Genomic DNA, 61901 nt, shown 5'->3' with positions numbered 1-61901 from the left:
TAGACAAATATTAATGCTGGTTGTTTGAACATCAAAGTATCAGAAGCTAAAAATTAGTTTTTGTCTGAAATATTTCATTGTTTTTCTGCTGCTAACGGAACGTAAATGATACGTGTTCTCACGTTACTCACCAAAAGTCTCCAATATCAGCAGAAAAAGATGGCAAAACTGTAAGTAGTCACTTTTTAAAAAAAAAAATGGAATCGCTGAGTGGATCTGAAAAATGGATGAATAAAGCACCAAAGATGCTAATGCCTTAGCGGAGTGCACTGTGTGCATGAGTGTGATCGGTGCAGAAACGCCGACAAACATTCTGCTATTAAATCACTCATTTTTCACCACATTAGTTTTGCTCTAATAAATGAATTCATCGTAATAAAAGCGCTCAAGTCTCACCCCAAATTATTTGATTTTATTTAGCTATATTGCACGTATCTGACTGTCTGTCCGACTGCTAAATTTGTTGAACTGGACTTTCCAGTTTAGGTTGTAGGATCATCGACGACAGCTGGACAATGTGCCATACCAAAAACAAAACCAACATTTTGACAATGAACATTTTTATTTAAAACAATAACAGAGTGGAATAAACTTCCTGCTGAACTTAAAGTACGCAAAAAATTTAAAGTAATCTGTACAGAAACAAACATTTTAAATGCACAGATATGTCAGCACTCCATGGTGTGTATCCTGTAGTGCACTTCACAGGGGACAGGGCTTTCACAGTGCACTTTTATAGTTACAGTGCACAGATGCACTTTTTAACTATGGTCATTTTTACTGTTTTATTATGAAATGTTGAACTTTTGTATCTTTTTGCACTGTTTTGTGTTTAATTCCTGTTTGTGTGTCTTCTTAGTCCAGGGACTCCAGATGGAAATGAGTTCTGAGAGCTATAATCTGGTACGAGGCATATTTTCTCTGGGATTACTGCTGATGTACATTGTCCCTGTTAAATAAAAAAAAATAAATGAAAATGAAAATCGCACCAGTAACTGGGACCACCAAAGCCCCCTGAAGCAACCTCCTGCCCAGTCAGCCTTCTTTCAGTTTTAACTACAATCAAACTAATAAATATAAACATATATTTATTAGGGCTGTGACGATATGCTTTTGTCCCGATTCGATTTAAATTGCGATTCTAACAATTCTTTGATATTGCTAATTTTTTGTAGATTAAAAACAAAAGAAAACGGATGAAACTTTTTTTTTTTTCGCTCGTCATTTTTCCTGACTTCATTGTGGAAAAACAACACAGTAGCTAGATCATCATTCTGCTGCTATATTGCCCAAGCAGACATGTTAAAAGATAAATAAAAACAATAAAAAAGATAAAAACTTTGCAATGGATTATTTTTATTTGGAAAAAAAAAATTTAATTTTTTTTTTTTTTAAACAAAAAATCTATTTTAAAATTGTGAAGCAATAAAACCCAGATTTTCTATTTTCCGATTCGGTTTTCCCACCCCTAATATTTATACACAGGGACTTAAATCATCTTCCATGCAACATGTCAGCACATCTTCATTTTTATGTTCAGGAGCAGTTTGTTGCCTTCATGATTTATATCCACAAACTGCAGGTGTTCGACTTTTTAACCCTCATGTTGCCAACAGTCCCTCCACAAGTGTCCTCCCTGTAGCTTCTGCTGGAGTGTGTGTCACGCTGTGGTCACATGGGACCTGGACTACAATACCTCCACGCTGATGACCCTTCAAGCGACCAGCGCCGCCCTGCAGCAGTCTCTCATGGACTGAACGATTTCATTGCTACAGTTTGTCTTGTTTGGATGAAATTACAGCTTCATCCAGGCTCAAAAAGAGTCATGTTCCCCAGCAGCAGCGAAAACAATCCAGTTATCTCATTAAATGGATCTGGTTGCTCAGGGCTTTGTCGCGGTTTTGTGCCTTTTTTTTTTTTTGTTAAAGTCAGTCAAAAGTGGCGTCGTAACGGTGGAGAAGAGTGATGTGAGCGCCTGTGAAAATATGGAGAGAAAGCATCTCTGTGCAACTACAAGCAGTTTTATTAAATCATCCGGTAAAATAATGTCATGTTTCAAAACCCAAAAAGCAGCTTTATTGCAGTAACTATGCGAAGTTAAAGTCTGCAGTTTTTCTTTTTAAACTAAAAAAAAAATTGCAATTTCTCTCTGAGATTAATAATTTCTTCTCATTTATTTTAATTTAAAAAAATAATTGAATTTTAAATTTTCTCTAAGTTGTATAAAATGAGCTTATTTAGTGGTTGATCATTTCTTACTGAGGAGAAACATTTGAAAAGGTTTGAATGTTAGCAGATAAAAGCAAAACACCGTGTTGCTTTAGACATCTCTGCTGCTCCTCTTCACCTTTATTTTAGCCTTTTGCTCTTTAAAGCACTCTGGCTGAAAAAAGAGCAGCCTCCTCTGATTTTGCTCATGCTTTTCTCTTTGACATGTGCCAGTCTTACTGAGCATTAGTATGTAGTACATATCGGTAGCTGTGATGTCAGTGAGGAGAATCAACATTACCTGAATCCAAACCGGTTGTTTGAGTCACTTTGTCTATTTGTTGGGTGGAAAACCGACTTTAGTCTGGACTTTGTTATTCTGAAGATCTTTTAGATGATTAGAAGAGAAAAAAAACCTCACCAAGTCCACTTCACTAGTACAGGGTTGGACCCACTTTTAGCATAAGAACTGATTTAATTTTTGGTGTCATCGATTCAACATGATGGAAACATTCCTGAGATTTTGCTCTATGTTGACATGAAGCATCACACAGTTTCTGCACATCATGCTGAGAATCTCCCGTTCCACCACATCCCAAAGCTGCTCTTCTGGATGTAGATCTGGTGACTGTGGAGGCCGTTGGAGGACAGTGAACTCATCGTCATGGTGGAGATGATGCGAGCTTTGTGACATGGTGCATCATCCTGCTGGAAGTTTCCATCAGAAGATGCTACACTGTGCTCAGAAAGAGATGGTCAGCAGCAGGACTCAGACTGTGGAGGTTAAATGTTAGGAACATAAACAAACAAAAGCTCCTGTTGCCTTTCCATCATCTCCAACCAGTCTGCCCAGTCGCCTCTGACATCGAGACATTCTGGTCCAGACATCTGCTGCTCGCTGGATATTTCCTCTTCTCCAGATCTTCTCTGTAAACCCTGGAGATGGTTGTGTGTGAAAATCCCAGGAAACACTCAGTTTGAACTTTAGTCACCTTCACCATGTCTACATGACTTGAGTTGCTGCCGTGTGATTGGCTGATTAGCTATTTTTATTAAGAAACAATAAAACAGGTGTATCCAATGAATCGGCTGGTTAGTGTAACATAGACTCTTTAAAAAAAAAAAAAAAAAAAAAAATGGTCACTCATGTTTGTGTCTTGATACAAATAAACATTGTCCTTGACTGTTTATGTTTACGGCAGGATCACGGGCAGCGCTTCAGTCTTCGTTTGAGGCATATCATGGACTAACAGCCTGCTGAAAGTAAAAATGTATATTTATGCTTGTTGTGATGCTTTTTTTTTTTTTTTCTGTAGCTTCCTACACTTTATTCCACACTAAAAGCTGCTGAAACAACTGAATTTCTCCACTGTGAGATTAAATAAAGTCTGAAAGGGAGACTGCTTCAACTGCAGCGACGTTGCCATGCATCGAGGTGTTTTAGAACTCACACAGCTGTTTTATGAACACACACACACACATACACACAAAAACAAAGCAAAAATCATCTCAACCCTTTAACCAGTCATGTCCACTGCAGTGGAAATTATTTAAAGGCTTTTTTTTTCTAGTATATTCATGACTGAGGATGGAATATTTTCAATTTTGCCACTTCAGTGGACATCAAATCAATCAAATCAAAGATACTTTATTTATCCAAGAGGGGAAATTCAAGAGTCAGCTCGTCCAAAGTTAGACATACAGACATTTACATTTGACAAGTTTACAGAACGAACTGATACTTAGACCCTGCAGCCAGTTTTATTTTAACCGGAGCTGCCTTAAAATGCAGAAAAGATGACATGCGGAAGGATGGGAGGGTGTTGGGAAAAAAGAACCTAAAGGGGGGAAGGATAAAAATGCAACAAAATTACGTTAACATTACAGTAACATTAGTCACCCAACACACTGCCTGCCACTCACTAAACAATAAACAAATATAGTACAAAACTTCATATATACACAATCATGTGATTACCAACTTTACCTCAATGATAAAGACAATAATAGTCCATTTTTATGGAATATTTTTATTCTAATAAAATGACAATATATTATTTTAGGAATATTTTTATAGAATACATCAAATAAATAAACTAAATAAAATGTCAAATGTTATTAAAGACAAGGAAAAGTGTCTCTGCATGTGAAAAAATGTGGCATTGCTTTTTAATAATTCATGAATCAGAGAACAGAACAACATGTCCTGTTTTATATCTTTGCTTAGCAGTACTAAGCAGAGGCCGCCGTTTCCAGTCTTCAGGCTGAGCTAAGCTAAGCTAAAGGCAACTTGACACAACGTTTAGACAAAAGACTGGATCAATTTACTCTCAGTTGTTCACTTTTTACATCCTCAGAAGGTGTAGATCACATCACATGATCTGCATCATCAGTTACCTGCTGATTACTTGTCAGTGTCATCTAAATACGACACACTCGGCATCCGCATGTCACTCATAAAACTCCTCAGCCTGCTTGTGGATATTTTTAGCAAACAGTTTAGGAGCATTTAGTTACCTGTTAGATGCCGCCTTTTGTGTCTGACAGTGTAACACGGTGTCATGTTGCAGCAAGCTGAACTATCCTCGCTGGGGTTGGTTCTCAGCACACACACACACAGATTAACCTTCATACAGTCGACTCCTGCAAACTGTCTGTAAAAAAAACAAAAAAAAACCGGCCTTTTCTTCTGAAAGGTCACAGCCAGGTTTGAGTGACAGCTTTAAGTCCCGCGCTCACGTTACAATCTGCAGCGGAGACGTCTTCCCGGGAAAGGCCGCGAGGACCAGGAAGCAATTAATTGCCATGAATAATGGGACAAATCTGGTTGGTTATGGTCACTACTGCACCTCTTTTTTTTGCTCTGGAGGATTAGGATGCTGATGCCAACCACACCGAATCATCTGTCTGCTCGCTAATGGAAAAATGTGAGAGCATCTGTAGAGATATCAGCTACTTTCTTCCTCCGATTTACTTCCGTTTTTAGTTCAGAAGGAACTCTAAAACCCAAACACATTGTTTTTTATCAGATTCACCCGGCTGCTATCTGCAACAAAACCTGTTCTTGCTACATAATGGGGATAATTACAAGGACACGGAGCTAAAACAACATGTAGTTTGGTGTTGAAACGCTCTCCAGCCAATAAGCTCACATGGCTGCATCGGTAATTAGAGATGAATAACTGGGAATTATCAACTATTCTCCCAGTTTCCACAAACAAGTCACAAAATAATGATGTTTTGATGAGTTTTAATTAGAGGTGTGAGTAAGAGCGCTGGGACCAGACATCTCCGAGACAACGCGCTCAGCATTCACCTCCACAGCACAATAATTATGGTAAATAAGATGTTAATTAACCGATGGCTCAAGACATTAATCACATCGACCTCTTGTGAGGAAGGAAAGCTCAGATATTGATATGGGAGAGGGAAAGTAGGAGAACTGGCTGGTTTTAATAAATCTGTATTTGGTGTTATTTTGTTATTTGACTAATTGTAAATAACTCATTAAAACAGTGTTTTTAAAGCATGGAGGCTCTAAAACAACCAGACCTCCCTCTTGGGGTATTATCTTGGACTTTTATAGTGTCCTGAAATGAAAAAAAAACCTCAACTTTACCAGGGGAAATAATGGTTCAGACCTTTCTGGGCTACTCTTGAACTTCCTTCATGGAACAAAACACCATTCTGCAAGGTGTCCTGACATTTACCTGGGTCATTCACAGGCTTTGTGCCTGACAGTGCACACACAGGAATCTCTTTGAGTTGTATTTCAATGGAAACCTGCCAATCAACTCAGAACTTGACATTCTTCCTCAAAGAAGAGGAATATTATCATTGATATAGAAAAATTTCCTTTTTTCCCCGTCTGAAACAAGGCGTCTTTGTTTCAATGTGCGACCGACTGGTCAGACCAGATGTCTCCGTGACTGGAGTGAGAAAAGCAGCTCCAGTGTGTTTAGTGATAGCAGCTACTTCTGATTCCTCCTACACGGTGGAAATGGACACGTCTTTCTGAAGAGCTAATGTCTTCCTTCTTCGGATTATGTTCATGATGTGTTGCTGTCTGGGAACAAAAGTGCCTTTCACAGTGGATTCTGTGCAGCCATTCAGCTGAATGTCGCCGGCTTTGACTGGGGAATGTGGCAATAGATGACGTTTAAACAGCCTTCTGTTGTTACGAGATGAAACTTGTGTAACTTTGAAGATTTGTTGGGATTGTTGAGGTTTCCCACTTAAAGGTGTATTTCCCAATGGGGTGTCAGAAAATAATAACCACAAGGGGGCAGTGTTTAGATGAAGTCCAATATTTTTCATATGGAATTTTATTTAAAGCTTTCTGGATGATGAGACAGGCATAAAAAAAGAAGAAGAAAAAAAATGGATTAAAGTGACTTTGAACCTGAAATATTTGTATGTCTCAGTATTTGCTGGGATTTTTACACACAACCATCCCTACGGTTTATAGAGAAGGTCTGAAGAAGAGAAAATATCCAGCGAGCAGCAGAGGTCTGGACCAAAATGCCTCGTTGATGTCAGAGGTCAGAGGAGGATGGGAAGACTGGTTGGAGATGGCAGAAAGACAACAGGAAGTTATATAAGCACTGGTTCCAACCAAGATCTGCAGAACATCATCTCTGAACAAACAACCCGTCCAGCCTGGAAGCAGATGGTCTCCAGCAGCAGAAGACCACAGCGGGTTCCCTCCTGTCAGTAAGAACAGGAAACTGAGGCTACAATTCACACAGACTCACCAGAACTGGACAATAGAAGATGGAGAAACGTTGCTGGTCTGATGAGTCTCCAGTTCAGCTCCACACCATCATAGCATGGTTTAACCTTAACAGCCTGAGTCCTGCTGCTGACCATGTCCATCCCTTTCTGAGCACAGTGTAGCATCTTCTGATGGAAGCTTCCAGCAGGATGATGCACCATGTCACAAAGCTCACATCATCTCCATGACGATGAGTTCACCGTCTTCAAACGGCCTCCACAGTCACCAGATCTACATCCAACAGAGCAGCTTCGGGACGTGGTGGAACGGGAGATTCTCATCATGATGTGCAGCAACTGTAATAAACCAAACCTTGTTAAGATCTAATTTGTGTGTTGCTGAATTTCCAGGTTCAGGGATATCCTTTACACCGTTAGCCTGTGTGCCCAGTTCACCAGCCTCTGCATCACCTGCTTCTGTTGACTCTAGACAGACTAGACTACAATAACCGTCTTACCAGCATAGCTTGTTTTTGGTCTATTCCATTAGTTCTAAGGTTAAGCTTGATGGTTCAATGGTCAGAAAGTTAGCTATGGGTTTAATCAGGAATATAAAGCTTAACATGCAGAGGCAGGAATGAAAAGTATTAAAGGTTAAAGCTTTGTCTCTGGCTCAGTGGCTCAATATGTTAAAGGGTTATTACAAAGAACTAAAGCTGTACATTGGAGGTTTGGGTCCTCAAAGTTCCCACACCTGTAGGCATGGATCCAGTCGTTTAGAAAATCAATACATTTTCCTGTTGACCACCAATGAGGAAGGTTAAAAAACTGCTTTTCAGCCACAAGGCATGTTGTGCCTTTAAGGGAGTTTGTCTGTCAGGAACCTTGGCTGACAATGGAGAAGGCTATTTAGGTGGGACCAGAGGGCTCCTACAGTGCGTAGAGGGCTTCTGTATGAGTTGCATGGTTGGAATGAAAGACACACGAGGACCCCTTTATTACAAGACATTTCACTACATGTAAATAATCACGGTTCCCAATCAGATGCCAGTAAGACTAAAGGAGGAGCCATGATGGCATTACTGGAATAGGTGTGTGAGATTGAAACTGTAAAACTAACCAACATACTGGAGGTGGTTCACTATAAAGACCCAAACTGATTCTTTATCTGCTTGCAGGAGAGCGTTTACAGACCTCAGACCTTATATGAGCTTCAGAGTTGAATCTGTCAACCAAAACGAAGATTTATAAGTGCGTAAAAATGGAGGGAGCAGGTATGTTCCTGGTGTGTTTCTCTGATTTTTTCTGATCCATCATCAACAGTAATGAGCGGAAAGCTTAATGTACAAAAGGTCCAGAGTAGCTAAATCCTAGAACTGTTGTTGACCCAACTTGAACAGCCAAAAAAATGATATATCGGTTTAGACTACTGAATGATTGCATCAAAGGTCTGAAGAACCTCAGTTCTTTGGAGAATGCGGTTGCTTTGCATCCAAAGTAGAGACTGAATTGTACTCCCATTTTAAATATATCAGAAGTCAACCGCTATACTGGTAAACATTAAACAGAGATGAACCCGAACTTCCAGATACAGGACTACCAGAGTCCAGGTTGTTGATTTCATCACTGCTAAATCTTATTCATGGGATCAAATAAAAAAGAGAGAATGAAGGATCTCAACTCCGAACTTACTGTAAAGAACCTTCTGTTGGGAAGCAAAGAGCCTGTAAAGCCAGACCTTAATGACTTCTTTAAATGTCACTGTGGAGGGTGCAGTTATATATGACAGATTAAAATCTCATTAACTCCCAACGAGTCCCAGTAGCTGCAGGAAAAGGACTCAAAGGATGGCAGAGGCTGTGCTACATGAAAGAAAGGGATTAAACCTCAGTCGATGATTCAGTCAAAAGCACTTCATCGATCTTGTTCCCCCATCACGTCTCCCTCCCTCCATATTACCCCCCCTTAACTTGTCACAAACTCTCCGACCATCATGGAGGATGACGAGCCCCGGGCAGGTTGTGATATTTCAGTCTGTCGGCGAGGGCGACCTGCCCTTTACCTCACACCTTGCCAAGGATTCCTCCACTCCTCTGCCTTTTGTTTGGGGAGAAGGAAGAAACGCAACGTGGCAGGAGCATATTTTACTGTTCACTCTGAAGGTCGAGGAGTGCCTAAGGTGGAAGTCCTTCCTGCGAACTCTGAACTGGGAAGTCTTAAAAGCTGCAAACAGGACCCCTGTGGGGTGAAGAGTGATATGTTCCTGCATTCAAATGAAGCAGAAACAGATGCACAGCTTACCTCGTTGCAACAGCACAGATCTGATCTGAAGCTGAGAGTGTTTGCAAGCATGAAGTTGCTTTAGAATCTCATGTTTTCCCAAGTCTGCCTTCCTCACATTCAGACACATCAGTGGGGTTGCAGCGCGGGAAACTGAAGCTACATTGGGTGGAGTTCAGACGCCATCTGCTGTTCGAACTACACATCCCCCTTTAAAAAAAAATCTGTGTGAACAGTGACGTATTATACTTCCATTCATATGGACATATGGAGACAAAAATAAATTATTCAAAGTCTATGAAAAAATGTTTTTTTTACACTCTTCCTAACTAAAAAAAATACAGTCCAGATGATGATATGTGATGGAAATGTTTTTCTGTTCTTTAACACTTAAAATAGATATTTTTGCTGAATAAAATCACATTTCTATGGCAGGATTGCTTGGACCAACCAGTTTAATATTAAGCTGTCAAACCGGATTCCAAATAAGTTGTGATGCTGCATAAATTTTAAAAATAAAAACAAATTAATCCAGATAAATGCCATAAACTCATATCTTGTCCAAGATAGAACATAAGCAAAACATTAGATGTGGAAACTTAGACATTTGATGTATCACGGAAAATCCTTCATTCATTTATTTAGATGAAAAAAAATTAAAATGAGCCTATCCTGAAACATGCATATACAAATTGCCTACGATTTAAAGGAAATTATTAGCTTTGCCAAATTAGCAAATTTCTATTTGCTTTCCCGGGAATACAGAGATAAGGTGGGTTTTTTTTTTTTGTTTGTTTGTTTTTTTTTACCAAAACAATCACACAATTAATCCTTTTGTTTTGATATGTTTTGTGCAAATCAACAACATTATCTAGATGACATAATTTCTGAAGCATTGTTGCAGACTTGAGGCTGGGATATACTTGATGTGTTCATTTTGTGGACATGGCAACATTTAGCTACATCTGTGTATAAACTTGCAACAATGCAAACATGCTGTTGCCAAAACGGTCAATACTGGAGGTGACCACTAGGGGGCAGCCTACATCACTAGCATCCAGAACTATTGAAAGGGTGAATCCACCGGTAATGTTGTGTTGCCATGGCATTTCGGTAAACAGCAGTTTACTAATCTGTTGCTAACTAGGCAGGAGTGTTTGTCCCTGTGCAACAAGGAGGAGCCATTAGATGAATGCCGGTGCGAACAAGGTCAGAAAGATGCACTTCAAATCTATCCGCCATTGTCTTTACCTCCGATGTTGTGTTCATGCTCCTGTTAGTATAAGCACTTCTAGCGTTCAAGTAAATATTGCACACATTACTTTGTGTTAATGTACACAGCCCACATGCCTAAGGTACACTGAAAGCACATTGGTGGTATGATACATAGGTACACGCATTGACAGTAGCAAGTATATCACAGGCCTTAAGGCCCATTCATGCTCTCTTTGTTACATAAATAAATCCGTCCATTTCAAACGTTGTCTTACGTGTCCCTCTTCATAGTTCCACACATCTTTTACGTTGCCATCATTGTTGAGTCAGTTCTTCAGCTAGTGGGCAGTGCTGAGTTCAGAGTTCATGGTTTGTGTCAGCTATATAGCTCAAACTAGCCCCGGGCTTTCCAGTGGTATTGCTCAGTTGCGTTACGATAGATAACTAAGCCCTTTGAAAATGTACTCATCTAAACCAGACTGACAATATCGTCTCCTGCATCATTCTGCTTATAGAAAGCACATCTACTACCAACGACGTATAGTAACGATGTAGAACTACTTCACTACTGTACTTAAGTAGTAAAATGTGGTATCTCTACTTTATTGAAGTATTACTTTTTCTCTCCTACTTTCACTTTTACTCCGCTACATATTTTGGATCACTACTTTTACTCCGATACATTTAGCACATTTAACAATACAAAAAAAACACATTAGTAATTAGTTTAAATCCATGACAGTTGTTGGAATGCAATGTGTGTCGGTATAGACAATCTCTGTACGTAAGTGCGTTAAGTTTCAGCTTCATGCCAGTTAAAATAAAAAGAGTGGGACCTCTTGCCTCTAGCAAAAGGATCTCTGGCAGCTTTGTTGAGCGGGAATGAAGGAGCGTCACGCAGCAAGTTAGCAGCAACATAATATGTCTCTTGTGCTTTATAAGTAAGCAACATAACCGTATAAAACTATGGTTGTGTGTGCGCGTGTGTGTGTGAGTGAGTCTTCGGAAGAGGGATCCCAGATCCAAAGGGACACATCGGCTGCAGGGGAATCAACAATACTAATTACTTTGGTTTTCACAGAAGAACTAGCTTATAAGTGGCCGACTTGCCTTTAGTTGCCAAAAGTTATAGATGAAGAGAGATGTCTTTACATAAAAAAAAACATTTAGAGTATACTTACTGGGTTAGGTAGTCTGTCTTAAATAACTACACAACACAATGAACTAAGTACTTGAGTAAAAATTTTAAAATAAACTACTTGTAATACTTAACTACAAAAAATGTTGAGTACTTTAGTACTTCTACTTAACTGGGGCAGTTCAAAAACACTTCAACTTCTATTCAAGTAACTTCATTCATAGAGTACTTGTACTTTTACTTGAGTCTTGATTTCTAGTACTTTATACATGCCTGTCCATGACTGACATCTGACTCAATGGAACTGCAGCTTTTTCAGTTTTTTTGTTTCACAACTTTAAAATTGATAATTTTGTTTAAAAATCAAATTTTTTATATATAAAAAAAAAAAAAAAAATCCATTATAAAATGTTGTCATTTTTATGATCTTTTTACTTGTCTTCCTTGGCATTACAGCAGCAGAATGAAGGTTTGGCTATTGTTGTTTTTTTTTTCCAACTGAAATGAAGATAAAGGACCAGCAGAAAAGTTTTGCACGTCGCAGTTAAAATTGAATTAGCCCTAATAATTTCTCAGTTCTTTCTAGCTTATAGAAGAATGACGTTACTTGGGAAATGAGGACCTTGTTTCTGAAGTGTAATGATTAGGAATCGAAAATCTGTTTGAATTGAGAATCGAGTCAAGACCCCCAAGTCTGAGAAAGGGTCTTGGCTCAAAGCGTCACTAGTTGTTGGTGAATAAACTACATCAGAAGCTACTACTAGTGTGCAAACTTATATTTCTTTATGACTTCCCTATGGTCTGAAACCTGGCTAAAACTTTTTCCAGAATGTGTGTAATTTTGACTCCCAGTCCCCAAAGTTTCCTGTTTCACCATGTTTCAGCATATGAACCAGCAAGACCTTTGCATTTCCCAGTAGGTTTCACTTCCAGCTCCGGTTATGCATTGGGCAGGAAGTTTAGCTTTGGCTCTAAGGAGAAAGCTCCTGGGGAACGTTCTGAGTGACGGTGCACAAGTGAAAGGAAGATCCTGAAAAAAGGTAGCTTGGATAGCTCTCAGCTAAAGGCAGGTTGGAGTTTGCTAAAAGTCAATCATCCACCCCCACGCTCATAGCCCCCCTCTCAGCTCTACCTCTTTGCATGTTTTTGTATTTTCTGGGAAAGAAAAGACACGCATGACGCTGCCAAGATGGCGATGTTAAGAACCACCCAATGAGCTTCAATTTGGTTCTTCAGAAACCCACGGGTGACGTCACAGAGGCTCCGCCCTTCTTCTACCTATGGCTGATGGTGATGTTTCTCCACTTGAGCGACTAATAAACAGATGGACTTACAAAGCTCACAAAACCATCAGGTGATCAGCTTAGAAAGTGAAAGAAAGGAAAAGGAGAAACAGAAAATTGATGAAGGGCTTTTCCTTTCCTTGCAGTACAAGCCAGGAATGGCTCGAAACTTTAAAAATAAGCTGCAGCATCTTAGAATTAGATTTTAAATTCTGTAAAAAGCAGCAATAGTCTCTATTATTATTATGTAGATCTTTTTTTTGCCTACACTGGAAATAAGGCAGAATTGTAGATTTAATGTATAAATATATGCCAATATTGCCATCTCTAATTTATATCTCCTTTTTTCCGCAGGTCTTCCTGATTAAGTTGTACATGTTGATCTGTCTTTCCTGTCCTCTCCACCCCAACCAGTCGAGGCAGATGGCTGCCCTCCCTGAGCCGGGTTCTGCTGGAGGTTTTCTTCCTGTTAAAGGTGAGTTTTTTCCTTCCCACTGTCGCCTCGTGCAGCTCAGGATGGGGGATTGGATCGAAGTCATGACTCGATGCAATCAGTTGGTTTCTGTTATAGGATATGTATGAATTAGCTTAAAATGATGTGTAGGTTGATTCGTGTATGTAAAGTACCCTGTGACAACATTGTTGTGAAGTGGCGCTATACAAATAAAGTTGAACTGAACTGAATTAAATTTCAGTTAAGCTGTAAAAGTCAACCATTTTTAATCAAATAAATCATTAGCTATATGTAAAATATAAAGCATGCAAACAACATCAAATTTTGAATCGATTTATTTAAACCAGTTATGAAATTTTTACAGTGTAGATTCACCTCATACATTCAGACATTTGTCCACCAGTAACACTTTGACTATGTACATATGTTGGTGCTGAACATCATAATGATCATGAAGGCCGAGCTGGAGCTATGACTACATTTTTCTACCAAAAAAAAAAAAAGGAATTAAAATGTGACTTTAGCCGATGAGATGAAAACAGCCAGTATCATACAGTGTGTCTCCTGAAGGTGGATGAATCTGAGGCAGACAGGACTTGGCACACATGCTGGAAATATTCCGTTAGTCTCTGACATCGAAGAAGAAAGCAGGAAAATATTGTAGTTTGGCTGCAGCTCCAGCTTGCTTCCATCACGCTGAAACACCAGAGGGCAGCAGTCGTCGTCCTGACTCCACCCCTCGACTCCTTGCTCTCATTTGAATCTCATTCACATGGAGTGCATCTCACTTCACTCATATTTTACAATAAATTAGAGTCTCGACAACAGCGGCAGGTCTATAAATTCCCCCGCTTGTCATGATAATCCAGCTGAAGCTGCTCCTGAGCAGAAAGTCTTCAAAACAACCTCTGTGCTCAGACTCTGATGATGCTGATGGAGGAGGAGGCTCGGTGCAGCTGGAAAAAAAAGAAAAAGAAGAAAAAGATTGTGGTAAACATGAGGAAGTGTGCTGATTCGTGTCACCGTTTATGAAGCCTGTCACAGGTTTATTGATTAATCTGTGAGGGTTGACATTTAAAGCTCAGAGCTGGCTGCTCCCTGCAGGCCCATGTGGAGGTCAGAGTGTCTTGTTTTCTGCACCACCAGTGACATTTTTAGCACCGTGAAATCGTAACATAAACTGAGCGCTTAAAAGCGATGAAAAAAAAATCACATCTGGCCAGTAGGGGGCACTGCAGTCTGGACACTTGTCACCTGTTATGATGAAGATGGTTGTATTTAAACTGAAGCCCAGCAACACTTCCCTGTTTCCAGCTTGCTTGTTTAAATTTAGCATGATGGCAGCAGCTGTGGTTGCTAGGAGATCTCTGATGCAACTACAAAAGGCTCCTCAGAGGACACAAAAAAAAATCCTTCTCGCAGCCAGAAATGATCATGCATTATAGAAGGAGAGAGGAAGTTTAGTCACCCTGTTGCTGCGGACGGCTCCGTTGTGGTAGAGGGGAGAGCTGCCGGCCGAGGGGTTGTAGTAGGAGGAGGTGGATCGCACCAGCGGCCGCTTGGCTTTCTCCTTAGTGCCGTTGGAGTCATTGTCTTTGATGATGTCATACTGCCGACAGAAGAGGGCGATGACGGCTAAGAGCAGAGAGCAGAGGTTAGAAATGTGAAAGGAGCATCCTCAGAAGTGCGTGTGAACACAGATTAATGCAGGCTGACCTGCCCATAGCAGCAACACGGTGGTGATGATGAGCAGCTCTCCAGTCTGCAGGTGGGGAGTCATACCCAGACCCTCCATCGCTGGCTCGTCTGTAGACAAACACACTGTCAGTGCCGTCTCACTGCATCTGTAGATGCTCTGTGTGTGTTCATGTGAAACATTTTGAAAGATCTTTGTTATAAAATCATAAGGACGCCGATATTTTCCCTACTTTATAATAAGCCACATAAAAAGAACCTCAAATACTTAAAAGTGTGAAGCGCATTTAATAGAGGCTTCCTTTGGAGGCAGATTAATCTACATTTGGTCCTGTGATGCAGGGTTCTTTGAATTGCGTGACGCAAATCCTGGTGTGTCCTGGGATTTAGTAGCAGACACACATTAATTTTGCAAAAATACAACCCCATAAATAAATGTGATTTTTAATATACGACATCAGAGCCTTGCACATTCGTGTCCTGAAACAAAGGCAATTCATTTCAAACCTGGTCCCAAGTGCAACCCCAGTCTGCTCATGCAGTTTTACAGTCTAACACATAAAAAGCTGTGGAAATCCACTGGGTGGGGGGATGAATCAGTTCTGTCACACGAGAAAAACACAATCAATCTTGAGTGAAAATGGCCCTCCACCTGAAGGGAAAAACGGAAAAACTGTCCAGAGACAGTTTCATTAAAATTACCTTTGGTGTGACTTCAGCTGGACAACATAAATCAACAGAATGAGTTTGTAACCTGCCAGCAGAAGTTGGCTAATGCTAGCATGGTGGGAAAGCAAGCTCTTGGTCTTTTCTGAGAGGATGGAAGAGATTTGATAGTTAATGTGACCTTCCTGTCATCAGGACCTCAAATTAGATTAATGCCAAGAAGGTCTTGGTAGACTTAGAAGCAGATCTAGCAAGATCCCAAACTGCGAGTAGTAATGCGAGTTAGAAGTTTGAGTGTGGAGCTGAACCACAGTTTGCAGGTGATTTGCTAAGACTGTGTAAATAGGAAGTAACTGCAAACATGCTACAGACACCTTGTTAAAATGAGGGTTTGGTCGGGGTATAGGGGTATGCACTTTCACGTTGAAAAAAAATTAAGTGAAATTAAATAAATATAATGCTGAGTAAGTGATATGTTGTTTTGATTATTTCCGTTTTCATTAAAAAAAAGATTCACACTGTGATTAAAAAAAATGCAATCTCTGCATCTTGCTTTGTTTTGATGTCTTCTTCTTGTGACAATAACCAGTCACGTGGGTGTAATTATGCACATAGACTGTTTGCACGTCTTTTTGAAACATGTTAAAAATAAGCACGTTTTCTTTCAGCTGAGTTGTTCTCAAGTTTGATACAAACTTAAGATCAAATAACATTTTCTCCTCCCAACACATTGCAAAACTACCAGTTGTACTAACTGGAGGCAGACGTGCCATTTTATACCTTTGAAAGACGCAGCCCTCATTGAGTGCTGTTAGTAAAATAGTATATTTATTAACTTATCAAATTACGAAAAAAAAACATTGTATTTTTTTTGTGCAACGACATTTCACACAAGTTTGTGTATGCAAAGCTTTAGTTTATCAAGCCCATGGTGGAAATAAAGCCCTGTGGACATAAAGCCACCCTGGATGTTTGAGTATTGTTCTTTATTTTGACAATTGCTAAGTTAAATGTGAAGCTGGGCCTGACAAGGGGAAACAAGATGAGAAAGAACAACAACTGTCCAACCAAACAAAAAAAAAACAAATACAACAACCAGCTGCTAAAAAACATGGCAGAACACACCCTTCAGACGCTTTAAGAAAACAAAGCAGACAATCATCAAGAGTACCTGTCCTTGTAATTAAACTATTTATAAGTGAAATACATTGAAGATAGCGGAATGTAGTTATATGCCAGACTCTTCAGGTCTTAGTTAGCACGTCCTTGACAGTACTTATCAGGGCTGAGCGAGAATAAATTGTTAGGAAGAGTTGAACAAGAAAGCCAAAAGCTTTTTTCTTTTCTCCAAAGAAGAACATGGTAGCACAACTTAAGTTTGCAAAACTGCATCTGAACAAACCACAAGATGAGATGTTTTGTCATAATTAACAATAGTTGTTTGGAGGAAACGAAATACAGCATATCTGCACAAACACCTTATCCCAACTGTCAAGCACAGTGGTGGAGGGATGATGATCTGGGCTTGTTCTACAGCTACAGGACCTGGACACCTGGTCAGTCAATGAAGTATTTAAGTGTCAAATATGACACCATGTTTGAACTACTGACAGGCAGTTTGATTAATTCTTTTAGCCACCTTTGTACCTGTACTCAGACCATATTGTGTGTACTCAGACCATACTGTGTGTACTCAGACCATACTGTGTGTACTAATCTGCAAAGGGTTTCTTTCAAAATGAATGCTATAATACATTTTTTAGTAGCACTATAAGACCCATAATACATTTTTTATATTTTAATTTAAGCTAGTCTCCTGCATTTAATAGTCTTTTTCATCATTCTTTTTGTGCTGTTTTGAAAATCAGCTTTCTTTCTATTTCAGCCATAAACTACCCAGATACAAACATGTTTGGCCCAAATATGGTGCAAATGAGCAGTTAGGTTTTGGCCAAAATGTGGCCTTGACTCACAGCTTTGACTAAACATGAGTATAGCTGCTGAAACTCAGCCACATGTCGCCCAAGAGGATAATGTCATAAGGAAGGCTTCCAGTATTAGGACTACTTCTAGCCCACATTATACCAGAATCCACATCCAGGCCAACAAGTATCATCTGGCCCACATGTTGCCCACATGCACTCGTCTTTGCTGTAACTGAGCCATGAGTGCTAAAAGTAACCGAGATTTGGCCCAAATATGTCTGCTAATTGGGGAATCTCTGCTTTATTTTTGAAAATGTGCAAGCATGTTTGTGTCCATTTACGGTGGTCCAGGACTCCTGCCGGATAATGATCGGTCCTCTCCAGAGTCCTGAAGTGGACGGCCCGGCTGGGCTGGCTGTCGCCATGCAGCCCGACTGACTGCACCTGCACCCAAACAGTTACAGGAAAAACTGTTAGAGAAATGATGAAGCTAAAAAAAAAAAAAAAAAAACCAAACAAATATTATATCCTCAGATATACTGGTGTTATCTAACAGCTGCTGCAGCTTTTGATGACTAAAGAAATGTTCATTTTAAACAAATCTGCTCCCTCATCCTGGGCAATACCACCAAATTCCACTGGGATATTCTCCTTTCAGGTCAGGGTTCGTCAGCCCACCCCACCCAGACCTGGCGAGGCTTCAGCTCGCTTTGCTCAATGACACCTCTACAGGACATCTACCTGCTGACGAGCACATTTGGTCCACAGAGTCCTGCAGCCGAAGGACAATTTGTGTGGCTATATTGAGCTCTAATGGACTCTAAAAAGCGTAATGATAATGGAGTCACATTAGATACTCCTCATTCAGGGGGAGCTGTGGTTTCATTTAAACTTTCAGCAGTAATGATGGACAGAAAAGTGGCTCAGTTGAGGTTAATTCCCTCTGAGTTAATTCAAGCAAGTTCTGGAAATGAAAGTGACTTTTTCAGCTAATAAAAAATCTCATATTCAGAGTGTTTATCCTTCACCTGCTGCTCTTTTTTCAGCACACAGTCAAATATGTTGGGTTTTTTTTTGGTCATAGTTACTCCTCAACTGCCTCTGCGATAATGAAATGCTGATGATCTGCTGTGTGTTACAACTCAGAAAAACATGAAGCAATACGAAAAAGGTGGATATTATTCCCAGTTTGATGGTGTGTACTGAGTTGGTATTTTCATTCTGAAAGGTAAATGATCACTAACTCCAAATTTCAGATTCAGAAAATCACCTTAGATGTATATCAGCATGACCAAAAAGCAAGCCAGAGAACTTACAAAGAGGAAAAGATGGCAATAGACATGTAATGATCTATGTGCCTTCAGTTGAAAAGAGATAAGCAAGACCTTTCCTTTTTCCTGCTTTAGTAGACAATTCAGAAAACTTATCATTTATGTTTAGTTATAGGATTTTTTTCCCCTTTACTATTGATAAAACCAGCATGTCGATGGTGTCAGCCAGTAAAGATCTTAAAGCAGCACTGCATAGGCTTCTGACCTTACACCTCGGTGCTTCTGACTTGTTTCGATACCACATGATGTTTATTATGTAATTGTTGATGCCCTGCAGCATCATGAAGCAAAATTACAGCTGCAAAGGAGTATCACCTTGCAACTGCATAACGTGTGAAGAGCACCCAGAGAAGAGACAGGACAAATGCTGAATAAGCTTTTGTTAAAGGGAAAATCTGCCAAAGTTCAGCAGTGTTGCTTTAAAATCAAATACTATCCAAAATCCAGTTTAAGCCAAATTAAAACTATGAGAAAGGTAATTCTGATCAACATAGCAGTAAAAAAAGAATATTATATTTTCTAAAAATAGAAGGAAGGTTAAATAGACAAACTATGTAGAGGAGGGGTCCCAGGACTAAACCCTGGAGGACACCGTATGGTGACTGTGAAGGGTTGTGACCGAAAATTTATGCCAGAGAGGTTTGATGCAAACGAAGCAAATTATGTTTTATTTATATCAAAACATAACTAATTCATTCGTTTTCTGTTCGTTTTCGCTCTGTCCAATCACTGGTCATGGGGAAGCTGGAGCCTATCCCAGCAATGATCACATGAGAGACAAGGTACACCCTCCACAGGTCGCCAGTCCAAATCAGAAAACATAACTAATAATTAACTATTCAACAAATAAATAATGACAAACATATCTTTAAGAAAACATCCTACAGCAGCTAATCTGATGTGTACCTGGACACTGTAGTGTGTGTCCTCGTCCAGGTCCCACAGCACACACCAGTGGCTGGACGTATTCACCTCTCGGATGGAGCGCTGCATCAGGCCGTCCTGTCTCTAGAGGGGAGACACAAACAAAAGTCGAAGGACACATGAGGTATACAACCCACTGAAATACAACCACAGAGAAGAAAATCTTATTTAACTTAACAGCAGGATTTGTCATCAGCTTACTCCATTAAGTTTTAGATGCAGACAAGTTTCTAGCTGTAACAAGCTGCTTCACCTCATATAAATTCAGCTCTAACCTTTCCTCTTCCACAGGGGGAAATCAGGCCTGCTGGCAAGGTAAGCCCAGCAATCATTGTTGAAAGGAAACAGAAAAACCCATGAAGAAGCAGAGGTGCTCTGAGCACAAAACGCAGCAGAAATAATGAACATGTGTAACCTCCCGAGTGAAAATTATCAATAGAAGCAGTAACAAACCTATCACGACACTGGCGGTGTTTCATCCCTTCAGCTGAAATGTTAGCAGAGAGTTGACAACTTGGGCATAAAAAAAGCTAAAGGGAGAAAAAAATTAAACTATAGCATTCGGCTAAATTTGGAAAAGGCAAAATCTCAAATGCTCATGGGGAACTTGGGGTTACCCACGTTTTCTATAAATAGTGTCACAAATCTCAAACCTGAAAAATGTAACCAAGTGAAAGGTTTTCTCCACCTTCATTATAACACTCAAAGATTCATTTTCAGTGTCCTGAAAGAGAAAGAGCACTATTTAGACCTAGAAAGAGGGTTTTGAACTTTAATATCACCCAACTTACTAAAGGATTTAGTCTTCACACCTGTTAAATGATAACTAAAGAGTTATATTAGATTTTTTTTCCCCTCAGAAAAATAACTTAAGAAAACAAATAAAAAGGAAAATAGAATAACTGTAAAAAAAAAAATAGAAAAAAAAAAAAATCAGACTATCCTGCAATTCCATTTTTCACCACTAGATGGAGCATGAAGTGTTGTCGCTTTTGGAGGTAATAAACAGAGATTCTACTGGCTAAGACAGGAAAGATGAGGAGAAGTGAAAAGAATGGTGGAAGCAGGGTTCAACATGGAAGCAAAGGAGAGCCAGGCCCACCTGAGACATTAAAAATACTATCTTCCACATAATATTTTATTTTCCATAAGGTTCCAGATCTTTACCTCCACCAAGGAGCTTATGTTTTTGTTGGCCTTTCTATGTTTTTCTGTCTGTCAAAAACAACTAGATGAATTTTTATGGGGTTTTTTTCTGAGAATGAGTCCTGGTCCAACTTAGATCGCATTAAATGGATGGTTCGAGTTCTGCTCGCCTACACTGTTGCGGCCCTGAGGGGAACACGATTGTTCTCTGAGTGCCGGTCCCAAGCCTGGGTAAACTCAGAAGGAGGGGCATCTGGCATAAAACATGAACCAGTTCCCCTGTGTGATGATTTGCTGTGGAGCCCCTTCAACGGAACAAGCCGAAAGGGAACAACAAGAACATGTATAAACCCACAATAAACGGTCATGGTGCTTGGACAAAAAATAGATACGTTCCCATTTTCCCCTGACCTGTTACCATCCTGCTGGAAGTATCAATCAGAAGATGCTGCCCTGTGCTCATGAAGGGGTGGACACGGTCAGCAAGTGGTGGTTAAACCATGCCATGTTGGTACTACAGTGAAACTGGGCCAAGATAATATTGACTGTGGCTTTCCATTGTCTCCAAACAGGCAGATTCAAGCTGAGGAAAGTATATGAGGTTCAGTGTTTTGCACTTCCACATGTGAACTAGAGAACTGGGGACTTTACAGACCAGCAGTGAACCCCTAAACCCCACTTTGCTTCCTCTGTGATTATACCGGCCGGGGGGTCCATAAAAGCAAAAAGAATAAAGTCTCTCTCATAACTATCATCATTATTATCTCAGTCATTTTAATGCAAAGCTGTCATGGACTTACTGTAAGTCAGGTAGAGGTTCCTGCACATTAATCAGAAACATTTTTACCTATTTAGCTCTGGCGGCTGCAGTTTGAAGACTTTTCTGGAGGACAGAACAGAGAACAAACCTGCAAACTTAGCACTCAGACGGGATAAAATATCTTTATGTGACACTAAAATAAACAAACTCCTGGCTGCTTGGTAAGCACACTGTTAATCTTCACAGGGGCTTTTTCACTGCTAAATATCAGGCCCACAGAGAGTCCAGCTTTGCAGCCTGTAAATGTGTCTGAAGCACTAAAAGCTGAGCAAAAGTCAGTAAATGGAAGGCTGGCAGGAAGCTCGAGGCTCGGCACATGTCTGAATCAGAGTCAGAGTGGTGTCCTCTGCTCGTCTGGCAGCGCCACAGGCGACACGTCAGCGAGGGACATTTTATCGTCCCACGGTGGCGAGACATCAGCACGTCCAGAACATATCCACCAGAGTTAAAAGTGCCGTTGATCAATGGCAGTGACTTGGCTGTGATTCTGTACAAACATCAGATTTTAGAGGAAAAAAGACAAATGGTAAAAATTTAAAGGAAAGCTGATGAAGCAGCTGACTGCAGCTAATTCTGTAATGTGTTAATATTCTTCATCTTTCATCGAAATTCATCTCTATCCCATTTTATGGAAAGTTGCTTATAACTATAATGGATATTGATTCATGATTTATTTGAGATTTAATGAAACACTCTTAAAAATGGAGGTTAGAGTTATGCTTAAATGCTTAAATGCTAAAATTTCACCATATTTGTAGTTTTAGCCCGAATAATTATGTCTCATGTCCTTATTTTTTTAATATTTAACTTTGGTCCAATAAAATAGATTTTAAATTATGAATAAATAAGGTAAAAATATTGCATTTTCAGTGAATGCAAAAACTGATTTGTTTGTAATTTCCTCCATGATGCCCAAATTGTCGGTTTCTAGCTGGTTTATTATGCAGTAATGTGCCAAAGTCCTCAGTGTCGCATTATTTATAGTTTGATTAATTGTTCTCCAGCTTTCTGAACGTTTTTCATTCATGTTCAGTCCATTTCTGGTGCCTGGTTAAGTCTGAATGAATGTGTTTGTTGAGCTTCTTAACACGAATCAGTCAAGCAGAAAAAGGCTCCTGTTCCAATTAATGGACCAGTGTTGTATCGACACGCTACAGACAACTTAGCAAAGAACCAATTTGAAATTGTACCTCGAGGCACTTTGTTACCAAAGCCTGTCACAGAGACACGTTTGTTCCCATTCCTTTGGTTTCATATCTGAAAAACAGCAAAGATAAGGCAGTGCGACAGACAGAAAACAGGATTTTTGCAGCAAGTAAGTTTTTTTTTTCTTCTCATATCTTTGCTAAGTTGCAGTGTGCAGTGCAGAGATGGGCGAAGTCGGTCCTGAAGAGCCGCAGTGCTGCAGGTTTAGGATATTTCCTGCTGCAGCACCTCCGATCAAACTTTGGGGACTCCAGTAAATATTTTCACTAAACCTGGAGCGTCTGAGCATCTGAAATGCCTCCATCTCACCTGACAACCTCACTAACAGGATTGTTTCTGTGTAGTCTGAAGGGGGGGCCATTCTCAGTAAATCATACCATGGGAATCGAAAGGTTACAACAGAAATACTGGTTCCACAACTTGTGCTGATCTTTGTCAAGTAGCAGCTTCCGAAGCCTCCCAACAAGCCTCCAGCGCTAGTTTACACAGCAAACCTGGTCCTTCTGTGCGAATCGGAATCACTGGGAGCGCGGCAGCACAGTTTTAAACTGGGTTACTTTCTGTTTGTGTGTGTGTGTGTGTGGAAGCAACGTACAAGTCTCAGCAGCCAGTGCCGTGGGATTTGAAGCAACTTCAGATGAGAGAAGCAGCTGTTTGTCGGAACTCATCCACTCATCCTGCGTTGCCTTCCCAAACAGAAAGGCTCTGCTTTTCACTGTGTGTGAAATAATCCCATAAAGCTGCCTCTACGTGCTTCTAATTAAGCCGAAAACAGGAAGCGGGACCGCCACGCCGCTTGTTTTAAAAGCAAAACTGGCTTGTGAGAAAACATAAGGGTGCTTGATTGACAGAGCAGCTGCTTATATAAGTGCAGCTTTGCCCTTTTGTTGACGCTCCCCCTGATTCAGAACTCGCTGATGACTAACAGAAGAAAAGAGCTCAGAAGATAAAACCTGCAGCATCTACCTGCTCCCGACACCCCCTTATCAATATTTGAGTATGGTTTCTACATAAGTGCTTCCTGGGGTTATGGCAGGAGATGTTTTACATCATCTTCGAGAGTTTTCCTTAAAAATCCACAAGGTTGATGGATTTTTTAAATAAACAAAAAAAAAAAAAAAAAAAAAAAAAGACAAGATGTTTGGCATTGCCGCCGTCGATGTTCTGCTTGTAGAGACGAGTACCAGCCAAATCATTTCCACTAATGGAGACAACTCCCACTCGCCGCTCAGCTAATGTCAGATTCTCTCCTTGCCAAAACTGCTGGAGGTAAAAAGTGATTAAAAAGAGCCAAGCTGAAGCAGCAGCAGGAGTTGAGGGAGAAGTGAGACCAAGAAGATGTGATGACATTACAGAGCTGCTGTGAAAACTCTTGTACTCGAGGTGGCGTTTCTGCGGAAAGACTCAATTCATTTCATTTCATTTAAATCAATCCAAACTTTCACCTTTTAGATGGAACCAAGCAAAGCTCCAGGGATGGAGGCCAAAAAAAGACAAAACAAATATATGCAAAAAATAAGCTGCAGTCGTTCAGGAGTTATGATCTACAGAGATCTCCAAATCTGGTCCTCGAGGGCCGGTAACCCACAGGTATTTAATGTCTCTTGCGTTGCTTTGGCTGAATATGTACAGCACTTTTTAACTGTGGGTGTTTAAAAGGGTTTTATGGAAAAAGTTGAGCTGAGTTGAGTTGAATTTCCCTACTGATACACACCTAATTAAAATAAAACGGATCTCTACAGCTTGTTGCCAAGTTCTGCTGAATTCCTTAAAAAGATCCATTCATATGAATGAGGTGTGTTGCCGCAGGGACGACCTCATGCAGTGTCTTGTTTCCAGGCTGTGGTTGTCCGGTTGCTTCAGGGATGTAATGGTATCATGTTTCATTGATATATCTCTAAAACCTTTTGCATCAGTTTGTAGACGAAGTTTTGCTCAAAATCCTCTTGAACAGTCTGTATTTTCTGCTGGTCACTAATAGATATCAGGAAGCACTGGAATAATTTGATATACCACACAGTAATGATAAATACTCCCACACCAAAAGAAAAAAAAAAGAATTATATTGCAAAAAAGGCCAAATAGCTACTTTATAACAAATATTACTTTTCTTATCATTTTTCCTTAAAGGGTTAAACTGTTTAAAGGGGAGTTTTTTCCTTCCCACTGTCGCCGCGTGCAGCTCAGGATGGGGGATTGGATCCAAGTCATGACTCGATGCAATCAGTTAGTTTCTATTATAAGATATGTATGAATTGGCTCGAAATGATGTGGATGTTGATTCGTGTATGTAAAGTACTCTGTGACAACATTGTTGTAAATTGGCGCAATACAAATAAAGTTGAATTGAATTGAATTGAATTTTCTATTCTGATTTGTTGTAGAAAAAAAAAAATTAAATTCTTTTTACAAAGTTGTAGCCGGACATATTCTGCAATGACTTCAAATTAGCACAAAACATCAGAAAACAAGTGTTTTTCTTTGTTGTAGCAATTTTTTTCGGCTATAAATCGGCTGTAAAAGATTTAAGACCTTCACACACCTGCTCTGAATATTTCTTCCAAATAATTCTAATAATATTATTTTAACGAGTCGATGTCAGATCTATGTGAACGTTCACATCAGTAATGAAAGAGTTTTATTTTTTACAACTGATACCATTTTTTCTTAATATTCCCATCTGACAGATAAATAATTGACCAATCAGAGAAGGCGTGTTGACTGATAGATCGCTGGTTGCGAGCTAAGCAGGTGTTACTTGGTTGCTGCTATTTTATTTAGACTTTGTATCATCATGGCCGAGCGTCTCTATTTTTTCTTCTCTTCTTCTTACAGCTAACAGCTAGCTGCTAAAGGAGAGCCTCCAACTGAAGCGGCCGTGGTCCAGCTTCAAGTCCTGGATTAAACAATCAAACTCCCCAAGTTCCCCTCTCTTTACTAGAACAGGATGTACTCAGTGCCTCTTTTGGTCATTTCATTTGCAGCAGCAGCACACTGTTGTTGTGGCTTGACATGAAATCCACCTTGTTTGTTTGTTTTAGGTTTTTTTTTTTTTATAATTTATTCACAATTTTGCATCGTGCTTGATGTGCATTGATGGAAATTGATGGAAATGTTGATATTTGCAATTTTGTGTTTGTTTGCATCGTCCCGGTGTGTAAAGACCTTTAAACAGATGCAAAGTGTGTTTATTTCCCATTTCAGTGCAGAAACATTTGTAATGACAATGCGTTAGTGGGATGAGGATGTGGTTTGCAACCATAAAAAACTTGCTAGATCTTCTCTGCCAATGACAAAAAAAAACCTCCTGTCTGGTGTCATTTACTGGATTTAATAATTAAATCCTGATAAAATAACATTTTATGAATTTAACAAACATTGTGGAAAAACCAAACAGCCACAACAACCTGGTTGCTCCCATCATGCCGCTCACACACTGCAGTAGGATAGCATCACTCTCACACCAGCATTTGTTGCAAGTCAGTGTGGTTGTTTGTGACTCCCCAGCTGATCCAAGACTGGAAGGACTGGGATTGCTGGATGGTTTTCAGGCTCGCTCCTAATAATGCTGCAACGTGGTGTTGTGGACACTAGAAGTTCCCCTGTGGCATGGGTCTTACCCAGACCGTAGCGGGGTCCTGTTCCTGCTGTCCTTACCAACGTGGCTCCATTTAAAAGGGAAATAAACCGGCTTACCATTGGTTCCTGATTTATAACCAAGAGGCTTCAATTCTTTCCTTCTTGTGCAAAGTTTATGTCAGATTCTTTATTGAACCAATGTAATTTTTTTTAAAGATTACCATAATAAACATCCATGAAAATTGTTTTTTTCCCCTGTTTTCAAAATCAGGAGTTTTTTTTTCTAGAAAAAGCTGCAGATCTGTAACCAACAATAATAAATATACTTTGACACACAGATCATCTAAATCAGAGGTACTCAAGTTTCCCATGTAGTATTCCTGCTCCAACACACCTGAATCAAATGAAATGAATCTACCAGCCTGTCCGGTTCTGCACGATGACTCATTCATTTGAGTCAGCTGTGTTGGAGCAGGGATACATAGAAAACTAGCTGGACTGCGACCCTTACAGGTTTCATTCTGACTGCATTCTTATCCAATCAATGTACTAAATGTTGTTCTTTTGTTATTTGTCTATTTACTTATTTTTTTTGTTCCTGTTTGTAAATTTCTTTCTTTCTTTTTTTAATTTTTTGTAGATGTTGTTGCTCTTGTTTTATGTTGTTACTTTTATTTTGAAAACGCATCTCAAGGGGTTATTCCTCTATCAATGAATAAATGTTCAAATAAATAAATAAATAAACTGAATGCTGAATGTCTAAAAAAGATAACCCAATGTTTTCTTATTTCATTTCACAGTTTGGATGACAGCAGCTCACTAACCTGAGCTGACGTTATCATTTAAAAGACAAAGCAGATACCTCTCCTTACGATTCCAAGCAGTTTAAAGGTGGAGTATGTAAGATTTTCAATATTTTCAAAATAAATTAACTAATAAAATAACGACAATCATAATTAGACAGTTTTTTGAACATGTAGGTTCCAGTCAGTTCATATTTGATGCGTTATTAAATTACAAGTTTAATTAATGACAAATGACAAAAAGCACTTTCTTTTTACTGGTAGGCAAACATTTAAAAAGGGCCTTTGTCATTAATTAAACTTGTAATTTAATAACACATCAAATATGGACAAACTGGAACCTACATGTTTAAAAAAAAAACAAACAAACAAAAAAAAACTGTAATTATGATTGTAGTTATTTTTTTAGTTAATTTATTTTGAAAATATGGAAAATCTTACATACTCCACCTTTAAAGTAGAAAAGCTGCTGGTTGTTTATTAAATCTAATTAATTCTGCAGGGTTTTTATCTCAGCCCAGTCAATGTTTCCAGACATCGACTGGTCTTATATTACTTCCCTCAGGAGGAGCTTTGACATTAACAAGCCTTTTAACAAGTTCAGTTTTAATGGCCGAGTTCCCAAACTTCGACCCGATTCAGAGTGTTTCCGAGCAAACTGTTGGCTGCTTGCTGGCCACGTGAATGACACAGCGTTTCAGAGAGCCCTGCAGATAGCAAGAGGAGGACAAAACAAAGAATAACCCACTCCTCGGGAGATAGACACGATCAAAAAGAAATCTATAATTCATCTTCGGAGAAGCTGTTTTCGAGCCCTGAACGTGGCAGAGCTCCAAGTTTCCTGCGTATCAGAGTCATTGTTCGCATCGCTGCAAAATTAATTGGCCTTCAGCTGAATGAGAGGAGACGGGCCGGATCGGGGCGGGCGGACCCGAGGGTCCTGATGAGGAGCTGTCCTACTGTACCTGCTGTGAGATGGCGTAGCCAATGACGGTGTCACCCTGGGGGACGTTCCAGGTCACCATGGCCGAGTGCGCCCTCAGCTGGGTCACCGATACGTTCACGGGGGCTGCTGGCACAGCTGTTAACACACACACACACACACAATTTACTGTAAGGACGGTCAGTGACGATCACGGCAAAGTTAACTTGTGATTTATGAGCTTCTGTTTTCAGAGATGTTGGACCTGGATGCCCAGACAACAACGTCGGTGATGGATGAGACAAAGTTCCAAAGTTATGGTAGAAATCTGGTAAAATAAACTGGTTTTAACTGGAAAGTCAGACCCAGACAGGAGTATTTTAGGACTATTTGCTCATTTTAACAGATAAAAAGTCAAGTTTTCTGAAGAAAAAAACTAATAAAACCTCCCATCGCATCCAGGTGCCATGAAAACAAAAGCCACGTGTTTTCTTGAGAGAGAGCGTTTCTATCGTTTGTCCTTCAGCGGGACGCCTCTGTCGTCCAGATGAATGCGTCACCTAATCTGTGAAGATGTAGATGTGTCTCACACGGCCATGTTAATGAATCTCTGGGGGCAGGTTAAAACTGATGAGAAATCTGAGGCGTCCACTAAAGGGAGATGGACTCTTCTTTTTCTCATTTAATGGCTGTAAATCACCAGGAAACGCTGCGGCTGCCACAGAGAGCGGAGGAGAGGGGAAAGTAAACAAAAGAAGCCATTACAGCTGTGTTGGTTTTTTTACAGGGAGAAAAATGTGAGGAAGATACAGGTGGAAGTACAGTAAGACGGTGATTTCATGAGAGATTACAGCATCAAAAAGGACTGAGAGTTACAGAAGAGGTAAACAGGATAAAGGAAAGAAGAGAAAGACTGGGATAAAACAAAACATCTGAAACAAGGAAATGTAATATGATTCTTTATTAAATGCATTTAACAAGATGAAAAGAGTCAACAAAGAATGATTAAGACAGAAAATGATAGAAAAACAAAAGGAGAAAAGACACAACAGACAAAAATAAAGCATTTAGGCTAATAAATAAAACCATTAAAAAAAAAGAAACAAATGATAATTATAATAATCACAACAAGATGAGTGAAACACTCAGCAGCAGCGATTTACAGCAAATGTTCAGCTTCTTTCTTTTCCAAACAAACATGTCAGAGACGCTGCTGAGCTGTAAACGTTTAATCAAAGCTCCCAAAGTTGAATCTGTGGTCCCACATGTCTGGATCATACATAAGATTATTATTAAGTTGTTTAAACTCAATATTTTTGGAAAATAAAATAAAGTGAAATTAAATCACATTTTACCTGCAATCAATGAAAAATATTTTAAAATACGCAAAATTTAAAAAAAAAACCCAACACAATTCAAAAACTGCAGTAGAAAATATAAAAAATTTTAATTAAAAATTTAACTGAATTAAATCAATAAATGGAATTTAAAAACAAAATAAATTTGAAAATAAAATAAATTTGAAAATAAAATTAAATGAAATAAAATGAAATGAAATAAAATTAAATTAAATTAAATTAAATTAAATTAAATTAAATTAAATTAAATTAAATTAAATTAAATTAAATATGCATCCATGAGTTGACTTCAGAAACAATAATATTTCTATTCTATTCTACGCTCTGTAATGAACTGGCAACCTGTCACGGGTGTCCCCTGCCTCCCGCCCAGCGATTGCTGGGATGGTCTCCAGCTTCCTGCGCCCTTTAAATGGACTAAGAGGTTAAGAAGATGAATGGCCGACTGACTATTCTATTCTACAGTCATTTGACAGATGCTTTTATCCAATGTGACTTACATGAGAAGGGATCAGTTAACCATAGCAGTTACCCAACATGCATTTCATCTGGGTGGGAGGAAGTGGGAGTACCCTGAGAGAACCCACACATACATGCTTCACACAGAAAGACCATTCAAACCTCCCCAGCTGAGGATCAAACCAGCAGCATCTGCTGTGAGGCCACAGTGCTAACCACTACACCACCATGCAGCTCAATAAGAGCATTCTGGTAAGAAAAAGTAGTCTGAACTGGTTTTAGCAAGGTAGAAAAAAAGTGGCTGCATCAGGAAATCTTGACAGATGCTGAGAATACCACAAAAATCATGTTTCCTCTCAGTCTATTTGGTCTTTTCTGGTTTCATGTGTAAACTGTTGGCTTTCTGTAAACACAAAAAAGGCCAAAACACATAAAAGTCAGAAAAACAAACAGGCAGAACATAAAAAAAGAGTCAATTATATGAAAAGACTAAAGAAAGAGAACAGCAGGAGGGAAAGAAAGAGATGAAGAGGAAGGGAAGAGGACAACCTTCCTTGACCTTGGTCCTGCTGATGACAACTGATGTCATCAATCAGTGACTTTTTACTGCAAGTCAATAAGTATTGATGAGTCCACTTCATCCACTCCAGCTTCTCCTTTCAGACGGCGACAGGAATAGCAACGTGCATTTTTCATCTGCTTCCCAGGCTGCAGCAAGCAATTAATATGTGCACATTGGAAGTGTGTGTGTGTGTGTGTGTGTCCTGCGTGTTTGTGTGTAAGAATGTAATTTTTTTTTAAAAAGCACGATCAAACGGGAAAAGACGCTGCACTGCAGCCAATTAGGGCATCAAGGCTGAAAGAGGACATTAAACTGCTGAGGTTTTTGCATTGTGGCACATGAAAGAAAAAACTTGACTTCTTTTTCGAGGTTTGTGAAAAAAAAAAACATCAAATGATCCAGAATCCTTCGTTTTTCTGGTTGTGTTGTGATTCCATGCCTCTGTGTTTCCGTTTGGACTGGCAGGAGATGCACATGGAAATTTGAGCTCTCATCATGTTTAGCAAAGTCTTCGACCTTAATTAGCTTGTTTGGGATTTGGCTTTGCTCGCAGTAAATGTCGTGGAATTATTCAGAAAGCTATTTGAATAATCCTCACACCAAAAACACCAACGTGGAGTCCTCTGAGCAGCTGATCACAAAGCAGGAAGAGTTTAAAGTGGCCATTTGAAGTGATAGTAAACAGCAACAATGGAGGGTTTTGGAGGGAAAACCTCCCCAGAGAGGAGCTGAAAGGGAAAATAAAACTGCAGATCTGATTATGGACTGTGCAGCAAATGTGACCTTCATGAAGGAGCCATCAAAATGAAACCTGCAGCACTAAGTTTAGCATCGGTGGATCGGATACAAATTTCTGTGACAACGATACGCATTCATTCTACAGGTTTTTTGGCATGACAGGCCTCAAAAGTGCAGCCAGGCAAGAATCTCACAGCATTGTAAGTCTTTTTCTTTTCCAAGTAAAACAGAAGAAACTCTTAAGCCGCTGCAGAAACAGCATTTATAAGCCGAGGTGTTTGTCAAATGGAGACTTACTGGGAAACTTTTGTTGTACTGAAACAGGTAAAATGTGAATGTCTTGCATGAAATTATGTGTGCATGATAAATGCGGTGAACGTCAGTCTGTAGGTCACTCTACTTCAGAGCATTTCAGCCATTTTCTACATGATTCACAAACAAATATAGTTGTGTTCATATGTATTCATCCCCTTTCATTAAAGAAAAGGCTGAATTTATAACAGTCACTGAAATAACTAGAGACTTTAAACAGGAACAATAACTAAAATTTGCAAAAATATAATTTAGTAATATAAAACACTGTTTTTTTTTTCATTTAATTAAGTTGAAGAAAGAAAAAAAACAAGCAAATTGGTCCTGGATAAATTAGAGACTTTTCTGTTGAACAGTGGGACAAAATACCTGTCAACAGGTGCAGAAGTCTGACTGAGAGGAACAGAAAACACCTGACTGGAGCGGAAACATTAAAGCATTCTTCAACTAAATATTAGTTTATGAGTGATGTTATATGTAATAAATTATCTTATTTTTTTGCTTTTTAAAAAAAATGTAATGTAATGATTTTCCTAAAATTTTTATTTATTATTACTTTAGTCAATTTCAGCTTATTTTACAGGCAGCTGTTTTTTTTCTTCTTTAATGAATAAATATGAGCACAACTTTACGTCTGAGTTTATAGTGTATTGCAGGGATGTCCAGCTCCGGCACTCAAGGGCCACAAATCTGCAGGTTTTCCATGTATCCCTGCTCCAACGCACCTGACTCAACTTAATGAGTCATTCTGCAGAACTTCATAGGCTGTTGGATAATTGGAGCCTGGTGTCTTGAAGCATTCATAGAAAACATGGTGACATGACGTGTTGACAAGGGGCAATAAAATATATATGTATATATATATGTATATATATATATATATATATATATATATATATATATATATATATATATATATATATATATATATATATATATATTTAAATATAGAACCTATATCAATGTTTTGGCTTCAAGCTGACTTATATTGAGCAGATTGTGTGAAATTAGAGATGATAGAGGGCAACAGGTTCCAACCAAAGTATTGTGAATAGCATCTCAGGAGATCTACAGTCTCCAGCAGCAGAAGACCACAACGGGTTCCCTCCTGTCAGTAAGAACAGGAAACTGAGGCTACAATTCACACAGACTCATCAGAACTGGACAGTAGAAGATGGAGAAACGTTGATGGTCTGATGAGTCTCCAGTTCAGCTCCACATTCACGTGGTAGGATCAGAATTTAGAGGAAACATCATCCATCCTGCCTTTTATTAATGCTTCAGGCTGCTTCTGCTGTGGTGGTGTGGAGGGTGTTTCTTGTCCCATGTTGCATCCCTCGATACCCACATAACACGGTTTTTAACCTCCACAGCCTACCTGAGTCCTGCTGCTGACCATGTCCATCTCTTTCTGAGCACAGTGTAGCATCTTCTGATGGAAACTTCCAGCAGAATGATGCACCATGTCACAAAGCTCACATCATCTCCACCATGACGATGAGTTCACTGTCCTCCAACGGCCTCCACAGTCACCAGATCTACATCCAACAGAGCAGCTTTGGGATTAGCAACACTAAAAGCGTCCCACCCAGTACGAGCAAGGTGGGCATGATGAAGTGGCCGGTGAGTGTAAATGTGTTACATTTAGTTCGAGGTGAAATGAAATGCAAGGTCTGCATCGTGCACAGCAGAGACGACTCCTCCAGCTATTCCTTTTTATTCTAATTCGCTAAAAGCCTTCAGTTGTTTTTGTAATTAATGTTGAAACAGTTACATAAAAAGAAAGAAAAGAAACATAAAAAATGGAATTCCGTTTTGCAGAACACAACACGCCTCGACTCCACTACATTTCCTTTTAGCCGAATGTCTTTATAGTGTCACTTATATTTGGATTTGCCCGTGAGACAATCCCTCATTCAGTGAAGACAAAACAAAAGTGATGGTATCGCATTCTTCGCTGTGAGAACAGAAGATGAGAAGAGCTTATTTCCAGACTGGTGTGGGCAGCAGGTCTGAAAGGAATTCAGTCCCAGTTACGAAGACAAAAGCTCCGTGAAGTACGAGCATGAAAGTCGAGCTTAATCTCTGGCAAGTCAGCCGTCGCCCCGCCGCCCTGCGGGGGACTCCGACCTGTCTGCCAAAGAGCATCAATAGAGGGCATCTGCTTCCTTTTCACTTCCTACATTTCCCAGAGTGCCCTCTGACAGCTGACAGGGAAGGATTAAAAACCTGTTGCTTCCTGCGTGTGTAGGTGGACTGAATGAAAGCAGACCAAGAGGGTTAGAAAAAGCAGCAATTGTGAGTCTCTCCATGTTGTCCTGAAGCTGCAGATCTATTTTCTGATACTGTGGGCGAAGAAAACTGGCCAACTGTGCCGTTTTCTGACACAATCCTCCTCTGTGAGCGTGCCATGAGGAAACAGTGGACCTGACATGAAATGTGATGTTACTAAAGACACGCTAAACCTAAACGGCATGTGGAACTGCAGAGATCTGACTGAGCCGCAAAGCTGGATTTTTCTCCAGATGAGATGCAAAGCAAAATTTTAGGGAGGTAGGATGATTACATAAAACATCAATGCAAAGATGCACCAGGGCACATGTGGGAATTCAACCTCGGTGATGCAAATAGAGGCAAACATGGAGCTACATCTGTTGAAACGGTTTCATTTCACACAGAGAAATACACACTTTTCCAGGCAGATAAAAAATGGAGATCAGGGACGGGGATTGTGTTCAGACAACACAACATAAACTGCAATTTAAATGGGCAATTTGTGTGAGATTGTTTGTGTTGTAGCAGTGAGTAATAATAGATAGAAGTCAATCTTTTTTTAGATTTTTACGTTGCAGAGAATCAAAAGGGTGTAAAAACTTGAAGGGCAGATCAGATTTAACGTTGAAGAATCGACCGAGAGACACAGACAGACTTCAGAGTAGATTTCTGTCTTTTTCAGGCTGATTTGTCTCATGTTCAGTTGGCTTTATGCTCACTCCATACATGGTTTTTAGATTTAACTTTAACATTTGGAACTGAAAGATGATGAGGATGTTGCAAAATATTAAATAGAAAGTATTTCTTATGGTATTTTTCTGGTTTTGCTGACAACTCAAATAGCGTACACATTCACACACATGTTCATACGACACCTCTTAGCCTATAGAGTTACTTAAACTCAAGTTCGGGACGGGATCTGTGGAACATGGGATGTTTTATTTTGACATATATTCCGCATATCTAGAATAATCTAACCACATTTATGTTTGTCTTCTTCATTTCAGTCAGACAAACAAGTTCATGTGTGTATTAAGGTCTGACTTTAGTCTGAATATTACCATATTTACACTTTTCTGACATCATGTAAAGACGGCAAAAATGAGTCTCTAACATGCATGAGAGGTTAAAAAAAAAAAAAAGTTTCCCTAAAGGTTTAATTATTAAAATAAGAGTTGGTCCCATTTTTGATGATGATACAATATATTGATTTACCAATATCACAATTCTTCCACAATGTGATTTTACATTCAGGAAGCAGCGATCAATGTGAGACATGCTGATTAAACATGAATACTTCCATTCATATTAAATTACCAAAAAAGCAACTTAAAGCTCAAACAGACATCTTGGATTAGTGTGTAGTTTCATGTGGACGGGCTTTTTCTTTACAGCTGTGGTCACCTCTGCGAATAATCTACCTCCATCTTCCTCGTTGCTCTGCATCCTTTGTATTTACACCAACATTTTCTATTTCCAGCCAGAAATCTCCTCCTTGGTGTTCCTCTCATCCTGCCTCGTAGCTCCAACCTGAACAACCTTCTACTAATATATTCATCATCAGTCTTCTCGTCTGAGGCTACATTCATGCCAGGGGTGCCCAAACTTTTGGCCTCCAAGGGCCAAACTGAAAGTGATCCAGTGAGCCATGGGCCAAACACTTCAGCTTTAAGGATGAAATACAAGTAAATGTATGAAGTTATTTTAGTTATTGTTCAATAGCTAATACAGAGTATTTTTCCTTTTTGGGCAAATAAAACGTTGCATAAAAAAATCAATGTGGCGAAAGAACAATAAAGCCACAGTTAAAGGGGAAAGAAACAATAATTACAGCCGCTAAACTTCAACATGTCGACAAGAGGAAACTGTGTGGAACAAGGCAAGGTGCCGATACTTAGAGGGACACGTGAAGTTGGTCTGTGGATATTACCAGTCTCTCCATGTTGGGTTGCACTTGGCTCACTGACAAGGTGAGGATGTCATTGAGGTGAGTCAGTCAGGGTCCCTCTGAGTCTGGATTTATCGAGGTTCATGACACTTGTTATTGTCTTTTCATGAAGCTCTGTGCAGTATTGATATAAACAACCACTAGCGGGCAAAAGCAAAGTGCTGGTGGGCTGATTTTGGCCCACGGGCCCCACTTTGGGCACCCCTGATTTACGCCATTATGATTTGAATCCTCGTTCATTTGCTCAAAGAAAATTACTTCAAGTAAACCAAGTACAAGAAGTGGGTGTGATAGAAATGTGGTCAACTCAAGACAAGTAGACTCTGATGCAGTTCCATGTTTTACTCAGATGTGAGTTTTCCACATAGGTTGTCTTCTTGTCTGCTTCAGTAATTTCTTGATGGTTTCTTTGACTAAGTACAATGTGAAAGCAAACCTGAACTGCCCCCCTCCAACACACCAAATCTGAATCTGAATGCACCCTTAGTTTACTCCAGAACATCTAACATGTGCAGCCCCCCTGATGTACTCAGTCTGTATCCTATCCATCACCGTCATTCCCAAAGGGAACATCAACATCTCTGCTACCTCCAGTTCTGCCACATGCTCTTTAGTCAAGGCCTTTTTCTCCAAACATTGCCGTGTTACTGATGCTCATTATCGCACATCCCCCTTTACAAACCCTAGAACACCCATTCTAACCGGCTTGTGCATGTCATACCATCATTATCATTAAACAGCCAATCAGTTTATAGTCTCATCGCTTCTGTTTGTGAGTTGACAGTGAAGATAAAGCCATAAAAGAGCAGAATGACTGAAAGCAGAGCAATGAGATAGATGGAGTTATCCTCCATAATTGATGTCATTGTCAACAAAAAGGTTCGACATTATTAGCTGTGTGTTGACCTTTTGGTTATGGCCAAAGTTATGGAGCCAGTATCCCTTCAAAGTGCAATTAACCTTTTCAATCACTTGAAAAAATATCATCCAAGTGATTGTCAAGGTGGGGCGATGTGGCTGGACAAGGGCTGTGTATTCAAGCCCGACGGTAAAGGACAGCAGGTAACCCCCCTGCCTGGCAAGTCTTTAGAAGCCATTAAAGGCAGGTGTGGTGGTCGGGAAGTGATGATGGAAGGGGGGGGTTATGCAGGCAAATGCCTTGGCAAAATCCGTCCACAAAGGAAGGAGAAATGGGGAAAGGAGAGGCAAACAGCGTAAAGGAAACAACAACCAGATCTGAGATGTAGAAGGTCGGCAAGGAGATCGGTGGTACCCAATGACCGTAAAGTGTGTCGTAAGAAAGGAAATGAGCAGCACCACTAGCATATGAGTGAACAGCATCATGGATAGATCTGGAGGTTGCATGTGTCAGTAAACTACTGACCTCATCTATGGGTGTCTAAGAGCTTTTGTTCCCCCAGAGGAGGAAGATTCCCCCAATTCTAGGGTATTGTGGAAAGACGCTCAGCTCCTCGTCATGCAACTGATGACTGAACAGAAGAAAACTCTGCAACCAGCAGAAACAGAAACAGTTTCAAGTCTGGTTTTACTTATTTGGTTTTAGGACCTTTAGCTTCTTTTAATCTTTTTGATGTGTCAGCATAGCAACAACTGTGATACAAATCAATCACCTAATCTGGGAAAATATAGTGATCATAACAAACCTCAAAACTTGCTTTAGTTTCTGGATCTGTGACTCCAGATAGACTTTATGTTAAAGATATCTGCTGATGAAACTCCAATTTTTCCATTTATTTCCTTATAAACACGTTGTTCTTTAAAAAAAGATATTTAATTTAATAACATATTGAGACAAAAATGGGCCTTTCATCATCCACATGGGTAGGGCTGCGAACGTACACCTGAATGCGCTGCCACCAGAGGTTTCATGGGGCATGAACACATTTAAAGGGCAAACATGCGCAGGAATAATGGAAATAAGCAGTAAGGGAGCATCGTCCTCCTACACACTGCACAAACACATTCACACCATGTTTTTCTTGTCTGTGCCAATGACAGCCAATATCCCCCCTGAACTCCTATCATGTTACGGCTGCTAAATCCCACCTGCTTTCATCTGCCAGCGCCGCAATGGAGTTCTCACACAGTGAATAGACTTCTGCAATTACATTACACACACCAGGAGAGAAGATGAGAGGGGAGGCTTTGACGGAGTCGAGAAGACAGAGGGAAAGAGATGGAGATGAGAAAGAGGTGGATGAAAGATCGAACAGAACAGAGCGAGGGACGGATGAGTCGGGGGGGGGGGGTGGAAAACGAGAGGAGAGAGCAATTATCCATGGCAGATATCATGAGATTGGCGATTTTCAATCTTTTGGTCTTGAGGGAAAAGACGGACGAAGGGCAAAGAGAGACGGATGGAACAAGGAAGAAGGAAATAAGAAAGGGATGGGGAGGGTGAAGGAGCACAACATGGATATTGACATAGGGATGAAATATAACAATTCAGATGGATGTTAGAGCACACACTGTTCCTGCATGTCCCCACTTGTCCTCCATGATTTAAACAAGGTGTAATTACACATTTATAGCCATTCATTATTATTTCAGTAAACATTTCAGGATGCATTTATCTACTTCTCCGGTCTGTAGATGTTCTAAATTTACACTTTGTGATCAACTATGTCTGAAAACACCTCATACACATGCAACAGGGAACAACAGACATTTTTATAATAAACTGCACATAAAGTAGACTGAGCTCCGACGGCTTATGCTGATAATACTGTCAAGTTTAATTAGCACATTATTTAGCATGTTGAAGCTACACTTACAGGTCAGCAGCATTAGCTGAAGCAGAGCTTGTTATTGTTTACAGTAAGGTTTATAGAATTGGACAAATACAACATGCAGGCCCCACCCCGTCCCTCTCTGCTGGGTTTCAGCTTTGACTCTGAAGCCCTCCATGCAGACTGTACGTGCTGCGTTTATCTTTAAATTTTCATTTAGCATTTTGTAAAGCCATCTTGGTGAACATATGGCACAGGATCCAAGACTAGTCCTATTAAAAAACCCTCCATGTCTCCTCCAGATCCCTCAAAGATCCAGGCTTGTGGAGCTTCCTGTTTATCTTTGTCACATATTTCCTTTAGGTTTAATTAATGGGCACAGTAGTCAGTAAAATGACCCCATTCAAACATAATATTTAGGTAAGTACTGCATGTTAGGGTCCATGCTGTTATCAAACACAAGCCAACACTTCACTCCTGAACCGATGACTTCATGCGTCGAGGCAAAGGTCTTGGCGGTCCAGTCCTCTAATTACTGAAACTGAAACATTTTTTAACATATAAAAAAATATTTGATATGCGTTTGGTTTATTTAGGATTTGACATAAATAAAGATAGTGGAGAGAAATTTGCTGTGTTACTTGAATGAATGGATACTGAGTGGAGTATTAAGTAGTTTAAAGGTTGCCAAAAAGGGGGGGGGGGGGGGGGGGGAACCTGAATGTTAAAAAAAAAAAAAGAAAGAAATAAAAATTTTGAAAATTATGCAATAATGAAATCTTAACACCCTGAATCATAATGGAATCCTTTGTGAGGTACTTAAGATGGGACACCCCTACTACAAGACTTAAGCTTTCTACGTCTCTGCAGCCACTAGCGACTCTGCAAAGACAAAAACAAAAACAAGGCTGGTGACGGTGGATTACTCTGCTACGACTGGAGCTGGACAGCTGACTGTAAATCTGGGTGATGTAACAGTTTGCTGATAGAGTCAGACAGCCTAATCTGGCTAATGGCTCTCCACCACTTTCTGGGATGGATCAATATGTGTGTGCGTGTGTGTGTGCACTCAGATATACTAACAAGCTATGCATACTGATTATATATACTGCCAGATCATGATTCATTAGTGGGTTATGAAACTTTTGGCAAAGCAGCAATGACTCCGCTTATGTAAGAGCAAAACAAAACATTCTGTTTGGACTTTTAAGCAGCTCGCTTTGTTATTGAATCGTTTGTTTCTCTATTTCTAACAATTTTTACGTTTGTGGTTTGGTTCCTTTTTTTCAGATCATGTTGTCATCAGATTGCGTCCCTGTTTTCTCTGCAGTTAATTTCTGTTTTTATGTTTCTGCAGATGTGTCTCTTGTGGTCATTAAATCAACTTTTTGTTTCAATTTTAATACTTTTTTGTGGCCATCTTCTTTTTTTTTTTTTTTTTACCTCTGTTGCCATTTTGTTCATTTATATGAACTCTGAATATATCTTTGTGAGGCTCAGACACTTGATGGCTATTTTATCCATTTTGTAGCCGTTTTAATTAACTTTATCGTCATTTCTATTTATATTGTTAATTTCTGTGGTTATTTAGTTTATTTTGTGGTTATTTCAAATACTTTTGGGATAACTTTGCTAATATCCAGGGTAAGTTTGTTCATTTTGGAGTTGTTTTATTAATTTTTGGCAAGTTGTTTTGTCAATATTAGGCTTATTTCGTCATTTTTTGAGACTTTTTAGTTGATTTTGATAATTTCTGTGGTCATTTAGTTTATTTTGGGGTTATGTTGTTCATTTTGGACTGTTCTATGATGTTAATTTTGGGGATCTGTACTTATATATTATCATATAAGATTATTTGTTCTTTTTTCGGTTTATTTTGGGTATTTATGTTTTTGCTGTCACTTGAGCTTCTTTAAGGCAGTCTTTTTTCCTCTTTGTGGCAGTATTTCACAAAAACGTTTCTAAAAAGGAAATAGTTGTCAGGTTTTTATTGTTCGACCAAATCATTTTATTTCTAAAGCCTTTTAAAAACAAAATACCTGCAGACAAACCTGCTGTACATGCTCAGCTGTTACTCATTAACAGCTGGTCTAACTGGGCAACAACCATTTCTGAACTGGACTCAAACAAATTAGAGAATCTTAATTAGTCTTTTGCTTTCTTTCAGAGTCTCGTTCCACTGAGACATATCTAACTTCCCTCTTGTTAAGCAGCCAGGCAACAGTGATGCTGCAAAACCCAAACTGGAAGAAAACGAAGAGCCACAATCACCGGCTCGACAGGTTGTCTCAGAATAAAATGTTGAGAACCAACCGTGAGCGGAGCAGTGATGTGAAGCCGCACCGAGCAGATTAAGGAACGCCTCCCTGTAGGAATGAAAAAGCTCTTTACCCTGCTGCTTTTCAATAAAGACCTCCTGTTTCCACAGCTGGAGCATTTTTATGATCCACTGCATGCCGCACATTTCCCTTCTATCTTTTTGTTCTCGTTCCCAGAGACCCCCATTGAACAGCTGTCACTTCATCCCCAAGCCTTTCATGGGTGGGAGAGAGAGATGTGGCACAGAAGAGTCCAAACATATCTTCTCTCTGTCTGGAAAGAGTCTATAAATATTCTAAATGCACTTACCTAACTACTCTCAGCCTTCTGGAGCGGATTTCAGAGGCTCCTTCAGACATGAGGAAGAAATCTAAAGTTTTACTAATCTTCTGGAAACTCTGCATTATGTCAAGTTATTTATCTAATATTCCTTATAATGTGCAAAGTCTCATCAGAGGGTGACACTCATTCCTCATCTCTTATGGGTGGAAGCGTGTTTTTTTTGTTTTTTGTTGTTTTTTTTTAATTGGAATATGATTGTTATGCCATTTAATGCTTATTGGGAAAGAATTGCTCCTTACTCATGAACTCATGTTGTCAACATATAGCAGCTCGTCACAAAGACACATCATCTGTTGCCATTTCTAACACAATTGTTCTGCACACATGGTCTGCAGTGTGTCTTTAAAATATAAGAGGAAAGTAGAAAAGCGGAGGACAAAAAAGATGGGTCAGGACTAAAATTAACTTTCTACAGCAGACAAACAGCATCTGAAGGTGATTTCCTGAAGGAACAGAAACAAATCCATCAAACAGGACCTGAAAGATGCATCTAGACCATCAGTTGATCCATTTTCTGTTGGCTGAAGCCTCATCAGAAATGGTCTCCATGGAAGAAGTTAGCATTGGGTGCATGACCTTTTTCTGTTTTGCATGAGTGATTGAGCTTTCACCACATTTTCCACATTTTGACAACAGAGAAGATGTACAGCAGTGGGCTGGCTGAGAAAAGTCTATTTCAGTGTCATATAAGAACCGCACATGGTACAAAACACATTTTAACGTCTACAGAGTCTCCATCGTAGCCTTGAATCCATCATTCTCCACAACATTCAGCAGAACCAGGTCTTTGGCTGTGTGGATGGTGATATTGTTGGTTATCTTGATCCACCGCTTGCAGTTTAGTCGTATAAACAGAACGTGTAGCAAACATGTCTACTCCTTCCAGCCAGCATGTCCATGTGGAGTCACAGGGGTTAAATCTGGGCTGCAGAAAACGGTCTCATATGGGTTTGTATGCAGTTTCCTCACCTGTGTTTGCTCATATGGATTTTAAGCTGCTTCAAACTGGGGCCCAGCTTGGCAAGGCGCCCCCATATCCCAGCCAGCATGTCCATGTGGGACCCATAAGGGTCAAATTTGGGCTATGTGTGTACTAAGTGACTTGAACTGTGTCCCAGTTACATGGCTTATATGTGAAGCCCATGTGGGTTGTATGAGCTCTATTAGGGATGTTGGTGGGATAAGTGGGCATAAACAGGATCAATTTAAAAGGCTGTGCAGGCTGGCTGAGTGGGCGCCAGCTAAAACCCAGTCAGAACCAACTCAAAACCAATATGACAAACACAGGTGACGCCACCATGGAAACTGCAGATAAACCCATGCGGGATCCTCATCTGCAGCCCAAATGGAGCCCTTATAGCCCCAACGTAGACATGCTGGCTGGAATCTAGCTTTCTCAGCTTTACCTGAACACATGGAGGGCGCTCATCTTAGCTTCATGCAAATGTGGTTCTCCAAAGCCTGTTTGTGGCTCTATATTTGCCTTCTTGGCAACTTTTATCTCATTTAGCAGTAAATGGTGGTTTGGTCCATGTAGGACCTTTTTGAAACCAAAATATCTCCAGAAAAAGATTCAAGACAGTGTGTGGAGTTTGCATGCATGGTTTCCTCCCACCGCCCAAAGACATGGACATTGGGTTGACTGGTCACTTTAAATTCTACCTATCAGTGATTTGGGATGGACTAGCGACCTGTCCAGGTTTCTGGGATAAACTCCAGCTGCCGTGTGACTCTGAATCGGACTAAGTGGTGCAGTGACTGAATGAATAATGAAAAGGAATTAGAGATAACTGATAAAAAGCAAAGATAATAGATTTCTGGAAGTCTCAGCGTACACAAACTCAGGCCCATTTAAGAAACTCGGAAATGCGCCCATGTAATAAGATTTACGGCGCTGCCCCAGCAGCAAGAATCATATCAAGGGTGATAATGTAACTCATTCGTTATAGTCCCTCTGGTTGCAGGTAATACATTATTAAAGAACCTGGAGAAATTGATTTTCATTTTAGGGCTGAAGCACAACATGACCTCATGTTCATGAAATATTAAATAAATACTTTTATTCCGCGCTGGAGCCTGCTGGGATGCCGTCGGCCTATGATTGCACCTGTTGCTTTAAAAATGAGATGAAAATCATTTGGACGTAAAAGGAGGCAAAGAGTGGCAGGACAATGAAGTACTTATGGCACAAGCAGGGGAGGTTAAGTCCACGTGGGGGAATAAAAAGCCTCGCATCATTGTATTAATCAATACAAAGCACTGATTAGCTGCCTGTTGTTACTCAGCCAGCAAAAAGAACATTGATTTGGCACCGTTTTCATTAAAACCCCTGATGTGATTGTCCAAAGAGGAGGAATCTGCCCAGCAGTGATTAAAGCGCATTCCTGCAACAGCTAATTAACCAGATCAGAGAGCGAGAGGTGCACTGCTTTGAAACCCTAATCCCCTGATAGGCATTCAGTTCAGGTTTTGACAGCTTTACAACAGCTGTTTGTCTGCATGAAATACAAGGCGCAAACAGCCGCACTAAATCAAACAGGTGGATGCACAGATCAGTGTTAATGTAAAGCTGCCTTGCTGTCATGTTCTTGGAGCTGTGCATGATGAAGAATAGGCTCCGCTTGAAGGGAAAGACCAAAAAACCTGCTATAGAGGCAAAGCAGATCCTTGTGAAAATAAAATAAAATTTGTTTTTTTTTTTTTACACAATAATTCTAATTTTCCCCTTAAATTGTAAATGAAAGCCAAAGGAAATCGTTAGATTAAAAATAATTGCTGGGTCATCTTCCTTTCATATTTATCACCCTACAAATTCAGCCCAACATATCTGCTGTCTTTGCAGGATTTTCACATTTTCACCACAGTTTGGCAGCACAGCATGGCCATTTGAGGAGACCACACGTAGATATGTGCAGAAACCATGAGGCAGAAAAACTCATTCTCATTTCATATCTTTGGTGTTTTTTAAGACAAAATCTTGAAAACAGCAGGGAAAATGGAATGTTCTGCCTTTTGGCAACAATCTGCTACGTCTTCATAGCCAAGTTCATCTTTTAATTTCCTGATTTTATGTCATTTTATGTCTCTTTATAGCCATTTTGTGTCTCTCTGCTGTCATTTGATATCTATTTGTGAACAGTTTTTTCTATGTTTGCCTGTTTTGCTCATATTTATGTTCGCTGTGTACACCCTGGTTGCTATTTTGCATCTGTTTCTGGTCATTTGGGAAAACTTTGTGATTGTATTTTTGGCACTTCCATGGCCTCTACATCAGTCAGAATGATTTTAGCTTGTTTGTGGATAATCAGAGCATTTCTTAGGTCATTTTGCCTCTCTGTCTGGTAACTTTGTGATCATCCAACATTAAAACAATCGTTTGATTTTAACAATGAGGTTATATGTCACAATCTGCAGCACTGAGGTGTCAATGCCCAGGAGGAAAGACATCAGCCCTAATTTAGAAGCACAAACACTTCAGGTAAGGCTAAACTTTTTGCATAAATTGCTTTTTGTTTTTGTATTTTCTCTTCATAAGCTTGACAAACATCAACCCAAAACCATTAAAAGGCACATATTACACAATGCCATATTAGACATATTGATGATAAGAGACACTTTCAGAGGCAAAGCATGTAAAACATCATCATTATGTGGCTTAATTCAGCTGTTAGGAACCCATAAAGTTCATTTCAGAAAAGAATAACAGTCACTCACTTCCTCCGACCATCCCTGGTGTTTGCCAGCAGGCCAGCAGCAGCAGCCCGAGGTGCAGATGAAGAGACGCGCTCACAACCTCCTCCATCCCCGCGCGCACACCTCTGGCTCTTCAGCACTCCTCAACCCTCCTCTTCCTCCTTGGATTCAACTCTCCTGCGTTTTTACTGGAAGTCTTCCAGCGGGGTCACCGCCGTTTTCTTCATGTTTTTGGTTTTTGGCACAATATTTTCAAGCTGCATCCAACTTACACAAAGTAGGTCAGTAGGTATGCAGCAGCAGCAGCATCAGCAGCTTCACAACCCATCTGACGGTCAGCTAAAGCGAACAGGTTGTCCGACCCGATCCACACACACACACACACACACTGTCCTCCAATCTGCGGCGTCAAACGTCAAATGAAGACGCGGATAAATGCGCCTTCCTCTGCAGCAGGTGGAAAGTCGCCGGAGTTAAAGCCCCACGGGCAAGAAACGTCGCCGTTTGTGGGAATAAACGACAGCAAGGGGGGTTGTTTGGGTCTGGCAGATCATCTGAAACCCGGAGGAGAAAATGTCTGCAGGAGCTCCGGTGGTAACTCCTCCAGTCAACTGCACGACCGCAAACACGCAGCAGGTCCACTCTGAAAGCCTGTCACTACACACACAGCATGGAGGATGAAGAGGAGGAGGAGGAGGAGGAGGAAGAGGGGGAGGAAAGGAGGGGTGCGATTATTCACACTGAATGACTTAATAGGAAGAGCCAACTGTTGATTATATAATCAGGTGGAGCTCCGCAGAACCAGTCTGAACGAGCTGGTCTGCCATGTTCTAAATGAAGTGATGCTGATGCTGATCTGATGCAGTTTTCTGATGAAGCTGACTGAGCAGAAGCTGCATGTAGACATCACCTGTTACTTCCACCTGTTGGTGTTTCATCGTTTATCTGGGAATCAGTGCGTTTAAATCAGCTGGATGTTTACATTTCTAAGGTTTAACGATATAAAGGAAACATAATCTTTCCCAGATCTGATAAAAAAAAAAAAAAAAAGAACAACACATTAGACTTAGAAGATAAAATCATGGCAAAACTGATTCTGTTTTAGCATCTGTCGCATTTGATATAGCTCACAGGTCGCTTTTAAACCGATAGGATCTCAGATTTGCAGTGGCGGAGCTACGCTTTTCTACACGAGGTGGCCAGGTGGACAACTTTATCAGGGGGCGGGGCATGTATTAAAAAAAGTAAATTATTCCTTTCCCTTTGGTAACACACTCTCAGATGCTGTGATAACTGCCATTACAAAGGCTTGACAAATCACACATTTTTACATTTGTAATCTGGTACACCTGCGATGGACTAGCGAGCTGTCCAGGGTGTACCCTGCCTTTCACGCAAAGACTGCTGGGATAGGCTACAGCTTCCCCGTGACCCTGCATTGGATTAAGTGGTTAAGATAATGAATGAATGAATCTGGAACACAAAGTGGAAATATTTGTAACTAGTTTAAAAAAAATAAAATAAAGTCTAGAGGAAGGTCAGTGGGTTGTTTTGCACTATGTGGTAGTGGATGGGGGGATCGATGACTTCTCCCCAGCAGTTCTGGTTCGCTGTAGATGACTAGATCCTTGAGTCATCACACAATGACTTGTGTGACTAGCTCCATGGTGGGAACTATATAGACTGTATATAGAGATGGACAGAGCCTCCGTGACGTCACCCATAGGTTTCTGAAGAGCTGAATTGAAGCTCGGTGGGCGGTTCCAACCATCGCCATCTTGGCAGGGGCATGCGCATCATCTCACCTGGAAAATACAAATATGGGCAAAAAGGTGGAGCTGAGAGGGGCTGTGAGCGTCATGGTGGATGATTGACATCGAGCGAACTCCGAGCTGCCTGTAGCTAAGAGTTAACCCGGAAATAACGGGAGCTAACCAGCTAACGGAGGTAAGCGGGCTAAAGCTAAGTCACATTGTTAACCGGCTAAAAACCGCGGTTGTTCTACGTTCTTCTTACTTGAAGCAGGAGATTGGTACCTGTCAATCAAAAGGACACGCTTCTAAATATGCCTTCAAGATTAAATTACTTTTAACTGGGTGAGTTAGAAAAAAATTCACTTCCCCCCTCAGTTAGGTAAACCTGACCTATTAAACCTAAAAATGGATTTTTGAACCAGGCTGTAAACATGTTTATTTCTGCTGTGAAGTTGGTCTTTTTAACATGGGAGTCGATGGGGATTCGCTCTGTTTTGCAGCCCCTAGTGGATGCAGGGGGAACTGCAGTTTTATGTACTTTGCATATTCTTCTTTTTTTTTTTTTTACCGTTGAAAGCTCTGTCCATCTTTCATTTACAGTCTATGGAACTGCTGCAATGCTGATACTGGTGTTCTTGGTGTGTCTCAGTATCCTTCCTCTCGACAAAAAAGTTGGAAATATCCTCCTTTTCTTTTCATATTTAGATCTTCAACTATCACAATGGGGGTGTGCTGAGACAAGAGATCAAGACTATTTAATGCCAATTAGAAAGAACTCAGGGAGCAAATACAATGAACCAGCAAACCAAACTGAAACAAAGGAATACAAATACCTGGAAACAAAACAAGAAACAGGTGTAGTGAATTATTCCAACGAGACCAGGTGAAAACTATGAACAGGAACAAAAGGCTACACAGGAAACAAGGAAAAATCTACAAAACAAAACAGGAAACCAAAACTGAGAAAACTTCACCAAAGACACATCATTACATCAATGTCATACTGAATACTGGATATAATTATCCACATTTTCATGCTGTTGCTACTTTTATGTCAACGAGTAGCTTTGCTAGCCTCTTGTTTAAATTAAACTGGATCATGTAGCTTTAGCTTAAGCTGTGCTGTTGGTCTTAGAAAGAAAAGGTTTTCCAAACAAGTCATACTTATTCAGTCTTTTCTAATTGTAATGTCATGAGCTTCATTTTAACATGCAAACTGAAGCCTGGAGAGTCTGAGATGTAGCTCTTGGGTTTCTTGCTGTTTTCCTGAGCAGTGTGAAGTTGGCCTGGAGTTGCTGGGACGTCCACTGCTGGGAAGACTGGCGCCTGTTTTGAATGTTTCCATTTGTGAATAATCACTTTTTTAATTTTTTTTTTCACTGTAAATTGAATGACTCTTGGAAAGACCTAATAACCCTTCCGAAATTGATGGACAGCAACAGCTGCTGATGTTTGATGTCTTTCCTCCTTGGCATTCTCCCGTATAAGACCTTATTGGACAAAATATATGGCCATGGTCATAATATTTCTGGCTTTATGGAAAGATTTAGGCTCCAGTTAATATTTACTAGTCTGTTACCTGTTTATTGTATTAATGCTATAAGGAATTTTTTTTGTGTGTGTCTGTTATTATATTATGACCTTGTATTTATTTTTACTGCTGTGGCTGACATGAAACTGATGTATTCCTAATGCCAAATATATTTTCTGGAGTTAATACTTTTGATTTAATGTGATTTCTTATTTATCTTGTGGAGTTTTGTCGTTGGCTTTTCATTTTCTATGTATTTTTTCATCAGTTTAACATTGTTATAAGGATCCATTCATGGTTTGTTTTTTGTTTTTCTCATTTTTCTTGCCTTTTTTTGGCTCAGAGTTAGCTCAAATACTACTAAACTACATGCAGTATTATGTCCTTTTATGACATGTAGAAAATTATGGTTGGCTTTGATACTTTCAGCCACTTTAGCATGTTTTCCCATTTGTAACACTTATTTGCCTTATTAAGGTCTAATATTTCTAGCACCAAACATTGATATCTAATGGTTTTATTTACTTCATTAATTATTTTTTTGCAAGTTAGAACATTGCGCAATAGTTCCTTCTGCTTTCAAGAAAAAGAGATGATTGAAAAAAAATGGTGTGACACTTGCGTTGTTTCAATAAACAAATTAAAATAAAACAAAATGACTAACAATGATCAATATTGGCTTTCTTTCTTTTTTTTTTTTTTTTTTTTTTTTTTTGGAAATATCCCATTTGCTGTTTTTGCCAAACTCTTAATTTTCAATTCTGATATGAAATAATACTGATATTTTTGGGGCGATTCATGCCAAACAAACCAAAATATCTAGAAAATTAAACATGACTTTTCTTATATTATGTCATTTTGAGTTAAAGAAGATGTAGCTGAAAAATTTAATGTATAACAATAAAAATTGTGTCTTTAAAAAAAGTAAAAACCTACAATAACTCTACAATAATTACTGATATTGAATTTTAATGTAGATAACAGCTGGTATCTGCTGACTATCAGACATTTCTAAAAATGACACTAATTAATTGTAGAAATGGAGCAAATTTAATCCACATTTAATATTAATAAAATTTATTACATTTAATAAAACAATATTTCCAATACTTACATACACACCTCTTTTTATTTCCCCATCAAGACTCACAAGATATTCCTTGTAAAGCCATAACTTCAGATTAACCATCAGACCTGAATGCCTGGCCTTAAACCTGACTACAAGTTCTTCTTTACTGATCCTAAAGAAACATGTTTAGCCCTCAAAAAGGCGCATCTGCAATAACAGAACTGTAGTCTGGAATTTACAGGCAGGGTCCGCATGTTAATGTGGAGTCAGATTCTGGTCCAGTTTGACATCTTCTCCATTCAGAGGTTGATGGTAAACTTGTAATCTTCTTTCCCCGTATCAACTTTCCAATCAACTCAGAGAATATGCGGATGAGAAAATACAGCTGTAGTGAATTCACCAACATAAGAAGTAATATGATTATTATTTTAGAAATAAATGAAAAATATTATAAGCATGTTATACATAGATTCTTCCATTTTAAAGTCCAGCTTCTAGTACCAAGTTGGACCCTCTTTTTTTATTCAAGACTGCCTTTATTCCTGCTCTCATAGATTCAGCAAAGTGTTGAAAATGTTCCTGAGATTTCACACAGTTGCTGCACATCCATGATGAGAATATCCCATTCCACCACATCCCAAAGCTGTGACTCTGGTGACTGTGGAGGCCGTTGGAGGACAGTGAACTCATCATCATCATGGTGGAGATGATGGGAGCTTTCTGACATGGTGCATCATCCTGCTGGAAGCTTCCATCAGAAGATGCTACACTGTGCTCAGAAAGGGATGGACATGGTCAGCAGCAACACTCAGGTAAGATCTGGTGAAAAAAAATCCATGCTCAGATGGTACTAATGGGCCTATATGTACCACCATTACCACCACACACACCATTACACCACAAGGCAGGATGGATCTATGATTTCATATTACAGACAACATTTCTCCATCTTCTATTGTCCAGTTCTGGTGAGTCTGTGTGAATTGTAGCTTCAGTTTCCTGTTCTTACTGACAGGAAGGGAACCCGGTGTGGTCTTCTGCTGCTGGAGACCATCTGCTTCAAAGTGGGATCTGTTGTGTGTTCAGAGATAATATTCTGCAAATATTGGTTGGAACCAGTACCTATTTGAATTGCAGAGGCATGCGCGTCATCTCGCCCGGAAAGTACAAATATGGGCAAAGAGATGGAGCTGAGAGGGGGACGTGAGCGTCATGGTAGATGATTGACATTGAGCGAACTCCGAGCTTTCTATAGCTAAAAGCTAACCGAGCTAACGCCGAGATAACAGGAGCTAACCAGCTAACGGAGGTAAGCAGGCTAAAGCTAAGTCACGTTGTTAACCTGCTAAAAACCATGGTTGTTCTACGTTCTTCTGACTTGAAGCAGGAGATTGGTACCTGTCAATTAAAAGGACACTCCCCTAAATATGCCGAACTTCGAGATTAAATTACTTTTAAACGGGCGAGTTAGAAAAAAATTCACTCCCCCCACAGTTGTCATGAAGGTAAACCTGACCTATTAAACCTAAAATGGATTTTTGAACCAGGCTGTAAACATGTTTATTTCTGCTGTGAAGTTGGTCTTTTTAACGTGGGAGTCTATGGAGATATCCTGTTTGCATGCATAGTTTGCATCCTAGTGGATGAAGGGGGAACTGCAGTTTTCTGCACTTCCGCATAGGCTTCACTTTTAACCGCCGGAGGTTGCCGCTTGCTTCAAAGCCACTTAAATTCCTTCTCTTCCTCAATCTGTCTGAGCTTCAGCAAGTCGTCTTCACCATGTCTACATGACGACATGCACGGAGTTTCTGCCATGTGATTGAATAATTTGCGTTAACAAGCAGTTGAACAGATGAAGTTGATAAATTGGATGGTGGAGTGCATGAACCACTTTGAAGTAGCTGCAAAACTAAAACATGAAAACATCTGTAGAACCGTGCGATTCCAGCAGCACAGAACAATGATGAAACACACTGAAAGGCAATGTTTCTCCGCTCAAAACAATTCATTAAAATGTGAAAAAATGCATATTAAATGTTCATTCAACGCATACTATTTTATGTTTTGGCCATTTTTCTTTCATCTAAGCTTTTCACTCACTTTGTGACCTTTTCACTTTCATTTTAGTGTTACACCTCAGCTGGACTTAAAATGGTGTATATCTGTAATGTTTTTAAAGTTTAAAACTTAGCTCTGGCAACGATGCAGCTGCACAACAAGGAGCACATTCATCTTGCTTGTAGGATCTATTTATTAAAGAAAGGACATGCCTCCTGACCTTATGCACAGCCATTCATGTCACGTTTACTGGCATTTATCCCAGATTCCGGTGTCAAAGTGAAACACTCGTTTTATAAAGTCCTTGTGGGCCGGTACTTGTAGTCAGCTTTCTCCCATCATTCATTCTTTAGTTTGAAGCTTTTGATTTATTCTCAGCCTTTCTTTCCTCTGCCCGGCAGGTGTTTCACTGCAAAGGTTGGACATTTTTGGCATTTTGTTTCAAGATCAAACGCAGTGCGAGTTTTCTGGGATTGGATGGAAGTGGGGTGGATTAGAAGCATCCAGAAAGAAAGGGAGAAATAAAAGCGCACATGTCCAGTTCAGGGGAAAAAAGGGATGAATCTGGAACCAGTCGCATCATTCAGGTGTCAGATATAAATGTTTCATGGTGGATTTTATCAGCCAGAAATGAGCTCTTCATCCCCATAAATGATGGAATCTCTGCAAATATATTTTAATTTAATATGTGTGCAGGATTTCGAATCCACAAGAAATTCCCTGCTTGTTTTGAGTTTTATTTAGAGATGATGTCAAATTGCAACTGATTGTCACCACTCTAGCTTAATTTTCAAGCAACAAGATACTTGTCTTTATTTTAAAAGTCTGATGAGGCAAACAGAGCAACAAATTTGCAAAAAAAAAAAAAAAAAAAAGGCAGAAAGAATGAAGTAAATTCACCAATTTTCTGCTGCAGAAATGTGTTTTGACTCCACATGCACAGATATTATGTCATAAACATGCAAGTTTCCAGAATTTCTGTCAATTAAAAGTAAAAGAACATGAAAGATGGTGCATTTTCACTGGGATCCTCCTCATTGTATTTAACACCAGTCACAATTTATGGTAATTGGCAGCTCATCCTGCTCTGAATTACCTAAGCAAATGCAAACTATGCATGCAAACTAACTGTCGCAAAGATGCTGCTGGAAACATGAAAAGCATGCAAAACATGCACGCTTCAAGTCTGCTTGGTGTTGCTTTGGACTGTGAAGAGGCTATTAGTGCTATTAACACACAAATATGTGCAGTTTCAATCATTTCTACTTGAGCAAACATTACAGAAGCGATGTTTTTTCTTTTGTTGACAGAAGTCAAAGGAGAGGCTCTGACATCGGCGCATGATGCCTCCAGGACGCCTCCCTGTGGCGACTATTTTGAGATTCTGGGGGGAAGATAAAAGCAGGCAAGATGAAGAACATGCTGCAGGGTTTAAACAGCCCATCTGCTCTGGGAGCGCCTTGGGATCCCCCATCCTGCAAAAGCTGACTCATCTGCAGGAGAAAAGGACCTTTTCTGATGTACAGAGAATCAGTGAATCCCAGTGAAGACGGTTTCAGGTGGATCTGGGAGACAGATAAGGAAGCTGGAATGCCTCCTATTCATTGTCAGTCAAGATCAGTTCTTTTAAAGCAACTTAATACTTTACATTTTAACAGATATGTGACCACTTTGATGCTAGAATCAGTCTGTGATAGAATCAAAACACAGAATCTCCAGAATTAAACTTTAATATATAATGTTCTATTTTTTGCCTTGATGTCAACATCCCAACCTGCTTCGCACCATTTCTAAAGAATTTATTGCAAAATGTTTACTTGAACATGCAAAGAATACTCAGAACAAAGTAAAAATGGAAAGACCTCAAGCCAAATTCTTTGTATTTTGCTTTTTACTTTGAATAAAACACAATGCATTCATTTTAAGCCGATTTTCACTTCAAGCCTGAGCTGATTTTTAAAGGGTTTCCTTCCAGCTAAGCTGAAACATAAAGCTTCAGCTGTCAAAGAGTCTTAAACATGACATTTGCAGCATAAATTATGATAATAAATTACTAAAATTGAATAGCAAGAAATTTTTGTCGATATTTTTAATCGTACACACAGGTTTATGACACAATATGTAGTATGATTTGATTTCATATGTTAAGAAACAATGCAATAGATATGATACAATATATACATTACAAAACAAGTCTACATAAAATATGGTATAATGTCATATAACACAATATTATATGACGCAATGCGATATACAATTCACTTTGATGAAATAGCTACAATACAACGTAATGAATGAAACACCATACAGATGCACCTTGCCATCTTTGTTGGCTAATTTGTGTTGAATTCAAGTGCTGATAAACAACAACAAGAACATCAAGCTGGATTTCTACTCATACAGCGTCTGTGGAAGGTTGTCTGCAGCATCACTGCATTTACATACTCCGTGGAGGCTGGATGAGAACCTCTTTCAAACCAACGTGTAACCTGTTTGCTGTGCAGTTACGTGGGAAAAACTCCCATGTGACTGGTTGGACTGTTATTACGTGTTTTCTCGCTGAGTTTGTGCAGTGACCACAGAAGAGACGCAGCAACATGATGTCGTAACGCTCTAGTGCAGGGGTGCCCAAACTTTTTTTCCTCCAAGGGCCAAACTGAAAATGAGTCAGAGAGCCGCGGGCCAAACACTGCAGCTTCAAGGATGAACAAAGGTAAATGTATAAAGTTATTTTAATTATTGTTCAATAGCTAATACATTGTATTTTTTCCTATCAGTGCAAATAAAATGTTACATTAAAAATCAATATGGCAATAGAACAATAAGGCTATAGTTGGGGCAAGAAACAATAATTACAGCCATTAAACTGGCTTCTGGTTGCAGCACGCATCAAATTTAAAGCTTTGCTTCTGGTTTACAAAACAATAACTCAAACGGCTCCCATCTACCTTCACTCCCTAATCCAGGCCGACACTCCCTCTCGTGTTACCACCAATACGTGGGACTAAATCACCAGCCAGACTCTTTTCCTCTGTTGTGCCACGATGGTGGACTAATCTCCCAAACTCTGTCCGCTCTGCAGAGTCCCTGTCTACTTTTCAGAGCAAGCTGAAGACTCAGCTCTTCAAGGAGAACTTCAACACTTAGTTTAGCTATATTTGTTGGAAAGTTGGAGACTTAACCCAGGAGTAAACAACAACAACAACAACAACAACAACAAAAAAGCCTATAGCACTTCATGCGTCCAACTGGAATGTCCACCAGCACCTTCCTACGATGTCGTCTACTGTTTGATTTCATGCTTGTGTTGTTCTCACTCATATGTAAGTCGCTTAGATAAAAGCGTCGCTTTTTAGAATAGAATAGAATAGAATAGAATAAACTGCAACCAAGTGCAACATGTCAACAACATATAATAGTGTATGATGAACGAGAAAAGGTACTGATACTTATTGGGACACATGAAGTTGATCTTTGGACATGACAGCCTCTTGACGTTAGGTTGCACCGACTCACTGACAAGGTGAGGATGTCACTGAGGTGTGAGTCAGTCAGGGTCCCTCTGAATCTGGACTTATTGAGGTTCATGACACTGAAAGAAGTGTCTTTCAGCTCTGTAGGGTATTAATATAAACAACAACGAGCCAACGGGCCAAAAGCAAAATGCTGGTGGGCCACTTTATGCACCCCTGCTCTAGTGCGAGAGCGTCCATTTGCACCAGCTTTACCATATGCAGACGCTGCATGAGTATAAATCCAGCTTGAGGTTCCTCACAAATCCATTCGATTGTAATTCAGGGTGCTATGATTTGGTTATTAAATGATCAGGGTTCCCATTGCATATGAAACATATTCGACACGGCAGAAATCATGAATATTTTGGACAGTAATCATTTGGGTTTAAAAATAGAAAGACATCAAAAATGAAAAAGGCTAAAATGTGATTCTATTGCACAACCCTAAGATGCCACACATTCCACGTGGCCGTAAAAGACACTTTATCTAAGATTAGTTACAGCTGTGGTAGAAATGGGGACAAATTAAGGTTTAAAAGCGCTTGTCTTCATTTGGAAACTTGATTCTCTACCAGAAGGTAATAATTCAGAGTAAAAGCTTTTTAACATGTCAGATAAAACTTCATGTGTGAGGATGGACTGGTCATAGATGGATTTAATGGAGTCCCCATCACCTTCACAGCAGAGTGTACCAGACACAGCAGCCTAGCCTCTGCTTGTGCTGAGAGATTGCTGCAGCATGCTGACATCCTGTACCTCATGATGCTCTCCGGTAAGGCCTGATGAAGCAGAAACCACATTACCTGATTTACACAAGAAACCTTAAGTCTATTAAAAAAAAAAAAAAAAAAAAAAAAAAGCTTTCTGTAAATCAGAACACAACCAGTCGACAAGAGGTGACATGGTACAAGGTATCTTGTGAAATCATTTGCATAAAAGCAAAAATGACTGGTGAACTGACACCTGTATGGATTTAAAACTGCAGAGCGTGTTGACTTTCAAGCCACTGGTCTGCTGCCATTTTCTACTGGGAAGGATATTTCTGCAATGGGAACAATGGTAGATTTTTTTCCATAAAGCAGGAACAGTATATAAATCCATAAATCTCTGAAAACAATAAAAACAAAAACAGCACGCACAGCAGACCGTCTCCGCAAATGTCTTTAAAAGATGAGCTGTGATTCCATCATGGCCTGAAAATTCATCTTTACAGACATAACCCAGCACCCTTACCTCCCATTTGTTCCATCATCACCAGTACCAGCTTGTCAGTGCTTGCTCTGTCCACCAGGGGGAGCCACCAGCATGCAGCTCAGCCTTTGTCCTTCAGCAAAGCCAAGATTATGAGTCAACCAACTTCTGACCATGTTTTCCTTCAGCTGAGCCCCATGATGGCAGAGTTTTGACAGCGTTTCATCAGAAATCAGGTTTTCTTTTTTGCTTTAATGGGAAAAATGATATAATCTGAGTTGATGATGATGGCAATTCCATGATAAGCATGACAACCTGGACCTGATAAGGACATTAGAGGGACAGCTAAAGTGTTATTTTATTGCAATACATGCAACATGACTTATCTTCCAAGGAGCATGAAAACAGCATGATTCAGGGGTAAAAGTATAACCTTCACATTTTTCACTTGAGAAATGAAATAAGAAACTACATATCTATGTTGATAAGGAATTTATGTGATTAAAGGAGGCTCATCACCGGGGTTCGTGCTACCTTACAGGATCCATCAGAGATGTAAATGCCAATTTCAGGTCATTATTGCAACAATCAGGAATCACAAAGCCTCCCTGCTGGGTTTTAACGGCTACATTTACTTTTTTTTTAATTCTAAAACTGTCCTGACACAACTTAAGCTTCTTTATATGCCTTAAGTGGGTCACTTGCTTGGATTTTTCTTGTATTTCACACATTCCTGCAGCCAACACCAACCCAAACCCACCCACATGCAAATTGTTGGATCTTCACTTAAGGGCAACACAAATGCTGCAGATTCTAAGTCCTCATTTATGTATTTCTTATTCTTTGCTAATGATGGAAAGCCAGTCATGCATGGGCTAAATGAGCAGCTCTGCATATGGTGCCGCAGCCATGAGGAATGTCAGTTTTAGTAAGCAGCAATGCTGTGTGTGTGTGTGTGTGTGTGTGTGCCCACATCCATCCTGCAGGACTCGCCAAGCTGCTTTAACATGGTCTGGCTGAATAAAACGATACAACAGCAGCTTTACGCGACATAAAAGACAGAGTCAGAGTGTTGAGGACTTCATGTCAGCAAATAAAACAGAAAAGAGGTTGGTTTATAATTGGATTTTCATACAGACCTGAGTACTACACCACTGCCTCATCATCAACAAAAATCAGACTTTTTTCCAGCTGTTTCTTCACATTTTACACAAATATTCTGCTGTCAAATGGTTAAAAAAAAGACTTTTATCACACTGTTACATTAAATAAGGCCTGCTGTTTACCCTCGGAAGTCACATGATTAGGGGGAGGAAGCACTGGGCGGAAAAACGCAGCAAATAAAGTCTTTAATCTTGATTTTAAAAAACATCTGAGAGTTTCAGCAGATCTGCTTCATCACCCCCAAGAACGTCATCCCCACAGTGAGGCATGGTGGTGGAAGCATCATGCTGAGGGCATGGCCATACCAACCATTCAGGACAACAAGGTCAGTGCTCAATATTTTTCCACAGTGTGCAGATAAAATGAATTAAATAAATGCTTTTAAGCCACATGATTGTTTGTGACGACCAAAGCTCTATTTCCACTGACAGGTGGAACTTGACCATAGACCATATATGAAAGGTGAGTGGAGCTTTCCGCGGTTAAAAGTGAAGCCTATGCGAAGGGCATAAAACTGCAGTTCCCCCTTCTTCCACTAGGGGCTGCAAAACAGAGCAAATCCCCATAGACTCCCATGTTAAAAAGGCCAACTTCACAGCAGAAATATTCATGTTTACAGCCTGGTTCATAAATCCATTTTAGGTTTAATAGGTCAGGTTTACCTTCATGACAACTGTGGGGGGAGTGAATTTTTTTCTAACTCACCCATTTAAAAGTAATTTAATCTCGGAGTTTGGCATATTCAGGGGTGTGTCCTTTTGATTGACAGTTACCCGATCTCTTGCTTCAAGTAAGAAGAACGTAGAACAACCGCGGTTTTTAGATGGTTAACAACGTGACTTAGCTTTAGCCTGCTTACCACCGTTAGCTGGTTAGCTCCTGTTATCTCTGGGTTAGCTCGGTTAGCTCTTAGCTACAGGCAACTCGGAGTTCGCTAGATGTCAATCATCCACCATGACGTTCACATCGCCCTTCTCAGCTCCACCTCTTTGCCCATATTTGTATTTTCCGGACAAGACGACATGCATGCCTCTACCAAGATGGCGATGGTAGGAACCGCCCACCGTCCATCTTTCTATATACAGCCTATGAGGTTGACACACATTAATTCGATTAACGGTTTTAAAAAAAGGCACCTCACGTCTGACTTATAAAACAAAGCAAGAATGTCTCATTGTGTAGAGCAACACATTTACTTTGCTTCTTAAATTTCCTTAATAAGTGCCATCATGAAGCCTTGTTCTGTGGTCAATCGAGGACGAAGAAGAAAGAACACAAAGTGTTGGATGATCACCGTGCTCCTTTGTTACTAAGTCATATTTCTGTTTTGCTTTAAGGACGGCATCACGCTGCAATTGCATCATGCTTCTTTATAGATGAGGCATCTATCTCTAACCGGACACTCCACCTCTCATGCAAGGTTACCGCTGGTTGTGGGAATACAACAAGATAATTTACAGACCATATTTGCACCCTACATGTCCTGTTCTGACCTGCACCCGTTGGTGGCTTCATTTGTTTTGATGTGAAAGACCAAATCCTCCAATTTCAATTATTTATAGACTCAAACTGATTCCAATCCTAAATCTCATTTGCAAATTGAAAATCCCCAATAATATGAGCACAATGGAAGGTAAGTAAACTATCACTATATAAAGGAACAATTTATTCTTCCACCTTCCAATGTAACAATGTGAAATAAGACACAGCATGGCGTCTTATCGAGGCGCTGCTCGTCCATCACTCAGTGATCACTCAGCCGAAACAATCATGTTCAGAGATATTTCATTTTCACAAACCTCCTTCTACATCTGAGGGTTGATGAGATTATGATGAGGTGATCTGAAGAAGAGGATATAGCACAGGGATGTCCAGATCTGGTTCACAAGGGCAAAAATCCTCCAGGTTTTCAATATCTCCCTGCTCACTGCTTTATGTATTTATCTTTTTATTTATGTTTCCCCATCTTTAAGGTTGCTGGCCAGTCTTATAAAACAAACCAAACTGGAATACTTCTTAAATATCCATATAAATTTTAGGCTGTAAGGCAGAATTCCTCAATCCTGGTCCTCAAGGCCCGATGTCCTGCAGGTTTTCCAAGTGTCCCTGCTGGAACATGCCTGACTCAGACTCAGACAAGCTCTGCTCATGTTGCTAAATACACATCGATTTAAATCAGGTGTGTTGCAGGTTTATCAGAAAAGGAGAAACGTGTACCACATAACCAACACCAAATTTCTGCGAGAAATCTGTGAAATTCTGTCATTTTTTACCATGTGATATATCAAAATTATTGCAGTAAAATTTTCTGGCTTCAGGTATCAACCAAAGGCAAGAAGACATGAATCGGATTGTTTAAAACAGGGTTTTGAACAAAGTTTTTACCATAAAGCGACGCAAAATGTCTCAGAAACTGAGACCTGAGATCAGATATGATGCATGTGGTGTTGTGGGTTAACTGGCTGTTGCTGAGGTTTTTGTGTGCTTTATAGACACATAAATAAAACTGCCTGAAGTACAACTCTAAGCCTCGTGTCCTTTGTGTAACAAAATCTGCATTTGACATTTTTCCTCTGTTGTCTGAAGACACTTCAGGAAAACATGCAAGTGTTTGTGAAGTCTGTGCTCGAGAAAAAAAAAGTCAAACAACTCAATTCTTCGGTTTTTATTCTTGCTTTAGGTGCTATTTTCTAAAAAAAAGGGATGACTAACATGTCTATAAAAATAATTTTGCCTCCATGTACTGTAACAAAAGATGAACTGCAACATGCATAGTTCATAAAAACTAACTTTGTGGCAACCCTCTGCCTTCCTTCTTTAAGCCAATTTTGGCCACAAATCAAAAATCATGAAGAAAAAAATAAAAAATAAAAAAACATCTCAACCAATGAAGCATAAAGGAAACTTTAACCCCTTAATGTGTGAATTTATTTCAAATGAAATAAATAAATCGTCAGAAAAAAATCAAGAAAAAAATTAAAAGGCTTGGCGCAAAATGAAGTTAATGTTCCCTTTTGGCTTGGCCCTCTGAAAGCGTCGCCACAGCTAATCATTGCACAGGGAAATTGTCGTGTTTTACGCCGGGTGCCCTCACTGATGCAACCCTCTGCATTCATCCAAGCTTGCGACCGACCCTCAGAGAACAATCCTCCTCGGGGCTGCAGGAGTGTAGGGAAGCAGGACTTGAACAGCAGACCATCAGGTCACAAGACAAATCATAATGCATAATCATTTAAACTGGTTATTGGTAAAAGATAGACTATTGTACTCACTACTGTAAAAGAGGATCTCAGCAGCAAAAACACCAATGCTACTTTATAAAGACCTTCAGTTCAGTATAAATACACATGGGTATTGTACTAGGCATGCAGCTGAAATAACTTTATATTACCTAAGACTAGGGTTTTACAGACAGTATTTTTTTTTAAGACAGTATTTTACAGAGGAATGTGGAATCATTTACCAAATCATATATCACCAGTAAATGGTATCATTGAGCTTAAAAAACATTACGAAAGCATCTGTTTAATAATGGAATTGCTAAATTTGTACAAGTCTATGTACATGTGCATGTATGTATTTGTGTATGGATATGCTTTTTCTATGTATACAGTATATATGTGTATATGCGTGTAAGTATGTTTGCATACGTATGTGTATGTGAATATGAGCATGAATGCATGTAATCTTTATTGTATTTAACAAAGGACCCCCGGGAGAATGGCTGCAGCTAGCTGGTACAAGCTAATGAGGAACCAAATAAAAATAAAAATAAAAAAAGACAAGTAGCTCGAACTACTGAGCTGCCTAATGCAAAATAAAGGCCAATTTAACAATAAATTAACAACAATAAAGAGTTATTACAAACAACATTGAAATAAGTGCATGAAATCAAAAAGTTGGAATAATTAAAAAACAAATAAAACCTAAACAAAAGCCAGAGGAAGTTTGCAACCAGGAGTTAAAAGGTTAAAGTTGGTTCCCTTTCCAGTTAAAACCACTCTTTTAGTGGATGATCAATAAAGGTTCTCCAGTTTCCAATTCTTGATGAACCAAATGGATTGACTAGTGTGATGCATGTATTAAAAAAAAGAAGACAAAAATCTGGATAAATTCAAAATAAATGACGCTAAAATGGATTAAATATCGCAAACAGAACAGCAACCTGTACTAAACTGAATGTATCAGAATACTCCTGTTCTAATCTGCATTTAATACCCAAATCCCAGCTTTTCCATCACTGTTTTGGTGGTATACATGCTGATCAAAATCCCTAAATCTCCTCGAACCTGCTTCAACAGTTCTGTGTGATCCCTCAAAAAAAAGCTCTGTATTCTGATTTATCTGCCATTTACACCAGCAACATGTCCCCGTGTTGGAGGTACGTCCCCTCACCTTCCTTTTGGCCTCAGAAGTGTGTAATAGCATGGCCACAGACAGGCGTTCCGCATGCCGACGCACACACAAACACGCACGCAGCCGTATGCAAGCAGTGACACTTCCAGTATATTCAGGGCATCAAGGCTTCAGTCCTACTGACACCCAGGGGAACTTGT

General features: G+C 39.7%; 1 protein-coding gene across 1 annotated transcript; it reads right to left on the bottom strand.

Annotated features, from left to right (window-relative positions):
* Positions 1-14205: 14205 nt before the first annotated feature.
* Positions 14206-45172, bottom strand: LOC306774096 (fibronectin type III domain-containing protein 4-like; the record flags this gene model as incomplete). The annotated part of the gene is made up of 7 exons (XM_079264079.1): positions 14206-14247; positions 14760-14926; positions 15008-15097; positions 17919-18021; positions 19815-19916; positions 28352-28467; positions 45085-45172. The coding sequence occupies 7 exons, from the start codon at positions 45170-45172 to the stop codon at positions 14206-14208; spliced, it is 708 nt and encodes a 235-aa protein (XP_079120205.1).
* Between the last annotated feature and the right edge of the window lie 16729 nt (positions 45173-61901).

Source organism: Telmatherina bonti (genome assembly GCF_933228915.1).
Source record: "Telmatherina bonti genome assembly, chromosome: 24".
Taxonomy (NCBI): Eukaryota; Metazoa; Chordata; class Actinopteri; order Atheriniformes; family Telmatherinidae; genus Telmatherina; species Telmatherina bonti.
This window is presented reverse-complemented; position numbering and strand designations above follow the sequence as displayed.